This window comes from Peromyscus eremicus, chromosome 8b, assembly GCF_949786415.1.
Source record: "Peromyscus eremicus chromosome 8b, PerEre_H2_v1, whole genome shotgun sequence".
NCBI lineage: Eukaryota > Metazoa > Chordata > Mammalia > Rodentia > Cricetidae > Peromyscus > Peromyscus eremicus.
Genome location: NC_081424.1, coordinates 32,563,260 through 32,635,107, shown reverse-complemented (window position 1 = coordinate 32,635,107; position 71,848 = coordinate 32,563,260). Strand labels below are relative to the sequence as shown.

The 71,848-nt window shown below is 40.5% G+C and overlaps 8 protein-coding genes across 8 annotated transcripts in view; 6 read left to right on the top strand and 2 right to left on the bottom strand.

The window, feature by feature from the left end:
• LOC131918867 (trace amine-associated receptor 3) overlaps positions 1–600 on the top strand; it is a 1,032-nt gene extending 432 nt beyond the window's left edge. The window contains exon 1 of the mRNA XM_059273031.1: positions 1–600. This exon is cut by the window's left edge and continues 432 nt beyond it. Coding sequence (XP_059129014.1) covers positions 1–600 — 600 coding nt within the window.
• A 6,811-nt stretch (positions 601–7,411) lies between these two features.
• LOC131918866 (trace amine-associated receptor 4-like) lies at positions 7,412–8,458 on the top strand. Its single transcript, XM_059273030.1, is given in 2 exon segments — positions 7,412–7,878; positions 7,881–8,458. Coding segments are annotated over 2 exon segments (1,041 nt in total). The 5' UTR covers positions 7,412–7,415.
• A 6,554-nt stretch (positions 8,459–15,012) lies between these two features.
• On the top strand, positions 15,013–16,094 carry LOC131918865 (trace amine-associated receptor 4). Its single transcript, XM_059273029.1, has one exon. It carries the CDS (start codon positions 15,051–15,053, stop codon positions 16,092–16,094), a length of 1,044 nt encoding a protein of 347 aa, XP_059129012.1. The 5' UTR covers positions 15,013–15,050.
• An 8,131-nt stretch (positions 16,095–24,225) lies between these two features.
• Taar5 (trace amine associated receptor 5) lies at positions 24,226–25,748 on the top strand. The gene has a single exon (XM_059273028.1). It carries the CDS (start codon positions 24,226–24,228, stop codon positions 25,237–25,239), a length of 1,014 nt encoding a protein of 337 aa, XP_059129011.1. The 3' UTR covers positions 25,240–25,748.
• A 10,120-nt stretch (positions 25,749–35,868) lies between these two features.
• On the bottom strand, positions 35,869–36,906 carry LOC131918863 (trace amine-associated receptor 6). Its single transcript, XM_059273027.1, has one exon. The coding sequence runs from the start codon at positions 36,904–36,906 to the stop codon at positions 35,869–35,871; it is 1,038 nt and encodes a 345-aa protein (XP_059129010.1).
• Positions 36,907–45,507: 8,601 nt separating this feature from the next.
• On the bottom strand, positions 45,508–46,584 carry LOC131918862 (trace amine-associated receptor 7a). The gene has a single exon (XM_059273026.1). The coding sequence runs from the start codon at positions 46,582–46,584 to the stop codon at positions 45,508–45,510; it is 1,077 nt and encodes a 358-aa protein (XP_059129009.1).
• Positions 46,585–56,324: 9,740 nt separating this feature from the next.
• LOC131918861 (trace amine-associated receptor 7e) lies at positions 56,325–57,401 on the top strand. The gene has a single exon (XM_059273024.1). The coding sequence runs from the start codon at positions 56,325–56,327 to the stop codon at positions 57,399–57,401; it is 1,077 nt and encodes a 358-aa protein (XP_059129007.1).
• Positions 57,402–71,640: 14,239 nt separating this feature from the next.
• LOC131918860 (trace amine-associated receptor 7e-like) overlaps positions 71,641–71,848 on the top strand; it is a 1,077-nt gene continuing 869 nt past the window's right edge. Inside the window, exon 1 of the mRNA XM_059273023.1 lies at positions 71,641–71,848. This exon is cut by the window's right edge and continues 869 nt beyond it. Coding sequence (XP_059129006.1) covers positions 71,641–71,848 — 208 coding nt within the window.

Below are 71,848 nucleotides of genomic sequence, written 5' to 3'. Positions count from 1 at the left end.
GTGTCCATGATCAAGAGGCTGCTGGCTTTTTGCTGGGTGGCCCCTGCTCTTTTTTCTTTTGGCTTAGTTCTATCAGAGGCCAATGTTTCCGGTATGCAGAGCTACGAGATTCTTGTGGCTTGCTTCAATTTCTGTGCACTTACATTCAACAAGTTCTGGGGGACAATACTGTTCACTACCTGCTTCTTCACGCCTGGCTCCATCATGGTTGGTATTTATGGTAAAATTTTTATTGTTTCCAAACGACATGCTCGAGCCCTCAACAATAGGCAGGAGAACACAAAAGGAGAAGTAAGAAAAAACCTGTCTAAGAAAAAGGACAGGAAAGCAGCTAAGACCCTGGGTATCGTCATGGGGGTATTTCTAGCATGTTGGTTGCCTTGCTTTCTGGCTGTTTTGATTGATCCATATTTAGACTACTCCACACCCATCATAGTGCTTGATCTTCTGGTATGGCTTGGGTACTTCAACTCTACTTGCAACCCCCTCATCCATGGCTTTTTCTACCCCTGGTTTCGCAAAGCTCTTGGGCATATAGTGTCAGGAAAAATATTTCGCTCCAATTCAGAAACCACAAATCTCTTTCCTGAAGCACATTAAGGAAACAAACAAACAAACAAACAAACAAACAAACAAACAAACAACACTGTGAATATGAATTGAATACAGAAAGTGACACTATGTTGATCCTTTCAAAACCAGGTATGGTGGTTTGAATGAGAAGGCCCCTATTGGCCCATATCTTTGAATATTTCGTCCCCAGTTGGTGGAACTGTTTGGGAAGGATTAAGAGGTGTGGCCTTGCTGGAGGAGTGTTACTGGGGGTGGGCTTTGAGGTGTTAATAGCCAGCCACTCCCAGTTAGGTCCCTCTGTCTCTGTCTAGAGCTTACACATCAAGATGTAAGCTCTCAGCTACTGGTCCAGTGGCATGTCTACTGGCTACTGCCATACTCACCCTCTGAAACTGTAAGACTCCAATAACCTGTTTCTACTATAAGTTGCCTTGGTCATGGTGTCTCTTCACAGCAATAGAACAGTGACTAAGACACCAGATCACTGCAAACACTGGTCTATCTATGACATTTCAGCAAATGCAGTTCTGTAAGATGCCAAAAACACCTTCCAACAGCTTTAACCATTTAACCGATAAATTCATTGATTAACTGAGTCTGCATCCAGAGTGGAGTTACCTCTGTCTGCTATAAACAACAACAATAAAAAAAAAACTGTGTAGAAGAAATATGAAGTGTAACATGGAATAAATTTATACCCTCAAGACAAGGACTGTCTTCAGAATAAAGAATTTAAAGTGCTAACGGTTTTGGATCCTGTCTAATTGTGCTTTAGGAATTCATGGGAAGATTTGTATGATTTGATGGAGCCTCTAGTGAACTGCTTTATTTGACACAATTCTCTTAAATACCTTAGTTCCCAAGCTAGGTGCTGGTTACCTCTCTGACTTTCTCCACTTACTCCAGACAGATTGCATTCAAGAGCCCTCTTTGCCCAGGGTTTCCATAGTATTCTCCAGTGGGAAACAGCAGGAAGGGGTCAGTGGTTAGAGGAAGGGTGAGATGAGTCAAGCTTTCCACATAGGTATCTTCTGTAAATGTGCCCCAGGGCTGGCTGTAGTTTTCAGGAAAAGGTCATGTGGTGTCCACACAGCCATGTGTGGAAATTCTGCAACTGTACCCTTCCAGTGCCTTTCTGGTGTAGCATGAATGCCAGACTGCCATTGGTTTTAGGTACCAGGTTTTCTCTTGCTGTTTCTGTTAAACCAATGTCCACATTTGGCTTTGTAAATAGTTCCTTTGTTGGAAGTTCCTCACCCTGCTGCGTGGCAGTACTATCTATCCTCTGTTAAACATATCATGAAATGGGGCTTTCCCTTGTTACAAAGAGACCCATCTTAAACAAGTGGGAAGGTGAAGGTCAACACCAAAGATTGCCCTCTGACCTTCACACTGGATTCAGTGGCACAAGCCTGCACCCACAAGCACTCACAAACACACATCTCTCTCTCACCAACACATAACATTTTAAAAATTAAAAACACATTATACATTTATGTGTTCTCAATCTGGAAAGCATGGAAAGATGAGTCTTGTTATCCCAACTGAGCACAAAATCAAATCTTCACATCTCTGGCCATGCCATCATCCCTACTCACAAATGTGTTTGATTTCATGAGTGAATTCCTTAGAAGGCAATAAAGTTAATTTTTAGCAAGTTGGTTTAAATATGAAAAATTTGATTCTATATTTTTTAATGAAATACTTAAGCTGAATTTTAATAATTTTGTGGTCTCTGTGATTAAAGGAAATGATCTGAAACAATGTGCAGAACTGTAATGGAGGCATGCTCCCTAGCAGTTATGAAGCTATTCACATCATGATATACTTGTCCCATTTCATATGCGTCCTCATGAGGGCATGTTGAGAATCAAAGTCAGGGATTCCTGTGTGCAAGGCATATCTCTACACTGAACTGTGACTAGACCTTCCTCTTCCTCTGTTTTTCTTTTCTCCCCCCTTTTTTGAAAAGACACTTGGTTTGTTATATTGCCCAAGTTGACAATTGTGGCAATCCTCCTGTCTCTGCCTCCTGAATACTAGGATTATAGGTGTTTTAAAACTTACAGCTAGATAATGTTTACAAAGTAAATTCCTTTGTGAAGAACTGATGCTGGAATATATTTTCCGTTGCTCACAAGCCAGAGGCCTGCCCACGCTACCTAGCCAGTTTCAGGTCAGCCAGGACTGCACAGCCACACCCTGTTTCAAAGAGCCAAATAGAGGCTGAGAGATGGCCTGGCCCAGAGATTAGGAGTGTGCACTGCTCAAACAGAGGACCTGAGTTCATTTCCCTGTACCCACATCAGTAGGCTTGCTATTATCTATAACTCCAGCTCCGGGAAGATGCCAGTTCTATGGCCTCTGAGAGCAACTGCACTCCTGTACACATACCCCATCCCATCCAGACACATAATTAAATCAAATCTTTAAAAAAGGCAAATAATCTAGCACAAGAGGTAAGGTGAACATTTGCTGGGCTACACTTTCTCCTCCTTCTCTGTCTCCTCCTGTGTTCCTCTGCTCCTTCTTTCCTACTTCCCATTTCCCACTTCCCCCACCTTTGACCTTGTGTAAGACAAATCTGAGTTGTCTCTGAGGCCACAGCCATAAGGTCACAAAGCTAGTTTGCTCTCTGGAGCCCATTCTCTAGTGGCTTCCTGTGATCTCTGCTGGCAGAAGAGCTCAGGTGATGAAAGGGTCAGCTGCAAACTGTGAGGACACAGGAAACGCAGCCTCAAGAGGCACATTTTATGCTTAAATACAGAGGACGGCACAGCCTGCCAGGAGCCACTCCCAGGAGCATGACCCTATGTCCTATGTGTCTATTACAGAGTGGGAAATGAGCGAGGAGTAGAGGACTGAGGGAACACCATGCTCTTTTGCCTGGTAAGAGACTGGCACACTAGTTATTCTTGGCTCAATAACTGTTGCCCTAAGTTACCTATTAGAGAACCAAATCCCAGTAAAAGGAAGGAGATTTGGTTCTCTAATTGTATTATAAAACGGGAAAAAATACAGATTGCTTTTGGGTGGCTTGTTGTTGTTGTTGTTGCTGCTGTTATTGGTCCATAGAGGGAAGCCACACTTGTGTCAAAACAAACCTGGCACATTTCAAAATGATCACTGTAATCCTAGGGAGGCATGGGGAGAACAGATCTCCTGGTACCCCACATGCTCTCCTACCTAAGAAACTAATGCCTGAGTCAGAAGCACTGGGTAAGAAGAAATCAATGTTTTTGCAGATAGTCCCCAACATGGGAAGTTTGAGATCTCTAACACTTAAAATAAAAACAGTATGTCTGGTAAAGCTGATGTGATGTGTCTTCTAGTTTTTTCCCCCCATGTATTTATGTCATTGAGCTGTGGAATACTATCTCTCAATTGAGAGAAATACATAGACATTGCTGTTCTTCAGGCATTTAACATCTGGGGACAGTTACCATATTAAGTCCTTTCTCATTTGTTTATTAGTTTGTTGTGTTTTCAGCTTGGAGCAATATGTTATTTTCTTTCTAGTTTTTCCAGACGGGGTCTTGCTATGTCCCTAGGCTGGCCTCCAGTGTGTCGTCTCCTGCCTCAGCCTCCGGAACGCTGGGGTTACAGGTGTGCACACCATGTCCATCTTGCCTTTCCAGAATCAGTATCCCACAGTCCTCGTGTCTGTTTCATTAGTGGGTAAACTTCTCCCTCAAGGAGCTAACGTTGAGCCAGGAAGTTCCAGTTCTTTCTCCTCTCCAGAATTATTGGCAAATCTTTCTTCCCACTTCCTAAAGAAATAACCAACAATTTTCCATGCTTTCCTGAGTGATGGTGGGAAATACAGTAATTAATTTACCCCTCTGATGCTCAAGTTTGGGGGAAATCTTACAGTTTAAAAGAATATTAACTTCCTATTGTGGAACAGAGACACTATGAAGGATTTCCTATTTTATTGTTTTAAAAATTTCTGTAAAGATTTTTTTTTAATTTGGAGACAATTACCAAAAATGTGGAGGGTGGGGGAGGATCTTTATCATTTCAAGCTTTATAATTATACACAAAAGTTCATCTCCACTCACTTCCCTGACAGTTTCCTATAACAAAGCACTAGTTCAACAGTCAGAGTGGTGCATACAGCTGCTGGTCAGGAGGTTGGGATAGGGATTTAGTGACATTACCTTAGCTATTCTCCCAGGGAACCATTTTAAAACACTGTGTGTGTTTTCCTCTATCATCTGTCTTCAGCTAATGTTCATCTGTTGAACTATCTCCCAAGGACATGTAACTATATTTTATTCTATCTTTTGTCTCAGTGGAACCTTTAACTATTTCCGTAGTGTGTATAACTATGCAACAGGAATGAGATCAGACACTGGGAGCTGGTAGAAATGTTTCATTCCGTGTTTTTAAGAAAACCCTGGCTGGGGTGCAGCTCACACTTAGAGTACTTGCAAATATGCTCACAGCCTTGGCTAGGCTCCTCAGCTCGTCTCTCAAAAACATACTTTACAATCTCGAGGTAAGTTCACTTTTCTGAGGCGTTGTTGTGGTCGGAGGCTCCAAATCAGCCCAAGCAGACACCAGAGCAATTAATGCAGGGCAGCATAAGAGATGTCTGGGAGAGAGGGAGCTGGTGATGGATCAAGGCCGCAGAACAGACTCTGGAGGTGAACTGTGACCCCGGAATGCCAGTTGAGGCAAGTATTTAAGCATAAAAATGATAAGCATTTGTTGCCAAGTCACAGTTACAATTTTGACCAGATTAGGGGCTTCCTGGAAAGTTTCATCGTTGTCAATCAACATACAATGCAAACTTTTCAGTACCACGCATGTGTTCCTTCTGTTGTTAGGAACAGCCAGGATGTTTCTAAAGCGCTACAGATGCACCATGATGATTTCTAGGGTTCATGGAGGGGGTGGGCCAGCTATTGGAAGGTTCTCAGCTCCTCTAGGGCTTGGGAACCTGAATTTTGTTTCAGCCTACAGGTAAAATGGAGTCTGAAGTCAAAAAGGCGGTGCTCAGGCCAAGGTGCCTTGGCCTGCTTCCTTCAGCATTAGCTTGAAAAAAACTGAAACTTAAAATGTTAATAACTGTACAATGACATAATGGAGATTGTAAAGTTTCATTTGGGAAATACAATTTTTATGACTAAGCAGTTGTGGGAAACGCCGGAGGAATTTTGTGGTGATTCTTGGTTATCTCTAAAGTTACTCTTTTTTGTTTGTTTGTTTGTTTGTTTTGTTTTTTTGAGACAGGGTTTCTCTCTGTAACAGGCCTGGCTGTCTTGAAACTGGCTCTGTAGAGACCAGGCTGGCCTCGAACTCACAGAGATCCACCTGCCTCTGCCTCCCAAATGCTGGGATTAAAGGCGTGTGTCACTACTACCTGGCAACATTAATTTATTCAATGAGGTAATCATGTGTTTAAGACTTTATTATTTTTAGTCTCATAGCTTGGGACCAAATCAATACATAATCAAATAATCTGTGCCGTGGATCTGATTATCTGTGTTGGGTGGAGCTTCTTATATTTGACTTCCTACAGCTTAATATCTCAACTTCATTTTAATTACAGTATCAGTTGATACAATTGAAAAAGAAAATGTACTAAACTTACAAATTAAATTTCTATATCCTAAGCCAATAAAATATGCTATAGTGTTAATATTCCAAATAATAGACAGACACAGGAAACAAAGACTTAGGCATCACAGCTAACGATAGAAACGTTGTTTTCAAAGGTTCTATGTTCTTAGTACTGTCTTCTTCATGTCAATCTGGTTCAGGATGCAATTGTGGCATCACTTTCCCAAGGGGTCAGGGAGTATTGGTCTGTTCTCAGGCCAAAGTCCATTTCTCCAGTCTGGTTCTGGATCTCACAAATGCTTCCCATTGGCTACCAGAGAGACGTGTCCAGAGTGGGCACTGGAAAAACAAACCTGTGTCAAAGCCTGGGTGAGTCAGCCCCATTGTTTTCAGCTTATTAATGGTATAAAATGGCAGGTTGAGCAATACACACCTGTGTATCCAATTTGTTATCAATTCGAAACTCGGAATTTATGTCCCCGAGGGTCCTTAGCCACAACTCTAGTTTCTGAATGCAGATGCTAAATGAAACCACAGCCATGAGAGTTATGGAGTCTGTTAGTTATTTCAGTCATTTTTCCTCACTTTGGACCTTATTTATGTACATACGGTCTTGCAATCTAGACTATACTTTTACTCTAAATTCTACAGACTCTGTTCGTCACATGGCAAAGAGAAATGCTTCCCAGTGGCAGAGGCAGCAGCTCACAGGGAAGATTGTTTTATAAAAAAAAACAGGACAGCTGCAGATTATAACCATCATTTAATCTAATTAGCAATTGTACTGCTCATGATCATTCTTGAAGGGATTTTAATATAGAAAATAGATTAATAGAACTGGACAGGAAAAATTCTCGATCAGTTTGTGGAATTAGGACTCTAATAAGATGGCATATGCTTCTACCTGACATATATGGGTATTGGGTAACCCTATCAATCCAGGATTTTTCAGTTGCCTTGCTGCTCAGGGTATGACCTCACACTAACATGGTTCTCTCCTGGGAGGTTGTGATATTTCAAACTTGCAGCCTCATACCTTAGAACCAGAGTTCAAGTTTTAGGAAGATCCACAAGTGATTCCTATGCACATGAGGTTTAGAGAAAACACTTTCCTGGTTCATAGAGACTTCCAACTTGGTTCAGACTTGCAAGCTAGCTAAGATTCAATGGACAATTGCCCTGCTAATGGTTTTGTTGTTCTGTTTCTTTTTTTCTCCACAGAAATAAACACAGCTCTTTTGAAAAGGACTCATACATTTCCCAAGACAAAGACAATGAATGCACCTGACAACTGGAGCCCCCCAGAAGTACAGTTTTGCTTTGCGGTGGCAAACAATTCCTGCCTTAGGAGGGAGAGGCCCACGTTTGTTGTCTATGCCATGTACCTTGTCATGATTGGAGCAATAGTGATGACCATGCTGGGAAACATGGTTGTGATCATTTCTATTGCCCACTTCAAACAGCTCCACTCCCCAACCAACTTCCTTATTCTCTCTATGGCCACCACGGACTTCCTGTTGAGCTGTGTGGTCATGCCTTTCAGTATGGTCAGGTCCGTAGAGTCCTGCTGGTATTTTGGAGACCTCTTTTGCAAAGTTCACAGCAGCTGTGACATTATGCTCTGCACCACCTCCATTTTCCACCTCTGCTTCATCTCAGTTGACCGCTACTATGCTGTGTGTGACCCTTTGCATTATGTCACCAAAATCACCGTCCCTGTCATAGAGGTCTTTCTACTTGTAGTTGGTCCGTTCCCATCTTTTTTGCCTTTGGCCTGGTATTCTCAGAATTAAATTTGATCGGTGCTGAGGATTTTGTTGCAGCCATTGACTGTACAGGTTTGTGTGTGTTGATATTTAACAAGCTCTGGGGGGTGTTAGCTTCTTTCATAGCCTTCTTTCTGCCTGGGACAGTCATGGTGGGGATTTACATACACATTTTCACAGTTGCCCGAAAGCATGCCAGGCAGATTGGCACAGGTCCTGGGACAAAACAGGCCCTCTCAGAAAGCAAGGGGAAGGTCATATCCAAAAAGGAAAGCAAGGCCACCAAGACTTTGAGCATCGTCATGGGAGTGTTTGTGTTGTGCTGGCTGCCATTTTTCATCTTGACAATCACAGACCCTTTCATTGATTTTACAACCCCTGAAGATTTGTATAATGTGTTCCAATGGCTAGCTTACTTTAATTCCACTTTCAATCCCATCATATATGGCATGTTCTATCCTTGGTTTCGCAAAGCCCTGAGGATGATAGTCACAGGAATGATCTTCCGTTCTGACTCTTCTACCTCAAACCTGCATCCTACACATTCTTAGGCAATGCTGGCCTTTAGCCTAGCTTCTTTTAAAGAAATGATCTTGGATGCTTTTTCTCCCTAAGGGAAGAGGAATGGACTGGTTAGATGAGAAAAATTTTCTCAGCAGGCATTATGGCCACCTGAGAAAGCAGTAGACCCAATGCTTTTTGTTGGTTGTTGTTGCTGTGTGTGTGTGTGTGTGTGTGTGTTTGTGTATGTGTGTGCACTAACTGTTAACCAAGTCTTAAGTTAATTACAAAACTGAACTCTTTTCCCTGTCCCATATTTTGGGACATTGTTGTCTCACTGAATGTCATTTCTCCATGTCCTGTTTGTCTTTCCCTTCCTCCTCTCTTGGACATGAATTTCACTAACATCTGTCCCTCATCATCTTATTTCTTCTTTTGTAATTCTTGCAGTAGTATCAGCACTCTTGGTCAAGTGGATTCTCCTTATCTATTCACTTGGCCAGTGCCATCACAGTCTGTTGTAGGATACTTGGGAAAAGGGAGACAGGAAAATCTTCAAGAGCTCAAGGGCCAGCCAGCCCAAAGACACCCATCTTAAACAAGTGGAAAGGTGAAAGTCAACACCAAAGATTGCCCTCTGACCTTCACACTGGATTCAGTAGCACAAGCCTGCACCTACACACACTCACAAATACACTCCCACATCTCTCTCTCTCACAAACATATAATATTAAAAAAATAAATACACATTATACATTTATGTGTTCTCAATCTGGAAAGCATGGAAAGATGAGTCTTGTCATCCCTACTGAGCACAAAATCAACTCTTCACATCTCTGGCCATGTCATCATCCCTACTTACAAATGTGTTTGATTTCATAAGTGAATTCCTCCAAGGAGGCAATAAAGTTGATTTTTAACAATTTGATTCTATATTTTTTTAAAGAAATACTTAAGTTGAATTTTAATAATTTTGTGGTCTCAGTGATTAAAGGAAATGATCTGAAACAATGTCCAGAACTCTAATGGAGGCACACTCCCCAGCAATTATGAAGCTATCCACATCATTATATACTTGTCCCATTTCATATCCGTCCTTGTGAGGGCATGTTGAGAATCAAAGTCAGGGATTCCTGTGTGCAAGACATATCTCTACACTGAACTGTGACTAGACCCTCCTCTTCCTCTGGTTCCCCCACGCTTTTTTTAAAAGACATTTGATTTCTTATATGCCCAAATTGGCAATTGTGTCAATCCCCCTGTCTCTACATCTTGATACTAGGATTATAGGTGTTTAAAACTTACAGCTAGATAATGTTGACACAGTAAATTCAGCTAGATAATGTTGACAAAGTAAATTCCTTTGTAAAGAATTGATGCTGGGATATATTTTCTGTTGCTGACAAGCCAGAGGCCTGCCCAACCTACCTAGCTAGTTTCAGGTCAGCTAGGACTGCACAGCTACACCCTGTTTCAAAAAGCCAAATGGAGGCTGGAGAGATGGTCTGGCCCGGAGATTAGGAGTGTGCACTGCTCAGACAGAGGACCTGAGTTCATTTCCCTGTACCCACATCAGTAGGCTCGCTATTATCTATAACTCCAGCTCCGGGAAGATGCCAAGTCTATGGCCTCTGAGGGCACCTGTGTGGTGATAATTGTGTTCCCCAAAATATTGTGCACCCTAATAAACTTATCTAGGGTCAAAGAACAGAACAGCCACTAGATAGACATAGAGGCCAGAAAATGGTGGCACTCACACCTTTAATCCTAGCATTCCAAAGACAGAGATCTGTCTGGATATCTGTGGATTCAAAGCCACGCTGGAAACAGCCAAGCAGAGTAACACATGCCTTTAATCCCAGGAAGTGATGACAGAAAGCAGAAAGGTATTTAAGGCGTGAGGACCAGGAACTAGAGCTGATTAAACTTTTAGGCTTTTGAGCAACAGTTCAGCTGAGATTCATTCTGGATGAGGACTCGGAGTCTTCCAGTCTGAGGAAACAGGATCAGCTGAAGAACTGGCAGGTTGAGGTGGCTGTGGACTGTTCTGCTTCTCTGATCTTCCAGCATTCATCCCAGTACCTGGCTCCAGGTTTGTTTTTATTAATAACACCCTTTAAAATTGGTGTTACATCCCTGTACTCCTGTGCACATACCCCATCCCATCTAGACACATAATTAAAACAAATCTTTAAAAAAGGCAAATAATCTAGCACAAGAGGTAAGGTGAACATTTGCTGGGCTACACTTTCTCCTCCTTCTCTGTCTCCTCCTGTGTTCCTCTGCTCCTTCTTTCCTACTTCAGACTTCCCACTTCGTCCACCTTTGACCTTGTGTAAGACAAATCTGAGTTGTCTCTGAGGCCACAGCCATAAGGTCACAAAGCTAGTTTGCTCTCTGGAGCCCATTCTCTGGTGGCTTCCTGTGATCTCTGCTGGCAGAAGAGCGCAGGTGATGAAAGGGTCAGCTGCAAACTGTGAGGACACAGGAAACGCAGCCTCAAGAGGCACATTTTATGCTTAAATACAGAGGACGGCACAGCCTGCCAGGAGCCACTCCCAGGAGCATGACCCTATGTCCTATGTGTCTATTACAGAGTGGGAAATGAGCGAGGAGTAGAGGACTGAGGGAACACCATGCTCTTTTGCCTGGTAAGAGACTGGCACACTAGTTATTCTTGGCTCAATAACTGTTGCCCTAAGTTACCTATTAGAGAACCAAATCCCGGTAAAAGGAAGGAGATTTGGTTCTCTAATTGTATTATAAAACGGGAAAAAATACAGATTGCTTTTGGGTGGCTTGTTGTTGTTGTTGTTGCTGCTGTTATTGGTCCATAGAGGGAAGCCACACTTGTGTCAAAACAAACCTGGCACATTTCAAAATGATCACTGTAATCCTAGGGAGGCATGGGGAGAACAGATCTCCTGGTACCCCACATGCTCTCCTACCTAAGAAACTAATGCCTGAGTCAGAAGCACTGGGTAAGAAGAAATCAATGTTTTTGCAGATAGTCCCCAACATGGGAAGTTTGAGATCTCTAACACTTAAAATAAAAAAAGTATGTCTGGTAAAGCTGATGTGATGTGTCTTCTAGCTTCCCCCCCCCCCCATGTATTTATGTCATTGAGCTGTGGAATACTATCTCTCAATTGAGAGAAATACATAGACATTGCTGTTCTTCAGGCATTTAACATCTGGGGACAGTTACCATATTAAGTCCTTTCTCATTTGTTTATTAGTTTGTTGTGTTTTCAGCTTGGAGCAATATGTTATTTTCTTTCTAGTTTTTCCAGACGGGGTCTTGCTATGTCCCTAGGCTGGCCTCCAGTGTGTCGTCTCCTGCCTCAGCCTCCGGAACGCTGGGGTTACAGGTGTGCACACCATGTCCATCTTGCCTTTCCAGAATCAGTATCCCACAGTCCTCGTGTCTGTTTCATTAGTGGGTAAACTTCTCCCTCAAGGAGCTAACGTTGAGCCAGGAAGTTCCAGTTCTTTCTCCTCTCCAGAATTATTGGCAAATCTTTCTTCCCACTTCCTAAAGAAATAACCAACAATTTTCCATGCTTTCCTGAGTGATGGTGGGAAATACAGTAATTAATTTACCCCTCCGATGCTCAAGTTTGGGGGAAATCTTACAGTTTAAAAGAATAATAACTTCCTATTGTGGAACAGAGACGCTATGAAGGATTTCCTATTTTATTGTTTTAAAAATTTCTGTAAAGATTTTTTTTTTAATTTGGAGACAATTACCAAAAATGTGGAGGGTGGGGGACGATCTTTATCATTTCAAGCTTTAAAATTATACACAAAAGTTCATCTCCACTCACTTCCCTGACAGTTTCCTATAACAAAGCACTAGTTCAACAGTCAGAGTGGTGCAAACAGCTGCTGGTCAGGAGGTTGGGATAGGGATTTAGTGACATTACCTTAGCTATTCTCCCAGGGAACCATTTTAAAACACTGTGTGTGTTTTCCTCTATCATCTGTCTTCAGCTAATGTTCATCTGTTGAACTATCTCCCAAGGACATGTAACTATATTTTATTCTATCTTTTGTCTCAGTGGAGCCTTTAACTATTTCCGTAGTGTGTATAACTATGCAACAGGAATGAGATCAGATACTGGGAGCTGGTAGAAATATTTCATTCCGTATTTTTAAGAAAACCCCGGCTGGGGTGCAGCTCACACTTAGAGTACTTGCAAATATGCTCACAGCCTTGGCTAGGCTCCTCAGCTACTCTCTCAAAAACGTACTTTACAACTTCGAGGTAAGTTCACTTTTCTGAGGCATTGCTGTGGTCGGAGGCTCCAATTCAACCCAAGCAGACACCAGAGCAATTAATGCAGGGCAGCATAAGAGATGTCTGGGAGAGAGGGAGCTGGTGATGGATCAGGAGAGAGGGAGCTGGTGATGGATCAGGACCGCAGAACAGACTCTGGAGGTGAACTGCGACCCCGGAATGCCAGTTGAGGCAAGTATTTAAGGATAAAAATGATAAGCATTTGTTGCCAAGTCACAGTTACAATTTTCACCAATCAGGATTTAGAGATTAGGGGCTCCCTTGACCGGTACATCATTGTGAATCAACATATAATGCAAACTTTTCAGTGCCACGAATTTGTTCCTTCTGTTGTTAGGAACAGCAAGGATGTTTCTAAAGAACTAAAGATGCATGATGGTGATTTCTAGGGTTCATGGAGGGGGTGGGCCAGCTATTGGAAGGTTCTCAGCTCCTCTAGGGCTTGGGAACCTGAATTTTGTTTCAGCCTACAGGTAAAATGGAGTCTGAAGTCAAAAAGGCGGTGCTCAGGCCAAGGTGCCTTGGCCTGCTTCCTTCAGCATTAGCTTGAAAAAAACTGAAACTTAAAATGTTAATAACTGTACAAAGACATAATGGAGATTGTAAAGTTTCATTTGGGAAATACAATTTTTATGACTAAGCAGTTGTGGGAAACGCCTGAGGAATTTTGTGGTGATTCTTGGTTATCTCTAAAGTTACTCTTTTTTGTTTGTTTGTTTGTTTTGTTTTTTTTTGAGACAGGGTTTCTCTCTGTAACAGGCCTGGCTGTCTTGGAACTGGCTCTGTAGAGACCAGGCTGGCCTCGAACTCACAGAGATCCACCTGCCTCTGCCTCCCAAATGCTGGGATTAAAGGCGTGTGTCACTACTACCTGGCAACATTAATTTATTCAATGAGGTAATCATGTGTTTAAGACTTTATTATTTTTAGTCTCATAGCTTGGGACCAAATCGATACATAATCAAATAATCTGTGCCGTGGATCTGATTATCTGTGTTGGGTGGAGCTTCTTATATTTGACTTCCTACAGCTTAATATCTCAACTTCATTTAATTACAGTATCAGTTGATACAATTGAAAAAGAAAAATTACTAAACTTACAAATTAAATTTCTATATCCTAAGCCAATAAAATATGCTATAGTGTTAATATTCCAAATAATAGACAGACACAGGAAACAAAGACTTAGGCATCACAGCTAACGATAGAAACGTTGTTTTCAAAGGTTCCATGTTCTCAGTACTGTCTTCTTCATGTCAATCTGGTTCAGGATGCAATTGTGGCATCACTTTCCCAAGGGGTCAGGGAGTATTGGTCTGTTCTCAGGCCAAAGTCCATTTCTCCAGTCTGGTTCTGGATCTCACAAATGCTTCCCATTGGCTACCAGAGAGACGTGTCCAGAGTGGGCACTGGAAAAACAAACCTGTATCAAAGCCTGGGTGAGTCAGCCCCATTGTTTTCAGCTTATTAATGGTATAAAATGGCAGGTTGAGCAATACACACCTGTATATCCAATTTGTTATCAATTTGAAACTCGGAATTTATGTCCCCGAGGGTCCTTAGCCACAACTCTAGTTCCTGAGTGCAGATGCTAAAGGAAACCTGAGCCATGAGGGTTATGGAGTTTGTTAGTTATTTCAGTCATTTTCCTCACTTGGGACCTTATTTATGTACATACAGTCTTGCAATCTAGACCACACTTTTACTCTGAATTCTACAGACTCTGTTCATCACATGGCAAAGAGAAATGCTTCCCAGTGGCAGAGGCAGCAGCTCACAGGGAAGATTGTTTTATAAAAGAAACAGGAAAGCTGCAGATTATAACCATCATTTAATCTAATTAGCAATTGTACTGCTCATGATCATTCTTGAAGGGATTTTAATATAGAAAATAGATTAATAGAACTGGACAGGAAAAATTCTCGATCAGTTTGTGGAATTAGGACTCTAATAAGATGGCATATGCTTCTACCTGGCATATATGGGTATTGGGTAACCCTATCAATCCAGGGTTTTTCAATTGCCTTCCTCCTCAGGGTATGGCCTCACACTAACATGGTTCTCTCCTGGGAGCTTTTGATGTTGCAAACTTGCAGCCTCATACCTTAGAACCAGAGTCCAAGTTTTAGGAAGATCCACATGTGATTCCTGTGCACATGAGCTGTAGAGAAAACACTTTCTTGGTTCATAGGGACTTCCAACTTGGTTCAGACTTGCAAGCTAGCTAACATTCAATGGACAATTGCCCTACTAATGGTTTTGTTGTTCTGTTTCTTTTTTTCTCCACAGAAATAAACACAGCTCTTTTGAAAAGGACTCATACATTTCCCAAGACAAAGACAATGAATGCACCTGACAACTGGAGCCCCCCAGAAGTACAGTTTTGCTTTGCGGTGGCAAACAATTCCTGCCTTAGGAGGGAGAGGCCCACGTTTGTTGTCTATGCCATGTACCTTGTCATGATTGGAGCAATAGTGATGACCATGCTGGGAAACATGGTTGTGATCATTTCTATTGCCCACTTCAAACAGCTCCACTCCCCAACCAACTTCCTTATTCTCTCTATGGCCACCACGGACTTCCTGTTGAGCTGTGTGGTCATGCCTTTCAGTATGGTCAGGTCCGTAGAGTCCTGCTGGTATTTTGGAGACCTCTTTTGCAAAGTTCACAGCAGCTGTGACATTATGCTCTGCACCACCTCCATTTTCCACCTCTGCTTCATCTCAGTTGACCGCTACTATGCTGTGTGTGACCCTTTGCATTATGTCACCAAAATCACCGTCCCTGTCATAGAGGTCTTTCTACTTGTCAGTTGGTCCGTTCCCATCGTTTTTGCCTTTGGCCTGGTATTCTCAGAATTAAATTTGATCGGTGCTGAGGATTTTGTTGCAGCCATTGACTGTACAGGTTTGTGTGTGTTGATATTTAATAAGCTCTGGGGGGTGTTAGCTTCTTTCATAGCCTTCTTCTTGCCTGGGACAGTCATGGTGGGGATTTACATACACATTTTCACAGTTGCCCGAAAGCATGCCAGGCAGATTGGCACAGGTCCTGGGACAAAACAGGCCCTCTCAGAAAGCAAGGGGAAGGTCATATCCAAAAAGGAAAGCAAGGCCACCAAGACTTTGAGCATCATCATGGGAGTGTTTGTGTTGTGCTGGATGCCGTTTTTTGTCTTGACAATCATAGACCCTTTCATTGATTTTACAACCCCTGAAGATTTGTATAATGTTTTCCTCTGGCTAGGTTATTTTAATTCCACTTTCAATCCCATCATATATGGCATGTTTTATCCTTGGTTTCGCAAAGCCCTGAGGATGATAGTCACAGGAATGATCTTCCGTTCTGACTCTTCTACCTCAAGCCTGCATCCTGCACATTCTTAGGCAATGTCCCCCCTTTAGCCTAGCTTCTTTTTAAAGAAATGGTCTTGTATGCTCTTTCTTCCCAAGCTAAAGGAGTTGGATAGTTAGATGAGAAAATTTTCCAGCAGACATTATGGCCACCTAAGAAGCAGTAGATCTAATGTGCTTTTTGTTATTGTTGCTAGTGTGTGTATGTGCACCAAAGCTCACAGAGTGGTTCATTTCTGAGCTGCTACATAGGATACTCATTTGAACAAACAAGAAAACTAATTTCCAGCAAATGCTGGTGACTCCTGAAGTATGAAATTCAGGGATTTACTCCTTTTGCTTAGATTTAATGAGAGTGTCCTCACTTGAACTTGGAACATCAGGGAAGGAGACACAGACACTTTCTACAATCACTGACAGCCACGTACCATCTCTAATTATCCAAACCTCTGCTGAGACCATTATTTTTTGTATAGAGGATTGATAAAGAGCATGAGCATACCAGGGGCCCAAAATTAAGGAATATGCAACAAGAGCAGGTAAAACGAAGCAGACAGTTATCGATACCTTCAGATTTAAGTCTCTTTTCAGGAAGAATTGATGAAGGATTCATCATATCTGATAACACTGGACTCTCAGTAAATGAGATAAAGAAGTAACGAAACAGTCTTAGCAAAACTTTTCCTTTTTTCTTTTGATGTACATCTTTGCTGTATATTGGTATACATACATTCTGTGAGCATATGTACTGTGTGTGTGTGTGTGTGTGTGTGTGTGTGTGTGTAATGGTGTAGGAGGCAGGAGTATGTGTTTGTTTGGTGTGTGTGTGTGGTGTGTGTGTGTGTGCATTAACTGTTAACCAAGTGAAGGTTATTTACTAAACTGAACTCTTTTCCCCATCCCATACTTTGGGACATTGTTGTCTCACTGAATGTCATTTCTCCATGTTCTCTTTGTTTCTACCTTCCTCCTCTCTCAGACATGAACTTCACTAACATTGTCCCTTGTCATCTTGTTTCTTCTTTTCTAATTCCTGCAGTGATATCAGCACTCTTTGTCAAGTCGATTCTCCTTATCTATTCACTTGGCCAATGCCATCACAGTGTGTAATAGGATACTTGGGGTTTCCGGTGCTCATGTCTGTAAGTCTTAAGTGAACTCTTTATGAGCCTATTCTCATCTTTGATCTACCCTTAGCCCAGTATTTCCACTGGCCAATTGCTCTTCAGTGAAAAACACCTCTAAAGAAACATTTCTATTCCTAGCTGGGAGCCCCTGGAAATCTCTTGACCTGCATGTACTGTTAAATATCTGAGCTTGCAGAGGAGAGGATTTCATCATCTGAATAGAGTACCTTCAAGTTACAGAGAAGGTTCAGTAAATTACTCTTATTATTACAGGACAATAGTTGAAGTGAAAATTGGGCTTTGAGGTGACTGGCCACAGTTTATTGTCTTGTGGTTGAGGTCATTCAATGCTTTAGATATCCTTCACCCTGAAAGCCAATGCCAGCATCCAGAAGCTGAGGTACTCTTTCTTTTCAAAGAGCCAAAGGCACAGCGGAATTCCTCAGGGCTGTAACTCAATCCAGGTCTTGAAGGTACAAGATGTCCTCTTATCATTAATTGCAGGGACAGTTTAAGACTCCCTTCTTTGGTCGGCCTCCTTCCTTCTGGTAGCTCAACAAGGTCCTTTGCACTACTGAATCTAAGTGACTGAATGGGGGAGGGCAGTCACTCATCACATACTCATTCTTTCCATTGAACCTCAAAATAACACACAATCTGGGACAATATGAGGAACTGGGGCCTTCTAACAGATCAACATTTTCTACAAGAAGCCAACTAAAGGAAAGTTAAGGGGCTGGTAGAAGCCTCTAACAAGGTCAAAATCATTCCTTATGTTAAGGAATTTTATAGTTTAAAATAATGTCCATGAATATTACTAAAGTGTTTTCCAGAATATTCTGGTATACTCTTCCTATGCCTGAAATAGAAGCAGAAATGAAATGTCATACCATGTATCTTCCAATTCTTCTCTTTAGAAGACCCCTCTGGGTTGGATAGAGTAGCCATTATCCCAGAAAGTTGGTGACTTCCATGGATACATGGCTCTGTACCCAAACACATTAAGGTTAATAAACATTATTTAGTCCTACCATTTGCCTGTAGCTTCTCTGAGTGCTTGTGTTTCAGTGGTGAGTGAAATAATTTCCAGTTTTGAGGGACTGCTGCCCTAATGGGGAGGAACAGCCACTTACTAGGACTGAAGGGCCATGGATGCTATGAAAATCCAGACACTGGAATCTTCGAGAGCACAGAGGGAGAAAACAGCCTCATTTGGCTATAGGGGAGACAGTGCCTTTTAAGTCAAGGAGACATATCAAGTTAAGTAAGAGAGGCAGCATCTTCACAAGTGTTGAGATAAATGCTAGGGAAGGTAATGAGAGCCACAGAGAAACACCACTAAGCTATCGAATGATGCTTTGTTTGGGGAAGCAGGATTGTGCAGGAACTCACAAGCACTGAAGTGGGGCTGGAACACGAGCTGGTAAAGACCGTGGTGAGCAGTCGCCTCTGGATAGCTGGTGTTTTGTGGTCTGTGCTCCTACATTTTATGGCAAACCCAGGACCACTGGTGCTCTACAGTGCCAGCTGTCAGGAAGACAAGCTGGATGCGGGACAGAAGTGTGCTGCTCAGCTGAAACCCATTGGCTCCTCCTTCTCTCCAGTACAGTATTAACTTACTGCTAAGTTGCAGAATGATGGCCGCTGTTTTCTTTTGTCCTTTTGAGTCTCGAGAGCATCGTGAATGTGATCTTCTAATTTGGGATCATGTCCAGAATGATATTTGGGAGATGTAGTTTCTAGCTAAAGTTGCACAACATGACTTGCCATAGGACATAAAATTAGAGAAAGGAACACAACTAGGTCAGAACAGAGTCAGTTCAGCCAGCCAGTGAGGACAGGCTGAGCTGCATGGGTGTGGGACGAGGCTTGGGGAGCCCCACGTGCAACCTGCTAAGAAACTACATCTATTTGGTGAGTAGGAAGATTTAAATACGAATCTATTCCAACTACTAAATTTCCACACTCGTCTTCATATCTCATTAAAACATTTAAGTTCTGTGTAACCCAGACTGGCTTAGGTCTCTTAATCCTCCTGCCTCAGCCTCTTGGGTGCTGACACAACAGGTGTCCATCTCTATTCCAAACTAGCTCTGATTCTAGTAGACTGATATATGAATGAAGAGGTAAAAACTAACTTATTCAGTGTAAAGAGAATATATGACCATCCTCTCTCTGGGGCCTATTCTCAGGTTAGGAGGGGTCTCCCACACAACCTGTGCTAGCTGCTTCAATGTGGCTCTGAAGCCCACATGTGGGCCTTGAAATGATCTTCTGGAAAACACACTTGCTTATAGAAGAAGCAAGAAGAGGAGGGAGGATAAGGAAGACAGGGTTCTGGGGCAATCCCTCTAGTGATCTACATTTGGGAGAATCTTTGAATTTCATCTCCTGGAAACAGCTTAGTCTTATTCTCTAGCTTGTCACCCTGCTGCTCTAAGCTATAGGCCAATAGCTCCTTATCCAGAGGTAGAGTCTTATGAGTCCCTCTCTCATTCATGCTGGAATATTGACGGGCTCAGTCTTGGACATATCTGTTGTGTGCAACCTCAGCTCATAAGTGAGTTTATAAGTACAATCAATGTTCAAGTCATGTCTGGAAAAGAGTGTTCACAGCACTCCTTCCCATTCACTGGCTCTTACACTCTCTCCTGACCCCTGCCATCCAAGAGACTTCGTGAACCATGATGGAGCAGATGATATAGGATATTCCATTCAGAGTTGAGCACTCAACAGTCAGTCATGTATTCCCAATGTTGTGATCAGTTGTAACTCTCTGCAGTAACCACTGGCTACTTAAAAAATAAGCTGTTCTGACCAAGTTCAGAGAAACACAAACCTATGAGTATAAACATAAACATTTAGGGTGCAGCTTGACAACATGAGTATTTAGCAAATCAGCAGCAGTAAGTTCTTCCTTAGGACCTATGACCTCTTCTACCATGGACTTTCAGCCAGATTTACAATAGGTATATATTCACATCTATAAAGCAGTCCTCAGATCCCATCAGAAAGTGGCTGATTACCTAACATTCATGCCAATATTGCACCAGCGGGCACATTGTATATAATTAGTTCTAGTGATGGCAAAATATATTGTTGCATGAATTACACTATAGTTTAGTTACTCCATCCTCTACTAGAGACACTCAGGTTATTCCAAGCTTTTACTACTATTCACAGTTTTCCACAGAAATATCTTTAGTATACACAGTTCATATTCATGTGGTTATCTTTCTGAGATGTATCCCTTGAATTGTTATGGCTAGTTCCAAGAATTCATTGTCACTAACCACCCCCACTCCTTGTCCTAGAAAGGATTTAAGAAAGACTTAAACAAATGCCTATAAGAAGAGGACATGGTATATGTTTTTAAAAGAGGAGAAGAAGAAAACCAGGTTGATGTAGATGATGCTAACCATGGCAAGATGAAGGTCTGTCACCAAGAGTAGTTCCACAGAGCTCAGTCAAGTGAAGCTATAGTACAAATCCTAACCACAGGCTTGTGCTCCTCCCCTGTCTCACCAGCATCCTCTTTGTGCCTTTGTACCCTCTTCCAGGGCCCACTGTGCCAGCTCCAAGGACCGTAGATCTTTGCAGCCAATACTGCTCTTGCAGAGCGGCAGCTCAACTTCTAAGCCAGGTTGTGCATCTCATCCTAACTTACTTGGTGCCTGTGAGGTCGGGTAAAAGCTACACCACAGAGTGTTCTTTACAGCATCCTCAACATGTCAGCTTGTCTAGAGCATCCTCCGTCATAGCAGATCCATATTCCCCATGCAGCTGATGGATGCCAGGTACTGGGAGAGACTTTAAGCTCAGTTCCTCCTCTCATCAAGATTGTATTGATGGGGCCCTGGGAAGAGACAGGAATTGACAGTCAAGAATCTTACAGAATGCTATAAATGAAGTACAAAGAATTTGAGTGAAGAGTACTTATGAGTAGGGCATGCAGTCTTTGGGAATCCAGGAATAACTATCTACCAATGCACACAGTATAGAGGAGGTCAGGCAAAATATAGTGGGGGGCATTAGAAAGTGGGGATATTCGAAAGACATCAGAAAGTCCCCATGTTGAAGACATTTACCACCATGCTACAATAAAATGTAAGTTCCTTAAGAATCACCTCAAAAGTAACATAAAGAAGAAACTTAAGCAAATGCCTAAGAGACTACACATTTAGAGAGCATGCAAAATAGCAAGAGAAATGAACTAACAACTGTTGATCACCTACTATGCTCCAGGTCAGTGGTATAATGTGTTTCATTTAATTTTCTAAATGTTTTAATCCCAGCAGATTAGAACCTGTTGCTCCCAGAGAGGTTAAACATCTTCCAGGACCACACAGCTCTAACATTAGAAGTGATATTCAAAGCAGATTTGCCTCTCTGCAGAGCCTATGCTCTGTGTATTCTAATACTTACCAAATTTTCCTGCTTACAGGGTTTAGCAGCTGAGGCACTACTAACGGTGGGTTGTTTTGTAGTCCATAAACACACCTGGATGACTTCTTCATTTGAAGACAGTTGTTTTTACTATTAATTCTGAGAATGTGAATTGTCATTTTATCAGATTACTGTGATTGCTCTTTTAGATCAAAACTGTAATTAGAAACACTCGGCTCTTGGAACACTCAGCCCTAAACCGGGTGTCTCCATCAAGTTCCTCCACTCAGGGCTCTGAAAACCTTGCCGAAGAGGTGTCTGAAAGAGTTTAAGAGCCAGAGGGAATGGAGGACACCAGGAGACAAGGCTCTCTAAATCAACATGATCAAAGCTCATATGAACTCACAGAGACTGAGGCAGCATGCACAGGGCCTGCAGGGTCTCTTTGTATATATTGTGGCTTCTAGTTTAGTGTTTTTATAGGATTATTGAGTGTGAGAATGAGTGAGTCTCTGGGTTTTTTTTTTTGTTTGTTTTTTTGTTTTTTCTCTGTGTGTACCATCTCTTGGATTCTTTTTGTTTGTTTGTCCAATTGTGATGTGTTAGCTTTTGTTTTATCTTATTATATTCTATTATTATGCTTTAGAAGCCTGTTAGTTTTCTAATGAAAGACAGAAAAGGAGGAGAGATAGAGAGGAATTGGGAAGAGTAGAGGGAGGGGAAACTATAATCAAGATATATTATATGAGAAAAAAATCTATTTTTAATAAAAGGGAAAAAAGGAAATTATTTTTAAAACTTCTTATCTGGCTGTTTCTTTTGTGTTTTGTTCATGGTTTCTCTGTGTAGCCCTGGCTGTTCTGGAACTCTCTCTGTAGACCAGGCTGGCCTTGAACTCACAGAGATCCGTCTGCCTCTGCCTCCCAAGTGCTGGGATTAAAGGAGTGCACCACCACGCCTGACTATCTGGCTGTTTCTAATACACTTAGTATGTTCCTTTAGAATCCTTGGCTTTTTCTCTGAAATACCTTTATATAGTCTTTCTGACGTGACCAACAACCTTCAGAACCATTTTCTTAAGAATCTACTGTTTTTTTTTATTTAGATGAAACAGTGTCTTTGAGTCCAGTTCAGACTGACATCAAGTTTATGATCCTTAGCTTCCAGATTGAGGGATTTATTGGTGTACTCTACCACTGCTCAAGTAACAGTTAGTCGGTGTTATTCTTATGTCAGTAGAAATGTATAAAGGAACTCCCAGAGTAGCAAGTGTTTGAAAGGGTTTTAAAACCCCTGACATTTACTAAAGCATATATCTAATAATTATCTACCAGAGTATAACTTGGTGGCTAGTCCCAAACACGGGAGTGAAAAGCAGAATCTAAAACCCCGATGTGTTTAAACTGCATCCCTAATTAATTGCCATATTGAAAAGGTAAGGACACAATGGAGTCTGTGAGTAGCGTGGCCTGCTCCCTTGGCACACATTCACTGTTTGTTTGTACCAACCCACAGGGAGGAACAGGTTCTTCTGAGAATATAAAATCTCCTCTGGCCTCATGCCTGCCACTTTTGCTGATAAAAGAGCTCTGTGCACGTCTGTCCACCTGGAACAGACACTTCTTCTTTTATGGGGTGACTGATTCCTGCCTGAGTAAGTAATTTGGAAACCTACAGTTTAATTTTTTTTACATTTATTATGATTTTGTTTGTTTGTTTGAGACATGTCTGCTATATCCCAGACTAATTTTGAACTTACTGTGGTACTAAGGATGATCCTGGACTCACAATTTTCCTGCCTTCCGCTCCCTTTTGATGAGATTATAGGTGTGCATGACCACACTAAGTTGAGATGGTGCCAGAGATCAAACCCAGAGCTTTGTGCACACTTAGAAAGAACTCTCTACATGATGAGCTACATCCTCAGGTCCTCAGCTCAGTGTGTCAGTACCTGTTTCATATTCTACAGGTTGGTAGAGTGTGAATCAATCAAATATTTTCTCATCTCAGATAGTTTCACTCTATGTGTTTTATTTTTAAAAATGTACAATGCAAAAAAAAACTGCATTAAGGAATTTTTTGTCCTTCTAATTATTTGTCTGCTGATTTCTTATGTGGGGATGAGTTGTTACAATTAAAAACTTGAACCTACTGAATTATTGTCAGTTTACTTAATTATTGAAAGAGAAGGCTAGATATTCTCTCCCAAGAAACAATGTGCTCACAATAGTTAATTTATCTCTTAGTTCAGACTCAAAACTTTAAATCTCACTTGGCAAGTGCCTTATCAAAAAAGGAGAATGCTTTACGATTTTATACGGAATACTATGACACATTTTCCTTTAAGGAAACATTTAGCCTACATCCTCTTTTCTTCTTTTAAGGATATCATCTACAGTAGTTTTAAAAGAGCCAGTCGGATGGACCAGCTAACATAGCTAACTAAGTCCTGCACCTCTAGTCCCATGCTACACTTGATTTTCAGGGTGTATTTGATCCAGTACTCAGGATCAATCAACTCAACCACCCTTTAGTTTTCTCTTCTTGAGATCCTTCTGTGCATGTTTAAGAAACAATAAACATAATAATTTTATTATTTTAGTAGAAAAGGAGATCAGATCCCAGAGAAAGCCGAAGAACAGAATCTGTAAATGAGAGCTGTCCTCCTCCCGAGTGCTGGAGAGCAGCCTGCTGCATTCTGCTTCCAGGTGAATGGGTCTTGCCCTAGGACAATCCACCCTCTGGTCATCCAGGTGGTCATCTACCTGGCCTGCACAGTAGGTGTGCTGATCACAGTCCTGGGGAATTTGTTTGTGGTGTTTGCCGTGTCTTACTTTAAAGTACTCCATACTCCCACCAACTTTCTGCTGCTCTCCCTGGCCCTGGCTGACATGTTGCTGGGTCTGCTGGTACTTCCCCTGAGCACGGTCCGCTCGGTGGAGAGCTGTTGGTTCTTTGGGGACTTCCTCTGCCGTCTGCATACGTACCTGGACACGCTGTTCTGCCTCACCTCCATCTTCCATCTCTGTTTTATTTCCATCGATCGTCATTGTGCCATCTGTGACCCCCTGCTCTATCCCTCCAAGTTCACGGTCAGGATAGCCTTCCGGTACATTGTGGCAGGGTGGGGGATACCAGCCGCCTACACTGCCTTCTTTCTCTACACAGATGTGGTGGAGAGAGGGCTCCGCCAGTGGCTAGAAGAGATGCCCTGTGTGGGCAGCTGTCAGCTGCTGTTCAATAAGTTCTGGGGCTGGTTAAACTTCCCTGCATTCTTTGTTCCCTGCCTCATCATGATCAGTTTGTATGTGAAGATCTTTGTTGTTGCTACTAGGCAGGCACAGCAGATCAGCGCCCTCAGCCAAAGCTTGGCTGGGGCCGCCAAGAGAGAGAGAAAAGCCGCTAAGACGCTGGGCATTGCTGTGGGCATCTACCTTGTGTGCTGGCTCCCCTTCACCGTTGACACACTAGTTGACAGTCTCCTTAACTTTATCACCCCACCCCTGGTCTTCGATATCTTTATCTGGTTTGCTTATTTCAATTCAGCCTGTAACCCCATCATTTACGTCTTCTCCTACCGGTGGTTTAGGAAGGCACTGAAACTCCTCCTGAGCCGGGAGATCCTCTCACCACGGACGCCGACGATTGATTTGTTTCGTGACTGACTCAAGCAGGAGGAAGGAAGGTAGCATTGCCATAGGCTATGGTGTTTCCCTAGTTTGTAGGCAGCCTCCAGGGCTTAAATGGAGAAGAAAAGCGTGTTACTTAGTCAGCAAAGAAGTAAAACACCTTTCTCACCGAGTATTCTCATGGAAGAATGTAGGGAAAGGGCTGAGTAAAGTCATCTGAATACACGGAAGGTAAGCAAGAATCCTGGGAAATGTCCTGCCCCGATATCGTTGCTTCCTAGCAACTAAGAAACAGAGGCTGAAGTTGCCTGGGGTTTGCTTTCTAAGTTCCTCCCTGCGTATGCTATGTGCACGGGTCATAACTCTGACTCTTCCCTTTGCCACACTATTTCCTCTCTAAAACGGCATGAAAACAAGACAGCGTCTAGTCTTACTCTGGGAAACTATGCTTGAGTCATACTTTTATGCCATACTCAACAATCGGAGTACAACACTTAGAATGTGTCTTTCTTTAAATGTTCATGTTAGAATCCTCATCTCCTTAGAACCTGACTATTTAGGGGTTTGGAAGCCATATCTGTCCCTTTCATTGTGGAATCATTTTATATTGTTTAAGGAATATTTTCTTCATTAAAAGAAATAAGAGAAACCTGAAATGTGCAATGTATTCTGTGATAATTGGCCACATCTTGCCTTATTCTTTTAGATCTGCATCACATAAACTAAATCTACTGTGCTCCCACAAGTCCCAGTGCATGATTTTCAGAGGTAAAGCAAGTACCTGAGCCCCATGCACAGAGAGAATGGAAGCAAATATACATTAGCAGTTGTTACCAATAAGAGTACATCCTGGGTAAACTCCACCAATGAAAAGACAAAATGTCCTTATCTACACATTTTATTTGGACACAAAAAGGATTTGAAGTACACACAGATGTCAACATTAGCTGTATTCTGAAGGTTGATATGATTTTTAGTGTTGCCACAATGATAAAAATCCAGAATCACCTGGGAGATGGACTTTCTGGGCATGCCTGTGAGGGATTATCTTCATTACTTTAATGTTAGGAAGATCCATCATACCTGTGAGCAGGACCATTCCCTGTCTGAGGATCCTGGACAGTACAAAGAGAGTAGAGCATTAGCATGCACATATTCATTATTCTCTTCTGACTGTCGGTAGAATATAATCAGGGGCTCCAAGATCTAGATACCTTTGCTTACACCCTCATAACTGACTGGGAGCTAAAACAAGATTTCCTCTCTTTGGTTATATATATTGTCACAAATGAAAAAGAAACTAAGGGGGCTGGAGAGATGACTCATCAGTTAAGAGCACTGACTGCTCTTCTAGAGGAGCTTTGTTCAATTCCCAGCATCCACTCTGCAGCTAATAACAGTCTGTAACTTCAGTTCCAGGGGGATCCAACTCTTTTGTTCTGGACTCTGAAAGCATCAGGCATGTACATGGTGTACAGAGATACATGTAGGCAAAATACTCATATACATAAACAAATATAATTTTAAAAAAAGAGTACATCCTGCTTCTTTTTTTTTTTTTTTAATTTCCTAAAGGCCTCTAGTCGCCCTGCTTTCATATTTTGCATTGGCTGTTTGCAAATGAATAATTGCTTCTTTGTAAAATTTCTTTGTAAATTAATTTGAAGTTTCTGGAGTCCATTCATATTTACAGGCATGGATATATGTTTATGGTTTTGCCAATCTCAATAAACAGACCATGAATGTATGCATGTGTTTTTGAAACAACTTTAATGTTAAAACTCACAAAGAACTAACCACTAAGCGGTTTAAGTAAAAACAATGATTCACTTTCAGATAACAATCTTTAAGGAAGTAAATGTCTATCACATCTTTTGTTTTCTCTTATATGTAGAACCCAGATTTAAAAATCATATATAACTATGCTATGACTACAGGCTCTAAAAGACAAACATCTTTTAGATCTTTTGGACAGTAGAAAACCTCTCCTGAGATCTCAGTATGATGTGCTACTTTGCTGAATTATTACTCGAATCCCTCTGTGCTCCTGTTAAGAGGGAATCAATTGCACTTAAGGCAAGTGCCCCAACTTCTGTGATCTATGAACTTCTGAGTATATGGTAAAGACTGTGGGCTCCTCTTCAGAATACAGTTTTTAAGTGGATGAAATAATTTAAAAGACAGAAATCCAAGGGAAAACAATTACGTTGAAACACACCTTTAAAATATCTTGGAAATAGCCACATCTGTAATGTAACAATATGTGAAAATATCAAACTCTGCCAGCAGGTGTAATGAACTTATTAAAATTCAAAGTAGCGATGCATTAATGAATTTACACAATATCAGCAACAGCTATACTGAGATGTGAGAATACTGATTTCTCTTTGTGACAAATATCAGAGCAATTGCTAAGTTCACTGCGGGTTCTGCCCATATCAAAAAAATGGGACAGATAAAACTTCAGATATGTTCCATCGATAGAAAGGTTTCTTTAAACATGAATTCCAAGCACTCTTTCAAACACAGTAGCTTTGGGTTCAGATGTAAGCAGAAGGCAACAGCAGTGGAACATCACCACTAATGCCTTACACAGTGGTACCTGAGAAGTGCTTTTCTTCATCAAGAGCATCTCACTGGAGAAGAGGTCAAAAGTATAATCGTGGTGGCAGTGGTGGTGATGGTGGTGTGTGTAGGTGCTTTCTTACATATTTTTTGCATGTGTGCGTATACGTTTCACAAAACATCAATATAGTCTAAGGGCTGGAGAGATGGCCCAGTGGTTAAGAGCACTTGTTGCTCTCGCAGTAGACCCAGGTGCAATTCCCAACACCCACATCAGGCAGCTTATAGCTGCTTATAACTCTAGTTCCAAGGCCTCCATGGGCACCTGCACGTATGTGGAATATACACACACATACACATATGATATTTACATAAAAATAGTAGTAAAATAAAATTTCAAAATGTAATCTAAAATTCTAAGGTCCTTGTTTTGTATGACCCTAAACAGTAGTTCATTCTCTATACACATTTCAATTTATTTATATTGCTTTCTTCAGCTAAGTCAAACCCATTGTAGCTCAAACAGCTGGCTGTATGAGTGAATAAGTCACACATTGAAGTGCATATTTATACTAGTATACGTAAGTGTATGTGTGTGTGTATACTCATGAGAGAAGAGACTCATCACCTCAACATCAGGCCTGAACACCAGTGACATGTTATCTCTCAGTGACTCCTCTTTTACACTCTTTTCTAAAAATTTATTTATTTTACATCCTGACTGCAGTTTTTCTTCTCTCTTCTCCTCCAAATCCCTCCCCTCTGCTCCCCCCACCAAATCCATTCCTCCTCCATTTCTGTTCAGAAAAGGGCAGGCCTCCCATGGATATCAACCAAGCACAGCATATCAAGTTGTAGTAAGACTAAACCTTCTCATAGTAAGGCTAGGCAAGGTGACCCAGTATAAGGAATAAGGTCCCAACAGCCAGAAAAAAAAGTCAGAGACAGCCCCTGCTCCAATTGTTAGGAGTCCCACAAGAAGACTAAGCTACATAACTGTCCCATACATGCAGAGTGCCTGGGTCAGTCCCATGCAGGGTTCCTGATAATCATCAGTTCAGTCTCTGTGAGCCCCTATGAGCCCAGGTTAGTTGATTTTGTGAGTTCTCTTGTGATGTCCTTGATTCTTCTGGTTCCTGAATCTCTTCCTCCTTCTCTTCAGCAGGATTCCTAGAGCCCAGCTTAATGACTATCAGAGGATCTTTGTATCTGTTTCCATCAGTTTTTGGGTGAAGCCTCTCTGATGACAATTGGGCTAGGTATGAATCAGAATATTGTTAGGCATAATTGCATTGACAGTTTTTTCTCCAGTTGTGTTTGGTTCTATCCTAGGTCTCTGGGTCATCCAGCCGGTGGGTCCTGGTGCTCCAGGCAGTGTCAGGAGTGGGCTTACTCCTCATGGCACAGGTCTTAGGCTAGACCAATTGTTGCTTGGCCACTCCCTCAATCTCTAGGCCACCCTTACCCCAGCACATCCCATAGGCAGGACAGACTGTAGGCCAAACTCTTCTACACGCTTAACCTTTATTTTACTCTCCTCTCCTACTGTTCTTTCACCCACCATCTGAGCAAATGTCTTAGATTCAATCATGTTGAGTTTGGCTGTATGACTTGTCTTGATCAAAGCCTTATGGGCCATGGCACTTGCCACCCTCAAACTGAAACTTAAAGAATAGTACGTGGTTGAGCTCAGTTTTTACAGTTCTGTCTTCCACCATCAGAACAGATGATCCCAACAGAATCTTCAGCCAGGGCCTCAGAGAAAAAAGACATGAGAAGGAAGAAGGATATACACCTACAACTGAAGCAGGGCTACCCCACTCCTGCTGCAACCAAATAACATAAACAAAAAAAAAGAGGAGATAAAAGATGACCCTAGGCATTATCAAAGGAAGAAGCAACCACATAATGTGCTCCAAGAAGGCCAGGTATTCACCAGAGAGCATAGATATATAATAGGTTTGGTCTGCTTAGAAGGACTAGGCTCAGGACTATCAGAAGTGTCAGGAATAGCAAGTAGTGGGCTGTACAGAATTCTTTTAGCCTTTGCACTTAATTCCATATATAAGCTTGCAAAGACTATGCTACATTTACTATTCAAAGATAAAAATTCCAAGGCAAATGATCCCAGTTTGAGTAAATGAGCTGTCCTACCTGGCCGAAGTCTCCCTGGAGTGAAACAACACAGTTTGAAATTGGAAAGAGAAGGAGAATGGGGAGGGCTATAGTAAAGATGGCAGCAGAGGTCTAGGAAGCTGGTGACACGGACACAAGCTCCTTCGGGCCCACAGAAAATAGTGTGGAGACCTGGGGAGCACTTGCCTCCTAGTTTCTACTTTGAACACAAAGGGGCAGACAAAACAATGCTTGAATTGAATTTCAAGGGTGGTCAATGGAACAGATTGCCATTATTCAACTATGTGGTCAGATCTATCTGTCACTGCTGTGTACTCTACTAACTCAGGCTGCTTCGGTCCAGTGAATTCCTTGCTTTCTTAGAGCATGTCACCAGTACCTTTTCCTCTGACAAGCTTGGGTCCAACATTTCTTCTCTTTCTGTTTTTGTTTCTTAAAATTTTAACCACAATGGTCCGGGCTATAAACTTCAGTCCCAAAGCAGACTTGAACATCATTCCTGTAATTTGAATTGTCATCAACATGAGCTCCCTACAGCTAGCCAATACCAGAACTTCTACTGTGGGCACACAGCAAGGTCCCAGGATTTCAAGTCTGTAGTTCCTATGCTCCTACGGTTAGTTGGCATGGTTTCCATCACTGGAAGCTGCTATGGAAGATTATGAGATGAGAAAAGGGTAGAGTCTCTGTATCTGTAGACCTGGGTCCGAATCCTAGTTGTCCCTAAAGTCTAGGTCATGTGACTTTTACTGTCTAGACTTCAGTGCCCCCTTTTAGGAGTACAAGATAGTAACCATTTTCAAGATTTCACTGAACTCGATTAACTGGCGACCACATGACACATTTAACTATAATGAAAACAAAGACGTGGATGGTTCGGATCTCAGTCTTTTCATCCTTGAGGAAGCATTTGATTTAAAAAGACAAACAAGTCTTTTGAAATAACTTTCCATAATTTTTATTTATTTGCAGTATTATATATACATATATGTGGAGAGAGAGGGAGGAGGAGGAGGAGGAGGAGGAGGAGGAGGAGGAGGAGGAGGAGAGAGAGAGAGAGAGAGAGAGAGAGAGAGAGAGAGAGAGAGAGAGAGAGAAGACAGACAGAGAGAATGCTGGAGCTCCACAGAGCATCCACATTGGAAGGATGAAGAAACTGGAGTCTGATGTCAACAGCGGGTATCAGAAGCATCTTTAGACACAATTCAGATGTAGAAACAGGGCTTCCCTTCCAACTCCTTCATATCTGATCTACCTGCCGGAAGGGGTTACACACTTTGAGGCTGGATTTTTCCCCCCTCAGTTAATCCTTTTGGAAAACTCCCTAAGACATACCCAGAGGTGTGTCTCCCAGGTGATTCTAAAGCCCATCAAGTCGACAAATTGGCAAGTCCTAATGTAGCTTACAGACCTTTATCAGAGACAAACAGGTCTAACATTCGTAAGAAGCAGGAAAATAAGACTGTGACCCATTCTAATACATACAGTTAAGAGGTTGAAGGAAAAATGAAAATAGTGAAGCAGGAGAGGGTTGCCAATGCTGTCCTCCACAGTGACGTTTCCGAGAGAAAAATAGGAAAGCGGAGGCTCTGAGAATGATCAGAACCAGCCTTGCAAAGGTGGGAGGGGTGAGTGATGTATAGATAAGAGAGTATCTGTAGTTAATAGATAAGAGTGATATATAGAAACAGTAGCATCTACAGTTAGTATATGGGTAGATGGATAGGTGCATTACAGAAACAGGCCCCTGAGACAGTAGTTACACTGGACAGAGAACTCCCTTTACTGTTAGCTGATGTTCTGATCCTAGTTAATGCTATAAGCAGTAGGACCCCAATCCCGTATTTCCTATTTTTATTGATGATACAACATCACTTTTTGATGTTTTTCCTGATTGCTGGGCTTTCTCTTGTAGTGGAGTTGATTATACAGACTTGTAGCAGAACTTTTATTTTTCCAGTTTTTAAAAGTAAGCAGGCATGTTTACAGAATCAGAAACAGCAAGGTTGGGATCGTTATTTTGGTACAGTTCACTTCTATATTTTTCTATATTTTGGGGAAAGGGTTAATATTTTTTTGAAAATAAATTATTACATCATTTCCTCTCTTCCCTTTCCTCCTTCCTTCTTGCTCTCATATCTTGCTCTCATATCTGTCTGACTGTCTGTCTATACATTACATATATCAAACCTGCTCAGTCCATGTCCTGTTACTTGTACGTATATGGTTTCAGGACTGACCATTTTGTGTTGAATAACCAACTGGGGGCCTCTTCCCAGGGAAGACTATTTCTCTTGCCATCAATGCTCCATAATTGCCTGTAGTTCTTTGACTAAGGTTGAGGCCCCATGAGATTTCCCCTTCCATGTTAGCATGTCTTTCAGTGTTATCCTTATTAGTTAGGCAGCCATGCTCATGAGACTTGTGTAGCTTCTCTGTCCTTTCCACAAGACATAATCTCACAGAGAACTTCCTGTCTCTCCGACTCTTACAATCTTCCTGCCCCTTCTTTTGCTATGACCCCTGAGCCTTGGGTGCAAGAGCTGTGTCCTGGGTGTATCAGTTCACACTGAACACCACTACTTCTCTATTTTTCAAGGCAACTTAGATATGGTTCCTTGTTGTAAAGAGCAAATAAAATTCCAAGAGACCATAGCAAGTTTTATCCTCGGTCAAGGCTATAGTAGGGTTCAACCTTAACTCTTTCCTACCATTTAATCCCCTTTTACCTCTTCCAGGTTGTAATAGAACTTGACTCTTTTTATCTTCTTTATCAGACTGATGGCCTGTGCCATCAGATGGGAGGAGACACATGGCTAGGAAGACTGGAAAAAATGTGGTTAGAGTGTTTGAGATGGGCTAGAATTTCATTCTAAACACTATGGGACTCGGGCTTGAAGCTTCACATTATGAACCCGTAGAGATCATGGAGACCAATGTCAAATGTTGGGGCTAGTCAAGGGTCTAGTGTCCATCTGCCTTCTGGTAGAGCAAATGTCAACCACAGTACCCCTGCCCTCCACAGTGTAGCTCCGCTCTCTCATGTCTGTACCTAGGAACAAGTATGATTTGATGGGAGTCATTTTGGAAACAAGAAGAATCCCAGCATCTTGACTCGGACATGCTTGAATCACCAAACCTAAGGCCACAATCACCATATTTCAACGACATTGTTATCGAAACGACTGCTGGGCTGTCATTCTCAAAATCCTTCACACCGTCACCTGCCATTCATTAAATAAAGCAAGGTGGCGAGGGGGTTCCACGTGCTGGCCCTGGCCACTAGGTGGAGCAGTCCGCTTGGCTTCTCGCTAACAGACCCCAGTGTGTCCTTTTCAGGCTGAAGCAAGAAGGAAACTTCTGATGGAGAGAATGAGTGGTGAAATCCAAGGGATCCACAGTCATGGTGTGAGGGCAGCTGCCCAGGAGAGCGCTCCAGCATCATAGGGCTTCATGTGAGCCAGAAATAAATCTTTCTATGCTAGGCTGTGGAGGTACTTGTTTCTTACGTCAGCAATGTCTCACCTATGTCTGATGGGGGTCATTGTATCCCAGGCCTGTAGCTGGTTTCAGGGCTTTGGGAAAACTCTGCAATAGGAGGGCTGAAGATCGTGAATACATTATGTGTGTTTCTTTTTCTTTTTCTTTTTCTTTTTTTTTTTTTTTGGTTTTTCGAGACAGGGTTTCTCTGTGTAGCTTTGTGCCTTTCCTGGAACTCGCTTGTTTGTGTGTGTTTCGTGGGAAGGGGAGTGGAGGAGACGTATGTTCAATGGTGTACAAATTATTTCGTTGGCAGGATAAACTTACATGTTTTCTTAAGTGTAGAATTTATTAATGGTATTCCTTTGTGGTATTTCTTCTTGTTTTTAATTCATTATTTAATTTCTCATTAAGTATTTGTTATATATCATAATAGTTCCATAAAGACATTCCATTCAAATACATCATGTACTCCAACCATATTCATCTTCCCATACCCTTCCCTTTACATCCTCTTCACACTAGTACTTTGATCTCATTTTGATTTTCATGTTGTATATATGTAGTTATGTGCACACTATATGTATGTGTATGATTTTTCTATGTCTATGTAAAATTTAGGATCCACAAATGAGAGAAAATACATGATATTTGTCTTTCTGAGCTTGAGTTGTTTCACTTAACATGATTGCCTTTAGTTGTATACATTTTTCTTCAGATGATCCAATTCTTCTTTATGGCGGAATAAAATTCCATTGGGCATATGTTAATATTTTCTTTATTCATTCATTTGTTGGCAGATAGGCTGATTCCATGACTTGGCTATTATTGTAAACAAAGCTACAATAAATATGGATGTGTGATTTCACTGTGGTGTTCTGATTCAAAGTGCTTCAGGTGTACACCCACAAGTGGTATGGTGAAGTCATATGGGAGATTTGTTCTCTCTCTCTCTCTCTCTCTCTCTCTCTCTCTCTCTCTCTCTCTCTCCTTCTTCAGAAACCGCCACTTTAATTTCCAGTATGGCTAGACTAGTTAGTATTCCTGAAGCATTGTGTAAAGGGTTCCCCTTTCTCCACATTCTCACCAACAGCAGCTAATGCTGTTTATGTTCTTAGTTTTCATTATTATGGGTGGGGTAAGATAGAACGAATCTCAATGTAACTTAAACTTGAATTTCAATGATGGATAAGGATGTTGAACTGTTTTTACCATTTATTGACCATTTGCACTTCATCTTTTGAGAACCAACTGTCTCTCTCATTAGCCTATTTCTTAGCTGGTTTGTCTGTTTTTTGTCTGTTTGTTTTAGTTATTTAGGTTATTTCTTTTTTTAATATAGTCCAGGTGTCAATTCCTGTATCAGATGTAGAGCTAGCAATGATTTTTCTCCTGTTCTGTAGACTGCTACATTTTTATTTAATTCAGAGAAAAGAATCTGAGCATATTTATTTAAAAAATATTTGCAATGAACAACACTGCTTTATACCAGAGTCTCGGCTCACAAAAGTGGGGATGCTATTACCTGTTTCCCGGGCATTCAGCATGGATTTCACTATGTGTAGGCATAAAGTTCATGTTTGGTTTAAAAAAAAAAGTAAAACAATGACTATTTGAATGCTTGATGTTAATTTATATTCTACATGGCTACTAAAACACACAAATTCTTCATTGTAATTAAACTTTATTGAAGAAAACTAGAGACTTCACTTGAAAGAGATTCTCCTTAATGAACGAGAAATATTCCATGCACCTAAACAGACCAGTGTGACACAGGATTCCATGTGTCCCATGTATCCAGTTTCCAGCCGAAGGAACAGCCACATAATCACAGTGCCTCCACTCTGGGAAGTCTAGTGGCTTCTGTTTCCTATTTTGGGGGAGGAAATCATGGAGTCAGAGGACAGTAACTTGGCTGACAATCACTACAGCCTGATGAAGGTGATGTTACTTGCAAACTGTTCCCCTACATACTGGGATCTCTCACAAGACTGAGTCGATTATATTTGCCAACGAATCTTCTTTTGTAAGTTGTATTTGAAAGATCAAAGGAAAGCAGAAACTGGGGGAAGCTTATTCATGCATGAAATGAAATGTTTTGCAGGCTACTGTCAGCCTGGAAGCTTTGTAAAGAAAAGAGGATAGCGTCAGAGGGGATCTTCGATGTCTTCAGAGAATATACGAGGACCAAGGGAAAAATCCATGGATTAAAAGAAGAAATAGATGGAGGAAATTAAATGCAAGGAGTGTAGTGTGCTCAGCTCTGAAGTAGTATGCTAATAAAAACTTAACATTTATTGGTCCAGTTAATATTTTCAGAGAAATGGCAGCAAGATGCACATCCGTGCAAAACTAGAAAACGCTAACTCATCCTTTGTAGTGTGCCCAGCCACTATTCTTTTCCATGAAGGGTCTTCTTAGACTCTTTAAAGACTCAATTCATCAGGAATTTAAGGATACCTGTGAGTTCCTCTCTGCCTTTGCTTATATTTGCTCAGAGAACAAGTTCATACTGGCTGAGCTGTTCTTGAACACCTGGCCACTCATAATAACCTTAATAGCTTTCTTAAACCATGGGTAAAATAAAGCATAGATCAAAGGATTCATGGCTGAGTTGTAATAAGCACACCAAACACAAATCTCATAAATGTAGGCAGGGGTGATGAATCCCATAAAAGCATCGATTAATGAATCAATGCTATATGGCAACCATGAGATCATGAAGGCTACCACAGTGATTCCCAGGGTTTTGGCTGCTTTTCTCTCCCTCTTTGCCACTCTGGCTTTGTAGTTCTCTGAAGATGACTCTGTTTTGCTGCCAATATTTTCTATCTTTTTAGCCTGTTGCCTAGCTACCAGAAAAATATTACCGTACAGAATGATCATAACAAGACTTGGTATAAAGAAGGAAAGAAAATCTATCAGCACCCAGTTCTGATTCACAACTACCTGACATCCTCCTACACAGTTGAGGGCATTGGATAATTCTTCTAGGCCATCATCATAGACCCCTGTGTAGAACACAGCACCGCTGTACACCAGGGGCAGAATCCAGGAGATGCTGATGCAAATTCCTGACACAGACACCGTGAACTTGGTGGGATAGACCAGAGGGTCAGTGACAGCGATGTACCTGTCGATGGAGATGAAGCACAGGTGGAAGAGAGAAGAGTAACAAAATGCCACATCACAGCAGGTGTGGAACGTGCAGAAGCTCCTTCCGAAGTACCAGCAGCTCTCGATGGACCTGACCATGCTGAAGGGCATCACAGAGACTCCCACCCAGAAGTCAGCACAAGCCAGAGAGGCGATGAGGAAATTGGTGGGAGAGTGCAGCTGCTTGAAATGGAGGATGGATATCATTACCAGGAGGTTTCCAAACACTGCCAGCACAGCCCCAATGCCAAAGACTGCATACAGGATGACGCGGGACCCAGGCGAGTAGGGAGTTTTCACACAGGACCCATTTACATTCTCATAGCAGAGCTGTAGGACTGCTGGTGGAGAGGAGTTACTACCCATGCTGCTGCTGTTTGCGTGGGCAGAAGGTCTGCATTTGATTCCCAAGATTCAGGGGTTCTAATTTTCAATACTGTAAGGGGAAGAAGTCCGTATCAATCCAGTAAGATGACAGAGGATATTATGAGATGTTAAGCCTAATATAATTTTTCACTTTTAAACCTTCTGACAATTTCTAAACATTCTTTGGAACAAAATAAAACCCGATAAATACTGTATGGTCCAACATTACTAAAACTGAATTTCAACTAACAAATGATTCTTTTTCTTAGTTGGTTGTTTTCTTTGATTCCTTAATATGTTTTTATATTTTATTTTTACCTCAGTGTTCCTCTGGCAGCAGCATAACTGTCGATGCGGCTGTGGAACTGGTGGCTCACCTATGGATTTACTTCCATGTTTCATGTCTTAAACTACTGCCTAAAGGATGCAGGCCTTCAGCTAAATAGACATCACCAATGGGAAAACGACTTGACAGAATCCCAGTAGGGCAAGGTGTGAACCAATAAGATTATATTCAACAGTGATTACTAGGAAAGTTGGCCTACAAAACAAGTCTTTCCTACATTAATTACTATGAAGTATTCTAGGCAAATAATTCTTTTTCCTTTGTTTACAGACTTGAACCATGCCCCCCTTCTCAGTCATGACTTGGTCACCTTCCTGGGGTTTTAAAGAGATACGATGGTGCTACAAGGTTTAAAGGTCAATTTGGCTCTCTCCAGCCTGTTAAGAGTCATTTATGCATCTCCCATGGCTACCAAGCAGCAAGATAACAAGCTGTGGGGAAATACTACATTGAAGAGAGACATATTACAAGGAGGCCTTAAAGAACTACATGGATTAAATGCAACAGCTTTTTTCTGAGACTACAGAGAAAATTAATTCGGCTCTTAAACCTTTGCTACCCAGGGACCTGTGTGCAAAGTTTCTCCATCCACTCAACAGATCTGCAGTGAGCACTCTATGTACTTTCCTCTGTGGTTACTAAAGACTGCCCCTTTTGCCCATGCTTCCAGGGAGATTTCATTTTACAAAGAATAATGCACGGGAGTGAGAACTCTGAAATGGATTTTGCGTTCATCGTCTCAACCCTGGCGGAAGGAACAGGGCAGACCAAGGGAAAAATATTTTTCAGTCTTCTGGATGAAGAGTTCAAGTCTCTGGCAGTACAGAGCTGGAGACATGCAGACATTTATAAGCTTGCATGGTACATTATGAAGAGTGAGAGATAGTTCTTATTCATCTTATTGGCTATCTGATCACAAATAAATAAAATCAATACTCTTTTTCAGATATCTTTCAGGTTTCTCCTAACATTTTCTTGGTGTCTTTGTAAAATGATTTCAATTGCTTATGTTACAAAATCCTATGCCCGGTTTTCCCCATCTATCTTCTATAGACATAAGAAACAATTCTATATGTTGTGTGGCACCAAGTATCATTCCTATGTACAACCAGTAATAGCTAACCTCATCCCCTGGTTGAGAATGTCTCTAAATGTTGCTATATAATCTCAGGAAGCAAACATTCCCCTTCCTCCCATTGAGACCTGTGTTCCAGTAAAGAAAAACCTTTCCATTGGCATCCTTGCCATTGGGTAGAGAAATAACTTTATAGTTCCTTCTATCATTCTGAGATTTATTCATTAGTTTATTCAGAACATAGTGGATGTCTGTAACTGGGTATAAAGAAATGAATAAATGCCTGTCATCTCTATGATCATAAAGCCTGAGGTCTTGAAGATGAAGCAACACTGAATCATAAGTGGAGAGCTGGGCCTGTGAGGATAGAACCAGAAGGGAAAAGATAATGCTCCTGATAGTATGGTAAGCATAAGAACAGACAGATCCAGGCCTAGGGATCCTAGAATATGGTTATGTAGAGATGCTTCAGCATTTGTAGAATTCTAACTATTCTATATTAATATCATCTAAGCTCAACAGAGGAGTCGAGGCTAACTTGTGCCTTCATGTTTGAGTAAGCAGCTCTTCTCCCAGCATGGAGGCAGGATGTAGTTGGAGGCCTGCTTCAAGGCCTCTAAAATTCTTGCACAAATCTGACTTTCCTAATGTTGTCCTCCCCAAGCCATCTTTAGTAAATAGTTTGGCGGCGTTAGGAAGAAGTCCTGATTCCCACGGGTTTAGGACTCTAAGGCCAAGGACAGGATTCTTAGGCAAACTTTTGGTTCTTACATCAGACGAAGTTTTCCTTCCCATTTCTGCACCTGAGCTTTAGTTGGGTCCTCCAAGACATTTCTAATGAGACCATCCCCCCAGTGACTGAATGTGTGAAATAGTCCTCATTATGACCAAAGTCAGAGAAGGATGCGATAATGATGGCCTGTGGTCATGCGGAGCACAAACTCTGAAGGGTGTTAATGAGAGGAAGCGTTTTATTCCTGTCTCTATGGATTAGAGGCTGGAGGTAACCAAACACCAGGCAGGTTGAAGTACTAATCTGTCACTGAAGAACACTGGGCATTGTGTACGTGCAGCCAGTTTGTCTGGTAATGGTCCCAGAAGGTCACTGGCTTAGTGCATTATTGAATCAACTTGATTCTCTCCATCACTACCAAGGGTTGACAGGTGTTTCTCCAGGTGTACGTTAACTGCTTGTGGGTGCTCGGAGTAGAGTGGGAAGTTATAATAAACCATTTTTTCCCCTTCAAGTGCAGTTTAGCAAGTGTTTCCTTCCCTCATCTGCTAGTCAGACCTCAGGTGCCACACACACATGCTTGTCTAGTCACTGTGAGCACTGAAAGCTTCAGTTTTAGGACTTGAACCGAGGCTTCAATCCACATCTGCTTGAGTATGTCTGCCCTCAAAAGGCCTGATTTTAGGCAAAGAATAGAAAAATTCTTCATATGCAAAAATAAATAATTTTTTTTTTAAAGGACAGGGTTTCTTTGAGTAGTCCTGGCTGGCCTAGAACTCACAGAGATCCACTTGCTCTACCTCTGCCTCCCGAGTGCTGGGGAGGCATGCGCTACCACATGTGGCAAGAATGTCAATACCAGTTTAGTCCCAATATTATTTCTGAGCTTGAAATGTCTGTACTAGAAGTAGTGTTTACTACTTCCCCTCATTTTGCAGTGTTTGAAAAATGCATACAACGTACAGTTATGTGACCATATACATAATATCTAAAGTGAGTCCCTCCCTTTCCCGACTCCTGTCCTCACTATGTAGCCCTGGATACACTGAAATTCACTGCGTAGACTAAACTGGCCTCAAACTCACAGAGACCTGTCTATCTCTGCCTATTGAGTGCTGAGATTAAAGCATGCATCATCACATCCAAGAGCGCGCGCGTACACACACACACACACACACACACACACACACACACACACACACACATACACACACGCATAGATCGATAGACATTGATTGATTGCCTTCTAATCATCAGGCTTTATGTGGAGAACAAACTCTTCCCTGCTTGATCTTCATTCATGGTGATATCTGAGAGGTCTATACTCTTAATATGATCTCAAGCAAATCAAGGACATTTTAAAAGTAACCCCCACCCCTCAAAGTAATGAAAAGAGAAGGGGAAAAAGAAGCCAGTGAATCTTGTACGGCATTTTCTGTGCTTCTGCCTCTGAGCCAAATCACACTGGTCTCATGGCATAAACATGAACTATTCAGTAAGGTCTGCCACAGGCAATCCACTACCTTGTTACTGGGGGCATGATTATTTTTATTTGAACCCTTCATATTTACTCCTCAGACCTTGTAGAATGTAACCTGCACAGTTGACTCACTGTTAAATGAGGAACCTGGGGAAAGGGACAAGCCTGGATGCTCCTCCTTTCTAGGGCATATGGAGCTCATGGAGCATTGCCTTCTAGAGAGTGGCAGCATAAGGCTTCTCCCTCTCACTCCACTTTTCCTGCTACCAGTGTGCTCAATTCCAACTTAATTTGCTCAAAATGAATAAAGAGTGGGTCATCAAGGCCATTGAATAAAGAACCCTAAAAGAGAAGGAAGCTTGAATCATCTTATTCATATATTCTTCAGTAGAGTGATGGGCAGAATGTCCTCCAGCACACAAGTCCATATGGTTTTTTTTTTATGTTCAGACTCTAAATGAGAACATGAAGAGGTCTGCTGGAGTGTTCCACCCATGCCAGAGATCTACTGTGAACATACATTCTCCAGAGAAGTTGCACATGAATGGCAGATCCCATCAAGAACACTATTAGACACAAAGAAAATCATTGCTCTGCTCTCCATAGTCTCTTTTACTTTCTTTTTTATATTGGGGTGTAAATGGGTTGTACAAAAAAAGGGAAAGGGGAAGAAAGAATGAAAAGCAATATAAATGAATGGACTTTATCTCTCCCACTGTTGATCACCATAAGTTGGGAACCAGGGCAGAAAAACAACAGTGTTAAGTAGGTATGCTATTACAATTATGAAAACAATTAGAATGGACTTTGGAATGGGCTTTTGAAACTAGAAATTGAGTACCAAGCTATAGAAACTTCCCATGTAGTCATAAAAACTGGGGAAAAAGATTGACTGGAACAACCTTCCACTTATGAATAGATGTAATGGTAATGACATTTTACATCTGCAATGTATCAAGTTCAAACTGTCCCATAACTAGAGATGTGTGCACACTTCCTAATTAGAAGGAGGGCAGACTAGCTCTGAAGACTCAAAGACCATTCTGTGTGGTTTTCCTGAATATTGGGAAAATGTCCGACTGCATACCAAGATATCTCATTGAATTTTAAAAATCAAAACCAGTGAACTATGGTATAATATTACTGAAGTCATTTTAAAATTCCACCTGTTTGATCACCACATGATAAAAATAAGTGATTTGTTGATGTAGTCATCCTTAAAGTGTAACAGCTTTGTTTCTGGGTCAGTGTTCAGATTTGATGTTCGTACACGAAGATACCCTAGTGGCAAGATGTAGGCAAGGACTTACCTGAAAGCATACACTTCTGAGATGCCTCCCCCTTAACACTGTTCACTCAATTTCTGCATTACAAAGAAGCTTGGAGTCCACAGAGGGAGGATCTGGGTGAGTGCATCAAAGTCTTGCATGGGGACTCACAGTAGTAGATATTTATAAAGTAAATTACTCTTGTAATTATCTGGCTAAGCATCTCAACCTTTAGTATTGGCAGCAGTGGAAATGTTACGCTCCATCTGAAGATTTCCTATCAAGCCTCTTGAGCACATAGTTTCACTGATGTTATTTCTAAAATCCTCTTAGAATACCCCTTCCCCAATATATGTAAGTAAGGGAAAGCATGTGGAAGCAAACTGATTGAAAAACCAAAGAAAGGGTCACAGTCTAACACACAGAGCAGGAAGCAGCTGCAGGACTAACAGCTAGCTTCTTCTCGCCTCTCAGTGGAACCAGAGAAAAAGTCTATGTCCTAGAAAGAGCCTACAGAGAAAACAATGGAGTGAATATAATAAAATCAATCCTATAGAAGGTTTCATCTGGATTAAAGAAATGTTCAAACATCAAAAGAAGGATTAACATCATGTCTTCTTTTTTCATTAGTAGAAGATAAAATAAGGAGATTAGAAATTACTTATTGTGGGGGTTGTATCACTAACAGAGGTTTTTATTTGATCAACACGTGCTTTGTAGATGTGTAGAAATAGCACAGTGAATCTCGAATAGACATAACAAATATATGTCAATAAAATCATTAATCTGTCTACCAGAATAAAGACAACAAATAAGCAGGCATTAATCTCAGATAACTATGAAATGAAATCACATAGCCTTCTTAGAAAAGGAACCAGAAGGAGCTGACTTAGGACTAAATAATGATGAAATTCATCTTCATTATACTGTCTATTAGAAGACAATAAAGAAATACTTTCTGACCAGGGAGAGAGCCAGTAGACAGGAACACTTGCTCTGAGAACATGAGTACCTGAGTTCAAATCTCCAGAACCCATGTAAAAGGCTTTTAACACGGACATGTATGCCTTTAACACCAGTGCTGGGAAGCGATGACAGGTGAATCCTAAGAACAGGCTCCCCAGCAAGATCAACCCAAATAATGAGCTTCCAGCTCAGAGAGAGATCTTAAGGAAGTACTGAGAGTGACAGAGGATAATACTGGATACACTTTTCTGACCTCTGCATGTGTGCACCTGCATACCCCCATGCCTGCATCACACACATACACACAGATACACACAGATATAATACACACAAACACACACAGATACAATGCATACACACAGACACAACACACACAGATACAGCACACACACAGACACAACACACACACACACACACTTTGAAAAATAGATATGCTTTCAAAATTCTGAGAGATTTGGTATAATAGAAATACCATAAATATTTCACAATTAAAGAGTAAATACAGTTGTAATATTTTACGTATTTTATTAGAGCAGAGAATAGATAGCCATGGATCCGTAGAACCAGGTTGGTATAATTTTATGAGGACTGCCAAGGAAATGCTTAGAAATGAGAGGTTGTGCTGTGACCAGATGAGGAGCATTGGCTTTTCCTAAAGAACCACCCTTGGTCCTGTGAATATTCAAAAACAGCAGACATGTGACTGGAACCCTATACACCTTCCCAAGACAGAATCACAATGTCATAACCGAATCCTACATGAGAAGGATGCTTCATATCATTCTAAATGGGCTTTCGTGTCTAATATTTTGTGTTTGCCATAATGGTATGGTGGTTGACAAGAAAAAAGAATGTGGGAAGAAGTCTTGATTTGCAAATGTCCTTGCCCCCCTTGAATGAACCACAAACAATCTATACTTACGAGTTTAAGAAAATTCATGTCTATGACTTTTCACACTCACATGTCAGAAAGTTAGTAAGCAGTATATCTATAACAATGTCTAGCAGCCACCTGGATGCATAGGGATCCATACTGAGCTATAGTCATTTACTGTGACCATGCATGTTCTTGTAAATACTTCTGGATTTAAAAGAAGGATATTAAAATATTACTAAATTTAGAGGAAAAAATATGTTTGCTCAGCAAAAATCCATTGACTAATCATTACATTCCGTACACAGTGGAAGATCCCTGTCAGAAGCATGCAAATGAACAAGGAGAGGGAAGTAAATATGTGAGGTTCATTAGAAGGCGAAGTGTAACTTGATAAACAGGATAAGCAACCTGGGTCCTCAAGCCTCCGCTACTGTACAAGAAGGCTCTCAGGATCGATTTTGTCTTAAATTTTCATGAATAGAACACTTGCCAAGGTGTTGTTAAATATATAGGCCACAGAAGGTACATGCAATTCACAAACATGATCACATTGTTCTTCCTGATAGCAGACTACTGCCCATGGCGAGTAACTTACGATTTGTTATCTCAGCTAATCTGAGGGTGAATAAATGAATTTGAATGTGCTAGTCTGGTTGGGGAGAGACTTAAAGATTCCGAAAGATCAAACGGTATAAAATGTCATAATCATAGTTTTGTTTCATGTATGGACAGAACTTGTGTTAATAACTAAAACAGTTTATCTGATATGTTTTCTTCCTTCCTTCCTTCCTTCCTTCCTTCCTTCCTTCCTTCCTTCCTTCCTTTTTCTTTCTTTCTTTTTGCCTTAGAGAAAAACATCTTGTACAACACAGGTACTTTTGAACTAAGAAGTATGGATGAGAATATTGGTAGATTAGGCATTTGTATTACTATAAATTAATTACTCCTTCCAATGTCTACATTATCTGTGAATCTCACTTATACTTTACATCATGACAATTATTTTGTCATGCTATAATATAGGTAAATACATTGTACTTCAAAGAGCTCTAAGCAAATTGACGACTGTGGCTGGGACTCTGTCCTTGGTGAGTAGATAACATTTAGGAGTAATCTCATGTCCTTTGACTCTGGGGAAGTGAACACTCATTTCGAGGTTGTTTATATGTGAATGGATGTTATTACCTATGATGTTAGTTTTCTTTATCATTGCCAACCACTCAACTAACATCGTTGATACTATGTTTCGTGACTGAAATTGTACTTTGTGACACATGATTCTGAACAACACAGTGCACCCCTGTGTTCATCTGACACCTATGCTTTTCTTTCACATTTATATTATATTTTTTAAAAACACAGAAGAATGAAGATATGTCATATCCAGGGACTGCACTAATAGAAATGGGGAAATGCCGTAGTTTAAAATGTATGTGAATATACATATGACTAACAACAAACAGAGAAAGAGATATGCATAAACATGTGCTTGTGCGTGTGCGCACACACACACAAACACACACACACACACACAATTTTCTCAAGAATACTACAAGGAAAGGTTTAGTAATCCATCAAATAGGGGGAAACTCAGAACAAACCTAAGCAGAACAAAACCACAGTGATAAAAGGCAAAGTGGGCCAGCATCCCCCCATTCCAGGGATTCTGTACTGTTAGAACTTTTACAAATGAATTTCAATGTTGTGCTAATCAGGGAACAATTATAGCTGGATTTACTTGATTGGGTCTCAGCTGAAGCATAATGCTTCACTTTACAGAAGAAGATCTGGGCACTCAGTTTTCCTGGCGATGTTCTGCTGTGACTCTCCTTTCAATGCCTTGCTAAACCGAGAATCTACTCAGGAAACAAGTTGGTGGCTGAGGAATTCTCCCTTAGGATTCTGCCAGTGACAATCAGTCTGATGGCTTTCCGAAACCAAGGGTAAAAGAAAGCATAAATCAAGGGGTTCATGGCTGAGTTGTAGTAGGCGATCCAAACTAGTATTTCATACACATACGTGGGTGTGATGAAGCCCAGGAGAGCATCAATGATGGAGTCAATGAAGTACGGCAGCCAGGAAAAGAGAAAAGCTGCCACTGCGATTCCCAGGGTTTTTGCTGCTTTCCTCTCCCTCTTGGCCACCCTGTCCTTGTAGCTGTCTGATGCCTTGGCCGTCTGGTCACTCATTCTCTCAATCCTCTGAGCCTGCTGCTTAGCAATGAAGAAAATCTTAGTGTAGACAGTTATCATGACAAGTGTGGGGATGAAAAATAACAGAAAATTGATGAAGACCCAACTTTGATTCACTGCGATTTGACAGCCTCCCACACAGGTAAGGGCAGTCACTAGATCCTCCAGCCCAGCCTCATTTGCCCCTGTGTAAAGGAGGGAAAAGCTGTAGATGATGGACAGGAGCCAGGAGAAGGCGATGCATTTGCCAGAAACAGATGCAGTGAACCTGGTAGGGTAGATCAGGGGGTCACTGACAGCAATGTATCTATCCACAGAGATGAAGCACAAGTGAAAGATAGAAGAGTAACAGAATGACCCTTCAAAACAAGAATGAAATTTACAGTAACTGTCCCCAAAGTACCAGCAGCTCTCCACAGACCTCACTGTACTGAAGGGCATCACAGTCAGTCCCACCAAGAAGTCAGCACAGGCCAGGGATGCCACCAGAAAGTTGGCAGGAGAGTGCAGCTGTTTGAAATGAAGAATGGACATCATCACCAGGAGGTTTCCACACACAGCCAGCACAGCCCCAAAGCCAAAAACTGCATAGAGGATGAGGCGAGGGACCGGAGAGTAAGGGTTCCTGATGCAGGATCTGTTCAGGTTCTCATAGCACAGCTGGACAGATGTGGAAGCGACCAGATCTTCACTCATGATTCTTGCTAGATCTCTGAGAAAATTGTCATCCAATGTGTTCATGTATACTATTCCAGTTTTCAAAAAATCCTTGGAAAAAGATATAAAATGTCAATAATTCCTACTAGTTATCCCCCTCATTGTACCTGTAAATCTTTATAGCCATGTTTAAGGATATATTTATACCTTCATTTCATAAAACTAATTCCTTAATCATAAACAAGGTGTCAGTTTCTATCGTCATTATTTTCTTCCTAACATTTGAGTTGTCAATTTTCATTATTACCTACAATGCTATTTCAATTTTCAAATGTGCTTCTGAATTACCTACTTCCTCATATTGGAGAAACTAACGGGGCTTCCATAGTGCTCTGTTGTGAGATGCTTGCTTGTGCTCATCTTTTATTGGCATTACTTACCTAACTTCACAGACCCAAGAATGCCCAGAGCACACCTTCCCTGCAGGAAAGTAGCTTAATGACTTTCAATACCTAAGGCCCTGAAGACCGAATCCCCACAGTGCAAAGAGGAAAGTAAGAGACTTTTCAGCATGTTTATGCCACAACTAAATTCACACCCATCTAATTTGTGATGACATCAGATCTTTTCTGGAGATCGAGACGGGAACAATAGCTACCCTGACCAGATCATTGTTCAGATTTGTAAGCCATACTAATTCTCTTATTAATTATTTGAAATTGCCATTGTGTTTTTACAAGAACTTTTTTATTAACACTTCTCACACTGACTGCCTTTAAAATGTCTTCAGATGATCTTTGGCTTTCCAGCTTTGCTTTTTTTTTTTTTCATTAAAGACACAAGGTGCTAAATTAATTAGTACTAATAGTTACATATCTTAAGACTTGGACTTAGAATAATGAGAAAGTAGAATATAAATAAAAAAGAAATAAAAATAGTCACTCTTGTTTTATTCATTTTGTAAATAGGAAATGTTGAAAATAATGTATATTTATTTTCATCTTATGCATGTGAGCATTGTGCCTGAATGTGTATATGTGCACCATGTGTGTTCCTGGTGCCTGTAGAGGCCAGAGAGGTCATCATATTGCCTGGAACTAGAATGACAGATGTTTTGAGCCACTGTGTAGGTACTTGGCACTGAATGGGGGTCCTCTGCAAGAGCAGCAAATGCTCTTAACTCCTAAGCCATTTCTCTAGCTCTGGAGTGTATACTGAAAATAAATTAGATAGAATGTAGACATTTTAACATGGCTCCCCTTTTAAGGTTTACATATAATAACTTTATTTATATGTAACATGCACCTAAATGTTTATATCTTAGTGAAAAATCTGAGGAAGATACAAACATAACTTTAGTAGTGGTTTTCTTAACAGGTGGCTATGGTAGAAAGGTCACATTGTTGCAGCCCATATTTCACACTGATCGGCACATGATAGTTGTGTGACTAGCTCTCACACAGGTTCAATTCCATTTATTATATATGAGCATTCTCTGGACAATGACAAGTCTTCTCCTCCACTTTTAAAAAATAATTTTCCATTAATTCTTTGATAATCTTACATCATGTATTTGTCTTATGAACATATTCACCCTCTCCCAGATTCATCACCCCATTTTTCCCCAACCTTGTGTCTCTCTTTTTTTTTAACCAATCTATCCAGCCCAATTAGTACTGAATATGGCTCAATTTTATCTCAGACAAATTTACTTGTGCTCATAAAATTCTTGGGTCTTTCCTTTTTAATCTATTATCTATTTGTCTGTCTATCTATCTATCTATCTATCTATCTATCTATCTATCTATCTATCTATCTATCTATCCATCTCCTCCCCCCCTCTAATTTATAATCACCCATTTCATTCTCCTTTCCTGTCTTTCTTTTTTCTAGTTAGACTCTTGTGATGTGTTGTCCAGGCTGATCCCCGAGTCCCAGGCTCCCAGGCTAGTCCTATTGCCTCGTTCTCTCCAGTGCTGGGATTGGAAGTATATGGCACTATACCCAGCTTCCATCTTAGTCTTTGCTGAGATTTTCCTCATCAATGACGTCTGGTCATTTTCCAAAATCATCGTTGAAATTGAGATACGGCAAATACTATAAAAACTGTCACATCAAATTTTCTTTAACTGAACTTAAAACAAATTCACTCATCAGCACATCTGAGTACATCCAATGCCCCTTTGTTGAATCAACATAGAATATTGTAATTTTAGAATACTTGCTAATTTTATAGTAGGAGAAAAGACACGTTGTGAATTAAATTAACAGAACTGTGAAAACCAATTCATTTTTCATAGTCATGTCAGTCATTCATGTATTTTTTGAGTGAGTTATCCACATTACTACTGAAGTCATTTTTAACAACTTTTATTACATTTATTTATTTATTTATTCATGTATTTACTTATTTGTCCGTGAGTGCGTGCGTGTGTGTGTGTGTGTGTGTGTGTGTGTGTGTGTGTGTGTATGTGTGTGTGTACTCACTTAATTTCAGGACAAGTTACTTGTCATGTTGACATTTTCTTTTGTTTTTGTTTGTTTGTTTGTTTGTTTGTTGAGACAGAGTTTTTCTGTGTAGCCTTGGCTGTCACAGAACTTGCTCTATAGACCAAGTTAGCTGGAATTTACAGAGATCCGCCTGCCTCTGCCTCCTGAGTGCTGGGATTGAAGGTGTGTGTCACCACTGCAAGGCTATGTTGACACTTTCTTATGTGTGGTTCCCCAGGAGGGCTCTCCAGTAAAACTGTCACCAGTAACATCTTCTTGGCACTTTCCTTTTCTTCTTGCCTGTTCCAGTGGCTTTTAACATTTCTGTTTCTCCCAGGCTCCTGTCTTTGGGTCTGCTCAGCCTGCTCTTTAGTTTTTGTTGAACTGTGTTAAACAGCACTCTTACCAGGCATGTCCTTCTCTGCACCGCCCAGGACAGACGCTGCTCGTAGGGGAGCAGAGCCTTGTGGTCCTTTCCTTGGAGGTTTCTCTTTTCATGCATCTTGATCTTCTTCCCTATTTGCATTTTCTCAGACCCACTGCACCGTTTATAGTAGATTTCAGCCGCAGGGAATTTTTTTTTTTCTTTCTGTGAACATTCATGAGCTTCTCAACTTTCTGTTTTTTCTGGTAAGCTAACAATATTTGTAGTGTTAGCGGTGTAATTCAATATATTCAGTTAGCAGCGTTATGGCAGCTGCTGGGCGCAACCTCCAAACTACAATGAAGCACCCAGAGATCCAGGAACCAACCTGGTGCTTGCTCAAACAGGGAAGACTTTTAGTTTCCACCAGCAAAAGTGAGCATGGCATATTTGCCTTTCTGTGCCTGGCTTATTTTGCCAAATCTATCATCTTCCAGTTCATTCATTTTCCTGCAAATGATAGGATTTCATTCTTAGTGACTGAGCAATACACCACTGTGGATGTACACCATGTTTAAAAACTACCCGTTTCTTAATGGACACCTTGGTTAGTTCACTATTACAGCTATTGAGAATAGAGCTGTAAAGAACATGGGAAGCCAGGTGTCTGTTTTGTGTGTTGACTTCATTTTCTCAGGCACACTTCTAGGCTCTGTAGAACCAGATCACCCGTTAGTTCCATTCTTCAGTTCTTTGTTTGTTTGTTTTGGTGGGAGGTTGGCTTGCGCAGCATTTGCTGTCTTGTGTACGGCAGTCAGAGGCAGCTGCCAGGAGTCAATCTCTCCTTATACCGAGTAGATCCCAGGCATCACACTCAGGCTGCCAAGCTTGGCAAGTGCTTTTAGTCGATGAGCAGTTCACCGGCCCCATTCATTAGTTTTTAAAGAGATTTCTCACTGATTCCCACAGCTATTTTAGTTTATTTTCTCACCAAGAGTTTGTAAGGACTCCCCCTTTTCTACAGTTTTTCCAGTATTAGTTATTTTATTTTGTTATTATTTTTCTTCCCTTTTTTGTACTAATCATTTTCCCTGGGTAACAGGTTTCTCATTTAGTTGTGGTTTGAACTACCCTGATGGTTCAGAATGTGGAACTTTTCTTGGGTAATTATTAGTCATTTGTATTTAATCTTCTGAGAAGTGTCAGTTCATTTTGGTTCACTTGTCCACTGATTGATTGATTGATTGATTGATTGATTGTTGTCATTTGGATTTCTTTTTTTTTTGCAATTTTTAATATTTCTAGATACTAATCCCTTATTGGACAAATAGTTGTGTATGATGTTTCTCCCATGTGTAGGCTGTTGGATCATTCTACTACTTGTTTCCCTTGTATGCAGAAGCCATTTAATTTGATCTCATTATTAATCGATCTCATTATTTGATTCTTTTTTTTTAATTTCCTGGTCTTTAATTAAAAGGTTTAAATCATTTCTTTTCATTTCACTCATTTATTTTTATTATTTATTTGTTTGCTTGCTTTAATATGATCTCACTATGTAGCTCTAGCTGACATAGATCTATGTAGACCTGGCTGGTCTTGAACTCAGATCTGTCTGCCTTTTCCTTTTCAACACTAAGATTCAAAGTGTGTACCACAACATCTGTCTTAAACCATTTCTTTTAAAGATTTATTTCATTTTTAATTTCCATGTGTGTGTTTCCATTTGGGGTCTCTGAAGGCTCAGAAAAGATGGCCTAACGGAGAGAGCTCTGAGACAAAAGAGACATCAAAATCAAGATTACAATGTCTCATTAGCTACACGAAGGGGAAAATTCAATCAATAAAATGAAACTAAAAATTGTGGGATGCAAAGTGCAATTTCTAACTTGATTAACTCCACATATGATTAACTCCAACCCTGATGCAGACAACATGGATGGAAGTTCAGTGGACACAGAACAGTGTTCAAAGCGTCAGAGAACAAGCCAGACAGCTGAGATGGTTCAGAAATTAAATAGGGAAGGGACACACGAAGGTGAGTGGGGTACTCATCAAAGATTCTTCTCAGCAGCATCTGCTCCTGCTGGGACCCATGGAAACTAAGCGGAAAATGATGTTTTAACTGTCCACCTTCAAGTAGCAATTGGGAGAAGTTTACTAAATTGCATTAAAGCACCAGTCAAAAATACTGCACCTATACTTAGCTTGCCCTAAGGAAACCAAGTCTCCTCTGGAAGGAACCACCATTCAGAACCTCTGGAGTTTTCACTGAAATGGTAATGGGTGTAAGGCTGTATTAAAAACTACTAGGGAAGTTACTCATATCCTTGAGGAAATTATAATTAATTTCTTTGGATGCTGCTGTGGGATGTTCTGTATGTTATGTGTGTTGCTTGATTGGGTAATAAATAAAACACTGATTGGCCAGTAGCCAAGCAGGACAAAGAGAAGAAAATTGGGAAAAGAGGACAGCTGAGGAGAGAGACCTGCCAGCTGCTGCCATGACAAGCAAGATGTAAGGTACCAGTAAGCCACGAGCCACGTGGCAACTTATAGTTTAATAGAAATGGGTTAATTTGAGATAGAAAAATTAGATAACAAGAAGCCTGCCATGGCCATACAGTTTATAAGTAATATAAGTGTCTGAGTGATTATTTTATACGTGGGTTGTGGGACTGCAGGGGCTTGGTGGGACCTGGAGAGAAGCTCTCCAGCTACAAATGGCGCCCAATGTGGGGCAAGAGTTTCCACCTAAAACCTGAGAAAAAAGATTCTAAAACAGAGCTAAAAACAGTTCCTAGTTGTCTCTCTCAAGTTAGCAGAAGCCTGCATGTTTGAGCTACTATCTACTATGATGGGTTCCTGGTGTGCACGCTCAACCTACAGTATGGTGGGAATGAGACCTCTACCAGTGGCATATTACGCTGCCTGGTGGATTTAGCCTTTGCTAGTACAAAACAAAAAAAGAGGTTTCTGGGCTACACACTGCTTTGATAGAAGCATAGACCCACTATTTCTGAGAGTTGATGGCTCCCAGAGCTGGCGGAAAACGTACCACCGCCATGTTGGGAAGCTAAAGTGGGCGGAGCCAGCAGCCACAGCACCATTTCAGTCTTAGAATGCTACAGTTTAAAGCAATAGGTTCACAATAAGACTGATTCAGATAAAATAGTTTACAATGTATATAAAAATGTATGTAGGCTTGAAAGAGAGAGAAAAAGGAATATATGCAGTTATATAAACAAATAGATAATTTTAAAAAATAAAGTCTTTAAAGAGATAGTAAAGGTAATATAAAAAACAAGCCACATAAAGATGGCTATCACACAGAGAATCTGGATTATGTTCTCTTTGATATTTGTAACTGAAGAAAAACACTTGATTGTAAAAGCTGTTGAGTTATGCCAAAATGTATATTTTAAAGGTACCTTGAATTCAAAATTTGGATGTAAGGATATGTTGCTTTGGAAAAGAGTCTCTGCTTTTGTTTCTACAAAAAACCAAAGGCTATGGATTTGTTCCAGATTAAGATACATCAGGTTTGACCAGCCAAGACCTCCTGAAAGGTCTCCGATGACACCATGGCCCAAATGATCCAACATCCAGATCAGATTCAAGGCAACTGGCTCAGACGATACACCCTTACGGACTACTCCATAATCCTAAAATTTTCTTTGTGTCCCCATAAGAAACAGCGCCCCCCCTCCAGTAGGAAGTAGTAAGAGAAGCTACACCCAAATTCCCAAATATACCAAGCTGGCTTTGGAGATGGAATTGGCTCATCCCTTCTCTAAACCCAGACATGGTGCTTAAAAAAAAATGGTTAAGAGATTCTTGTGTCCCAAATCAGAAGAGCCCTCTGGTGTGGGACAGAGAAAAACAAATATTTTTATTTAAAACAGGTTGATTATAAATGCGATCTCTTTCTAAAAAAGAAAAGGGGATATGATATAGATATATAGGATATAGAGATGACAGGATAAAAGGGTAGATTAATGAACCAACTTTTAAAGAGTAACAACTTGTTTAAAATGTTTTACATTGGTATAGATTTTAGTTTATGTTTAAAATGTTTTACATTGGTATAGATTTTAGACTATTGATACAAGTTTAAACTTAATTTTGTTATACTATATATATATATATATATATTTCTATTCTCATTTGAGATATTATGTTTATGTAACTTATTTAGATTGTAAAGGATAACTAAGAAATACAGATTAATAATTAGTCTTCTATGATAGTCAAACTTGTAACATGTTAGTTAAGTTTTCTAGGTATATATGGATATATTTCTGATAGATAACCTTCAAATACTTCAAAGACCTACAAAATATGGCATTTAAAATGTTTTAAAAACTTTGACTTTCTGGACAGTGAGACATGTCTGCTCCTGGCAGCACCTATTTACTTCAGAGAAGAGTATGGACATCAAAGACACTGCATATGGAGTTTATCTTCACTTTGACAAAATAGCCATTTGGGCAAGAAACTATTCTTGCCTGGACTGCTTGATTGATTGAACATACAGGACCCATAGAAAGAAGACCACTGAACTTAGCTTGGCAAAATGGTCCTTCAGGTTCCTGCTTCGCAGAGGAAACTGCCAGACATTCTACAGGACACTAAAAAAAAAAAAAAAAAAAAAAAAAAAGACTGAGAGACTCTAGCCCTGTGGGCTGAAGACAGATGCCCCAACTTTACATAGGAACATTAGGTGACTGTCCAGGCTGCCAGCTGTCTCTGTCTACCCTGCAAGACTCCTGAAAGTTGCTTGCATCCTTCTCCCATTTCTGAGGTAATATTATATCCTTCTGAGGTCTTTGATGTAGTTGAAGCTAGATAGTTACAATTTTCCTTAGTTATGATAAAAGATAAATTAGATATAAAACCTTAGACTCACAAATATAAGATAGATAGGATATCTTCTTTAATTTTGCCAAATAAACTAGTCATTATAAATAGACTAGATATTATAACTATAATTCTTTCTTGATAACTATTTTGTTATCTGTAATTTTACTATGCAAAAGTTAAAACCTTCCTTTTAGAAAAAAAGAAAAGGGTAAGTGCTGTGGGATGTTCTGTATGTTATGTGTGTTGCTTGATTGGGTAATAAATAAAACACTGATTGGCCAGTAGCCAAGCAGGACAAAGAGAAGAGAATTGGGAAAAGTGGACGGCTGAGGAGAGAGACCCGCCAGCTTCTGCCATGACAAGCAAGATGTAAGGTACCAGTAAGCCACGAGCCATGTGGCAACTTACAGTTTAATAGAAATGGGTTAATTTAAGATAGAAAAAGTAGATAACAAGAAGCCTACCACAGCCATACAGTTTATAAGTAATATAAGTGTCTGAGTGATTATTTTATACGTGGGTTGTGGGACTGCAGGGGCTTGGTGGGACCTGGAGAGAAGGTCTTCAGCTACAGGATGCCTTTTCTTACCAAAAGAAAATGTTAGTTTAGTTCCTTGAACAAAATATTACTATTATAAGATATAAACACAGGTTTTGGGATACTAGTCACAGAAATGAAAAGTAAGGAAAGGAATAAAAGTTTGAAATTATGACCTGTAGAGATTATGCTTCATTCCTGAGATTTATATTAAAAGATAAGCCATCTAAAATTCATACAATTAAAATTAAACAATGCTCCTAAAATCCTAAACTATATTATTATCTCCAATAATAAAATGGACGATTTGCAATTAAACAGAAGTGAAAATACTATCATTATATTTAGCATGTGTAGGAATGTCCACATATGTGCGCAGGCATGTGATAACCTGTAGGTGCACAGGCATGTGATAACCTGTAGGTGACATTGGAGTCTTCTCCAGTTGCTCTCCCCTTCTTCTTTGAGGCAAGGTCTCTCAGTTGAAACCATACTTGCCAACACTACTATTCTAGCTGCCCACTTGCTCTGGGAATCAACTGTGTCTTCTTTCTGAGCACTGGAATAACAGGTGAGCATTGATGTCTACCAGGCATTTATTAGGGTGCTGAGGATCCAGACTCTCATCCCGACATGTGCACTGCCAGCACTTTGATTACTGGACAACTCCCAACCATGAATATTTTTCCACATTTGATTAATACGTTATCTTTCCAGTGATTTCATTAAATCAAATGAAGGACACAGAGAAGAAACTTCTATTTGTTATAATAACCCCTTGTCTCATTCCATGAGCAAATCCTTGCAGTCCATACCCTCACTTTTCCAAATCAGAAATATTAAAGCTGGGGCAGGAGAAAACTGGGTGTTCCATGACTCAGCATCATATTTCTTTAACACAGACCAACACCTGAAGAAAGAAAGAACTTTTATGCAAGAATTTTGATCACTTTCAATGTGAGGGTCATTAGTAAAATTTCTCACAAGGGGAAAGGCGAGCTCTAATAAAATGAACAAAGCTTCAAATTCTGGGTGAAGTTCTGTTGTGGTAGGTATTATGCTCACCTACATTATATAGAAAGGTCAGCTGTCACTAGCAAATTAGAAGGGGAAAATATGATTGTGGAACAAACAACATACTCACTGGCAAGCTCTTACTTGCCTTACCTCACACCATGGGGATTCAGTCCTAGAGACACACTGCATTTAGCATCATTAGGCTGCTTTCCTGAGGGTTAAAAGTGCTTGGGGGGCGTTACCATAGGTTAGTTAAATAAGAATGAGAATACTAACAAAAGGTGGGATTTAAATGTGTGTCACAGAATAGATTGGTGCTTTGAGATGTGAGGAAATAGATTAAGCTGAGAAAATATTTAAAGTCAACGTAAACAGCATTGATGTAATAAAGAAGGTGGACTGTGAATTATGAAGCAAATAATGTTTGAGAATGAAAATCTGAATTGATGTCTAAGCCTAGTGTAAAGATGTGTAGGTAAAGAGAAAGATGGACAAAATTCATTAATAATTATACATTCTGTATTTTTTCTGAGGATTTTTGGAATAGCGTACATGGCTACAGATGATAACAGTTTTGTCTGGGATCAAGAAATAATCATGAGTGAAGACCTGGTCCCTCTCACACCTGTCCAGCTGTGCTATGAGAACTTGAACGGATCCTGTGTCAGAAACCCTTACTCCCCGGTCCCTCGCCTCATCCTCTATGCAGTCTTTGGCTTTGGGGCTGTGCTGGCTGTGTGTGGAAACCTCCTGGTGATGATGTCCATTCTTCATTTCAAACAGCTGCACTCTCCTGCCAACTTTCTGGTGGCATCCCTGGCCTGTGCTGACTTCTTGGTGGGACTGACTGTGATGCCCTTCAGTACAGTGAGGTCTGTGGAGAGCTGCTGGTACTTTGGGGACAGTTACTGTAAATTACACACTTGTTTTGATGCATCATTCTGTTACTCTTCTATCTTTCACTTGTGCTTCATCTCTGTGGATAGATACATTGCTGTCAGTGACCCCCTGATCTACCCTACCAGGTTCACTGCATCTGTTTCTGGCAAATGCATCGCCTTTTCCTGGCTCCTGTCCATCAGCTACAGCTTTTCCCTCCTTTACACAGGGGCAAATGAGGCTGGGCTGGAGGATCTAGTGACTGCCCTCACCTGTGTGGGAGGCTGTCAACTTGCAGTGAATCAAAGCTGGGTCTTCATCAATTTTCTGTTATTTTTCATCCCCACACTTGTCATGATAACTGTCTACACTAAAATTTTCTTCATTGCTAAGCAACAGGCTCAGAGGATTGAGAGAATGAGTGACCAGACGGCCAAGGCATCAGACAGCTACAAGGACAGGGTGGCCAAGAGGGAGAGGAAAGCAGCAAAAACCCTGGGAATCGCAGTGGCAGCCTTTCTCCTTTCCTGGCTGCCGTACTTCATTGACTCCATCATTGATGCCTTCCTGGGCTTCATCACACCCACGTATGTGTATGAAATACTAGTTTGGATCGCCTACTACAACTCAGCCATGAACCCCTTGATTTATGCTTTCTTTTACCCTTGGTTTCGGAAAGCCATCAGACTGATTGTCACTGGCAGAATCTTGAGGGAGAATTCCTCAGCCACCAACTTGTTTCCTGAGTAGATTCAGTTTAGTTGGGGATTGAAAAAGAGTCACAGCAGAAATTCACCAGAGAACTGAATGCCACATCTTATCTTGTAGAGTCATGGATTATGCTTCAGCTGTGAATGAAACACTTAAATCCAGCTTCTGCCTTTTTCAAGAAATGTAAAATTAGTTTCTATCTGTAATGCAAGTAGATGACCCTGGATCTAACCATTTTCCACTGTGTTTTGTACTGGTTAGTGTTGGTTGGTTTCCTGTAGCTGCTTTTCCCTCCTTCCTAAAATTCTAGTTGTTGTCTTTTGTTAAACTTTTTAAGCCTCAATTTTCAACACATAGTCATTAAATCCCTTGGTAGTATTTTCTACTACAATGTAAATGAAACAAAAAGACCCTTGTGGGCTCTCTCTTCCTCACAGGAGGGGTGTGTTGGGTTCTCTATTCACTGAGGCCCAGATTTGCACTTTTAAAAATGTGACTTTTATGGTCAGGAAAAATAATCCAAGAAGTTGACGTATTAACTAACATCTACTCCATTGTTTACAGAGGAAGGAAAAACGCTGTCACAAAGCTCACAGCTGTTCAGTGACCTGCTTTCTAGGAACAAGCACCCAGAAGAGAAGTCACAGTCCAAAGGCCTTACCAGTTGTTATTTTTAGAAATGAAGGATTTAAAGATGGTTATTCTTTTTTTCAAGGTGATTTATAAATTAGCTGATCCTTCACTTATTTTGTAAAGTTTCTATAGATTTATAGAAGTTTTTAAAAAATATACACAAGAATCAAATTAATAATGTGTTCAGCAGAGGAAAACAGTAAACTAAAGGGCAAAGTATGCATCACCCTGAATCTTGAAAACACATTTTCATAAGGATCCCCGGATGTATTCCTTAAGCTCCACCCCCTAAAAAGTCTGAATTAGTCATAAAAATTATCCTGGATAAAGCCAACTATGTGTTTAACAGGTAACTCTCTCAATAGTAAATTAGAGAGCAGTCTACAGTAGTGAAATAAACAAATTCCATAGTCTAGTCTAGATTACTTTCGTTCAGATAAGACAGTATAAAATTATAAGCCTTGTGCCTGGAGCGACAGCTCTGTAGTTAAGAGCACTGGCTGCTCTTTCAGAGGTCACTCTGTGGCAGCTCACAGCCCTTTGTAACTCTATTTCCCTTCTACAACTTTGGCTTTTGCAGGCACAGCAAGCACGTGGTGCACAGATACATGTGCAAGCAAAACACCCACGCAGGTAGTAGAAAAACAAAGGAAGAGTCTGAGCCTTCTGTATTTGTTAAAGTTATAGATGCATACTGAGATGTTCTTGCTTACTATTATTTTTTCTAATATCTATGTTGACATGCACCATGAATATTAATGATTGCTGTCTTTTATTATCAGATCTATTTTAAACTGGTAAAGCTTTCCCTTAGAGATGATACAGTATCTGATTTTAATTTGAGACAATTTCTCTATTGGTCAGACTAACCTATATTGGATTGTAAATCCAGGCAATCCCCCTGCTTCTGCTTCCTGAACATTGTGATTAGAGGTTTAAGCTGTCACTCCTGCCTTATTTCTTATTTTAATGTGTTTGAGGAAGTCTGTCCTTATGTGAATGAAGGCTTCTCAGACTCCTTGAAGTCCTCTGCCCATAGCTGTTTAGTTCAGATATTAAACATCATCAGTTTCTTTTGACTTCAGCTGTTACAATAAAAGTGACTTATCCTGCAGCCATAGAACAGTGTCCTTTCTTCACTTGAGTGACAGCGTACATAAACAAAAGCTTTACAGTAGTTGATGCATACTGTAAATATCTACATTCAAAAGCAACTCTAATATTTAGTTCAATACACTCAAAGAAGCAATTCCTTTTTTTAAGTAAACCTTTGTGCTATCTCATTTTTATGTCTAGAGTTATCTACAAGGATGAAACCTCATTTGAGAAAATGCTTCCATATGCTCTAGCTGCATGGCATATTTTAATTAGTGATTGATGTGGGATGACCAGCACATTGTGAGTGGTGCCATCCCTGGGCTGGTGATTTGGGTTCTATAAGATAGCAGCCAAAAGACATTTAAGGAATTGCTCAGCATCCTCAATTATCAGGGAGATGCAAATCAAAATGACTCTGAGATACCATCTTATACTTGTCAGAATGGCTAAGATCAAAAGCACTGTAGACAGCTTATGTTGGAGAGGATGTGGAGCAAGGGGAACACTCCTCCACTATTGGTGGGTGCTGTGGGATGGTCTGTATGTCAAATGTGTTGCTGATTGGTCAATAAATAAATCACTGATTGGCCAGTGGCCAGGCAGGAAGTATAGGCAGGACTAACAGAGAGGAGAATTGAGAGAACAGGAAGGCGGAAGAGAGACACTGCCAGCCTCTGCCATGACAAGCAGCATGTGAAGATGCCGGTAAGCCACGAGGCACATGGCAAGGTATAGATTTATAGAAATGGATTAATTTAAGATATAAGAGCAAGAAGCCTGCCAAGGCCATACAGTTTGTAAGCAATATAAGTCTCTGTGTTTACTTGGTTGGGTCTGAGCCACTGTGGGACTGGCGGGTGTCAGAGATTTGTCCTGACTGTGGGCCAGGCAGGAAAACTTTAGCTACATGTGGGAGTGAAAACTGATACAGCCACTTTGGAAATCAGTATGGCAGTTTCTCAGAAAATTGGGAATCAATCTACCTCAAGACCCAGATATACCACTCTTGGGCATATACCCAAGGAATACTACATCATACCACAAGGGCACATACTCAACTATGTTCATAGCAGCATTATTTGTGATAGCCAGAACCTGGAAACAACCTAGATGCCCCTCAACTGAAGAATGGATTAAGAAAACGTACACATACACAATGGAGTACTACTCAGCAGAGAAAAACAATGCCATTATGAAATTTACAGGCAAATGGATAGAACTAGAAAATATCATCCTGAGTGAGGTAACCCAGACTCAGAATGACAAACATGGTATGTACCCACTCATAAGTGGATACTAGAGATAAAGCAAAGGGTAATCAGGCAACAACCCATAACTCCAGAGAAGCTAACTAAAAGGGAAGACCCAAAGAGGGATGCCTGGACTGCCCTGGGAAGGAAAATAGATAAGATCTCCATGAATAAACTGAGGATTAGGGGTGGGCAATAAAGGATAGGTGACAGAGGATGAGAACATAAGGGAATGGAATGGTTGAGCTGGAACAGGGAGGGAGGAGGAATGCAATGATAAAGATACCATGATGGAGAGAGACATCATGGGGATAGAGAGAAGCCTCCAACTACTGGAGAGGTTGCCAGGAGTCCTTAAGGATGACCCAAGTCTGAGCTACTGGCAATAGTGGAGAGGATGCCTGAACTGAACTGGCTTGCCCTAGAGATCTGAGCAGTGAATGCCCTAACTGTCATCACAGAGCTTTTCTCCAGTGACTTATGGAGGCAGATGCAGAGATCCACAGCCAAACACTAGACAGAGCTCCAGGAGTCCAGTCAAGGAGACAGGAGGGATTCTGTGAGCATGTGCATCAGGATCATGATGGGGAACATGTAGGGACAACCAAAACAAACTAGAGGGAACTCATGAAAGTTGCATCATTGGCTGTGGAGCCTACCTAGAACTAGACTGGGCCCTCTGTATGGCAAGACAGTTGTGTAGCATGATCTGCTTGGGAGGCCTCCTGACAGTGGGATCAGAATCCATTTCTGGTGTATGGGTGGGCTTTGTGGAGCCCACTACCTATGATGGGACACCTCGTGCAGCCTTGAGGCAGGGGCAGTGCCTTGGACTTGCCTCTGCTGAATGTGCCTCCCCATGGGAGGACTTGCCTTCTTGTGGGTGAGAGTGGGAGGTGGGTTGGAAGGTAGAGTATGGGGGGCCAGGAGGAGGGAAGAGAGGGATCTTTGATTGGTGTGTAAAATGAATGAAAAATTTTTCTTGCTAGTAAAATAAGAAAGAAAAAAAGATAGCAATCTGAGCAAGCTATTTTGAACTAGACAGTAAGTAGCACTCTTTCATGGTTTCTGCATCAGTTCCTGCCTCTAGGTTCCTGGCCTCTTAGAATTCCTGCCCTTACTTCCCTCAGTGATGGGTTGTTACCTGGTGGTGTAATATAGGCTGAAATAAACCATTTCCTCCAAATTTTCTTTGGTCATGGTGTTTTATCACAGCAGTGGGGATCTCTGCAGGTGTCATAGCAGGCAGGAAAATGAAGAGGTGAGAATAAAACTCGGTTCAGACTGACTTTGTCAACCTGGATCAAACTTCATGAAGTCTAATGCAAAATGGTTTATTGTAAGCATATTTAAACACAATAGTATTTGGAAACAGTTTTCTAGGCAACAATCATTCCAATTGCAAGCACATAATAAAGCTTAAGATGGGACTACAAACTCCATGTGACCATGTAGGTTTATTTTGTGCCTAAAAGGCCTAGTATCTAGTGTGGTTTCTAAACAAGGTAGCCAGAGAACCCAGTAGCAGACACACTGATGCTGTGGGATGGTCTGTATGTCAAGTGTGTTGCTGATTGGTCAATAAATAAAACACTGATTGGCCAGTGGCTAGGCAGGAGTATAGGTGGGACAAGAGGAGAATAAAGCTGGGAAGTGGAAGGCTGAGTCAGAGAGACACTGCCAGCCACCAAGATGACAAACAGCATGTGAAGATGCTGGTAAGCCACGAGCCACGTGGCAAGGTATAGATTTATAGAAATGGATTAATTTAAGCTGTAAGAACAGTTAGCAAGAAGCCTGCCATGACCATACAGTTTGTAAGCAATATAAGTCTCTGTGTCTACTTGGTTGGGTCTGAGCGGCTGTGGGACTGGCAGGTAAGAGAGATTTGCCCTGACTGTGGGCCAGGCAGGAATACTCTAGCTACACACTGATCTGGAACTGGGAGCATGCAACAAGGGGGAACTTAAACCTTCTGAAGCTGGCATGTGAATTTATGGGATATTTATTCTGTGCTGTGGACCTCTTTAATTACAAGGGTTTATATTCTTCAGTACAATCTGGTAGAACAGGTAAGACTGTTCCTTGGTTATTGAGTGCACTTAAGTCAGGAGAGGTCAATTCTCATGGCTTTTGTTTTTATAGACAGATGTGAACATGCACCATCCAGGACTCAGAGAGTAAGTGTTGCTGCTCCTAAATGTGCCTCACTGCCATCATGAAGTAGAACTCGGCCAAGTTGGTTAGAGCCTGAATTATGGAACACATAAATTTCACATAATTACTTCAAGGGAAAATATGATTTTCATCACGAAAATTCTAATTAAAGGGGTATATGTATTTGTACATGTTCATATGCGTGTATTTGTCTATGTGTGTGGGATATATATATGTATATGTATATATATGTGTGTGTGTGTGTGCTTGTGCTATTTTGTTTTTTCCACCAATTTTACCACTCTTTTTAAAAATTATTCATTTATTTAACATCCTGATCACAGTTTCCCCTTCTTCCTCTGTTCAAGTTTCCCCCTCCCCTGCTCCCCTTCTCACCACCCCCCTCCAGTCCACCTCTACTGTTTGTGTTCAGAAAAGGGTAGTCCTTACATGAGTATAAACAAAGCAGGATCTATCAACTTGAAGGAGGACCTCAGTTTTAAGGCTGGCGAAGGCAACCCAGTGTGAGGAATAGGATCCCCAAAACCAGCCAAAGCATTAGGGATAGCCCCTGTTCCCACTGCTAAGGGTCTCACAAGTAGACCAACTAGACAACTGTCACTCAAATATAGACAGTCTATGTTGGTCCCATGCAGGTTCCCTGGTTGTCAGTTCACAGATTCTGTGAGCTCCTAAGGGTCCGGATTAGTTGTTTGTGTGGGTTCCTTTGCCACTACCTGACCCCCATGGCTAGTATAATCTTCCCCCCTCTCTTCATCAGGATTCCGTGAGCTCAGCCCACCTATGCTTTATCTTTCAGATCTATGTATTAGGTCATTCCACTGAGAATTTAGGAATTATGTAGATAAAACTTTGTATTCAGTTGGTATGATGTTAAGTAGTGAACACCGATTTAACCATTTGATTATTAAAATGTGGAATTTTACCATTACTTGTTAGAAAATATCTAGACCTTAGGGCCCCATGTGATCTGACTCCTTCCTCCATACTTCTAATGCTGCCACATGGTCGAGAGCTGATGTCATCTCAAGGCCTTGCTCCACTCTCTGAGTAACAGATTCTGGCTGGTCAACGCCTATGTCTAGCTTTGGTGGTTTTGGAATATGAACTAAGGAATCAAGTGAGTACATCTGGTTGAATGTTTTCCCTACAATAAACTTAAATTTTTATAATGCAAACCCAAATATAGAAATTTAACATGTGTCCAAAAATATTAAATTATCAATTGTTATTTATGTTCAATAACTAAATAAGATATGTCAAAACAGGTGATAGTATACTATGGAATACTGAAATTATTCAGAAAAGGAGCAAGGAACAGAGTTTGACCACCAAATTCTTCCTTACCTCATCTTGTACCATGAAGCCTGACTAGTCAAATGTATCTCTAGTTTCATTTTAGCCTACATTTGGTCTACCCCAAACACAAAATGGATTTATCATTCCCTTTCTCTGTGCTGTTTACTATCCCTCCATCAATTCACCATGGTAGATAAATCCACTAGATAGATTCCACAGCCTATTACTTACTTCATGAATTTAAAAGTTTATTCAAAGTATAATTTAAATTAAAACTTCAAAATCATGTACAATTTAAAGCACCATCTTTCCTGCCCATACTACCCAGTATCAGACCATTGAATGATGTCTCTTATCTCTCAGTCTTTCCGTTCCCTGTTTATAAACCCACTCACTGTCCAGAATTGAGAAAGATGAATCCAAGAGAACACTGATACCAGGAAAATAATATTCCCTATGTGTAGTAGTCATAAAGCATTGATGGAGAAAGCCCACGAAGTGGTGACCAAACAAATGTAAGCTCTGTGATATGGTACACATGGATTCCATTGAGAGACTCTAGCCCTACCAAGACATGTGGGTGAGATCTTTTTCAGTGGATCTCTTTCAATTCCTGCTGGCAGTCTGTCCATGACAGGAAACTTTATGGGATTTTCATAAGGTCATGTTGTTTAAGGACTATGACTTTGAAGAAGGTACTGACAAAGGGGTTCAAGTTTTAGTCTCTACTTAAGGTTCCTCATGTAGCAATATTCCTTAACTTGTACTGTGTTTATTTAGAACAGAAAGAAGATAAAATTGGGCAATTTGAGTGACTGGAAGAAAACTACACAGGCTCTCTCTGCCATGTAACAAAGAAGTGTGAGTTCCACATGATACAGAACACATACAGAAGGCAAAGAGCCTTGACAGAGCATGCATGGATTCCATACAAGAGGTGAATCTGTAGAAAGAGGCCATCTTGATGCAAGCCTTCTGTAATGGGGGATTATTACGATTCCCACAGAGTACTGAAGATGAGACCTCCCTGATTAGAGGCTTGAAACACAAAGATTGAGCCCACCAAAAGAGGGCTAAGAGTGGTTATAAAACTATTTCATTCATTTTAATCAACCCTTTGCTCCTCCTCCTTATGGGATAGAAACAGAAAAATCTGTGGTATAATGAATATGAAGAAAGACATTTATCTTCCTCAAAGCAAATATTATTCTCTGTTGCTTGTATATCGCTGGAGGAAAGGGGGGATAATATTCAGATGTGGACTGAAGTTTTGGAACTGAAATTGAAAGAAATCCAAATTTTCAATGCTCATGTTAACTAACAATTGAGAGTTTACCAAAAAAGGAAAAGGGAAGATTGGCTACAGAACACTTATATACTATGGTTGAGGCATCCACAATTTCATACATTTTCACACACACATCTAAGAATTCCTTAGGCAATTACCAGTATCAATAAGAAATATTTTTGAAATACATGTAGATCATGTAATGAATCAAGCTAAACTGTTACAATTATTCATGAACTCAAAGAATGACCTGGACCCCTTAGTAGACAGTTTGCTGCATGTGTTCAGGGCTCATAACTGTTCACACAAAGCTTGGAACTTTCATCTTTCCTGTGTTTGGTTGCTGCCATCCTCTTATACAGGGGTTCTCAACCTGTGGGTCTTGACCCTTCTGTAAGGATGAACTATTTTTTTCACTGGGGTATATCAGATATCCTGTATATCAGATAATTGCATTATGATTTATGAAAGTAGCAAAATTACACTTAGGAAGTAGCAATGACATAAATTATGGTTGGGGGGGTTGTCTCCATAACAGAAAAAACTGAATTGAAGGGTCACTTCATTAGGAAGATTGGGAACCACTGTATTAGAGTCTAAGCCATAAGGACAGAAAATAAAAACTTTCTCCCTTTCCTCTCACTAAATGTCTTCTTAATTTTGACTGTGATATGACCTCAGACCATCATTACTGTATCCTTCTCTAATGAGGAATGCTTCACACTCTCTATCACTTGGGTGATTACAAGTTAGTGGATTTTTTATAATGTGTTTCAGGAGCCAACAACTTGTAAACTAATGCTCAAGTGAAGAAATGAGACTGAAACCTTTTGTTCACCAAAGAACCAAAAGTTTGTCTGAGAATTGTGCTCTCAGGGTTAGAATCTTAAACCCCAGGGAAGCAAAACTTCTGTCCAACCTTGATCTGACTTTTAGTGAACCAATTTACTAAAAATAAATTTGTAAACAACCATGGAAGTAACATTTCTACAGGAATGTTACAGGCGTTGGGAATATCTCCTAATTATATCTTACCTCAGCATTAAGTTTTCATGGAGTTAGCCTGAAAGCAAAGGTCAAATTAACCTGGATGACTCTATTGAGCTTAGATTGCCTGATTTAAGTGTAGAGTAGTTGCAATATAAAAACTTTGAAGGGAAGTTTTGCCTGTATCTGACCAATCTTGTGTTACTGCACTATAGGGCATTGGCTTTCCCTTTCTAGTGCTTACAGCAACTCTAGTCACTACCACATGATGCAGTTACATCATTTGTTACAGTGTACTCAAATCAAAGTCACTATGTGATATATCTTTTTGTATATTCCTGTTTATGACTGCAGTCTTCACAATAGGCAAGTCTGGAATCAGCCTGCTTACCTAACAATGGAAGAATGAATTAAGGAAATGTTGTATACATATCAAGTGGGGTATTATTCATTTTCAGAAAATAATATTACTTGTGAGTCCATCTCTTGGGAGATGGAGACAGGGGGTATTAGACTTCAAGGTCATCTTCAGTTCCTAAGAGTGTTTGAGGTCAAATTATGCAACATGAAGTTTTGGATCAAGAGCTATAACTACTTAGAATTTGCGGTAGTAAAAGGATGTGCAGCTCTTGTGGAAGACCTGAGTTGAGTTGCCAATACCCACATCGGGCAGCTCCCAACTGCCTGTAACACAGGATCAGGTGGATCTGGCTTCCTTTGGAACCTACAGTCACATGAACAAACCCATGTACAGACACATAGGTAAAGACACCATGTGTGTGCCTGTCACCTACTCCTGGGGAACAAAGACAGGTGGATCTAATGGGTCCACTGACCAGTCTTTCTAGTCCAATAGGGAATGGCCAGCTCCATGTTTAGTTATAGACTCTATCTAAAAAAAAAAGAGGAAGAATAACCCGCTCACCTCATACCTGTAACTTCCACATCACACATACCAACATCAACAGAGACTCCAATTATGATAGATGACCTTTCTTTTTGGTAGGGTCTCACTATGTAGCCCTGGCTGACCTAGAACTTATTCTGTAGATCAGAGCAGTCTTGAATTTGTAGAGATCCCCTTGCCTCTGCCTCCTCAGTGATGGGATTAAGGTGTGTGCCACCATGCTTGGTTGTACTGGGTTATTTGTTAGTGTGTATGTGTGTTTGGTTTTAACTTTATGCATTTCATTTAAAGGTGAGAATTTCTCTCATTTTCCTCTTCCTACCATCTCTGCCATTTTTATCACTGAGAATATTCACTGTTAGACATCAAATCTTAAGAAGAGACTTATGTAAGTTTCTTCTCATTGTTCATATCTCACCCTTTGGAAATTCCTATTGTCATCATTTCTGATGTGCAATTTGGCTTTGTTTCCTGGGAACTTTTTCTCACTTATTACTCAACATTAGGAGTGGAAGTATTGAAAAGTGAGTAATACATGTTAAACCCTCACCAAATTTCAGGGCTTTAACAATGAGGACAGTCCTAGGCACACAGAGCAGGTACTGAAAATGACTGGTTAAATTATAAAGTCACAGCAGAAGATTTGCTGCATATTTTTGGAAGAGTAATTGCTGCTGGATTAAGAATAAGTTTTTCTCAGATTACACTGAGATGTAAGAATCATGACCATAACAATGAAATTTATGGAACACACAAATTTAAATAGAATTCACAACTGCTTTGTAGGTTCAAAGATTAAAGCTGAAATCAAGATGTGACAGGGAATGTTTGACAAGGACACCTTGGATATGCAAATTAATGAGGGTTCTTTTCTTTTTTCAGCACTTAAAAAATTGTCATCTTATGTGATTGATCAAAATTCTGTACTTGTGCCTGAATGAACAGCAAGAAAGAGATGGTGCTAAGAGAAGAATCTTGTCACCCATAGCCCTCTGCTACAAGAACCCAAAGGAGTCCTCTGTGATAACCCATTCACCTGGGACCTTGGTGATTGTCTACACAGTATTTGAACTCAAGGTTGTGTTGACTGTATTTGAAGAGCTCCTGAAGATGAGCCTCACTCTCCATTTCAAATCATGTATTTCATCACTGTATTTCTGGCTTATTCTGATTCTGGGTGGGAGTCTCTGTAATGCTCGTCAGCATGTTCACATCCATTAAGAGCTGTTGGTACTTTTGGAGAAATTTCTCTCCTTTTCTCACCGGCTGTGATGTGGACGTGGCATTTTGTTACTCTTATCTCTTATACCCATGCTTCACCTCTGTCAGCAGGAACATCATTGTAACTGACTCTTGGATCAATCCAACCAAGTTCAAGATGTCTGTGTCAGGGATTTATACCAGCATCTTTGGATTCTGCCCCTGTTGTACACCAGGGCTGTGTTGTACACAGGGCTCTATGGCTGTGGGCTGGGAGAATTAGCCAGTGTTGATAACTGTAAAGAAGGTTGTCAGTATGTTCTAAACTAAGGCTGAGTAGTCACAAGTTTTCTGTTATTTTTCAGACCTGCTTCTATTATGGCAATACTAAATAGTCATATTTTTATAGTGACTATATAGAAAACAAGCTAAAAACAAAAAGATAGAAAACATCAGTTACAAGGACAGTTATTTTAAGGAGATAAAAAGCCAATGTGGCCACAGTAGAGAGAAAAGCTGCCAAAGCTTGTGTCGAAGTGATAACATTTGTGATCCTGTATGACTATGGAGGATCACTTCTTTCACTGATTCTTTGAAGGAGTGCATAACATCTTTCTCCAGTTATAAGACATTTTGCTAGTTTAGCTACTGTAAATCAGTTCAAAATACATTGATTTGAACTTTATTTCCTTCTTTGATTCATGAGAACATCAAAATATCCACTAACTTGACGGGTACCAGTAATCCATTACCTTGTAACTCAGCCCAAATCTGTAATTAAGGAATTTTTTGACAGAGTGTGAGTTTCGTTGTCATTATGACAGTTATTATACTGCCCATAAATATGTTGCTTTAAGTTGAGGAGGGAAATTGATATTTAATTGTATAGCATAGCTTTTATTCTAGTGGGTTCTTGGTTGTATGATCATCTTAAATCACTTGATAGAAATATGGTTTAGTAAATATTAGTGTATGCAATATTTCCTAGGTATGTCAACTCAAATCTGCCTGGATGCCTTCTTTGTCTGTGGCTAATTATTGTCTTCTAAAAGCCTCCCATTTATGCTTTACTATTAGCAACAAATTCAGTTTCTACAATAAGAGACTTATTTTTAAGTCTTAAAATATTTTTATTAGATGTATCCATTTTATATGTGATTGTTTGGCTTTCCTGTAGGTCTGTGCACATCCTGCGATTTTGGTGCCCAGGGATATCAGAAGAAGGTACCAGGTGGCCTGGTACTGACATTAATGAGATTTGTGTATCATCATGTGGGTTATGGGAAATAAACCCCGGTCCTCTGAAAGTTCTTAACCACTGAGCCATCTCTCCAGTCACTAGAGACGGTATTTTGTAGAATTCCTTTTCTTTTTCCCTAGAATTTTGTATGTCTAATGTCATAATATAGAGTAATTTTGTCATGATTTTTTATAAATATTCATATTTCTACCATGTTGATAATAAAAAACCCATAATGTAAAATAATACCTGAAAAAAGAATTATTTAATAATAGATTATTTAAGAAAGGGTAATCGAGTGTAGGGCTATTAAAAAAAATGTTAAGTAACTTATTCTTATCCTCAGGAAATTATAATTAATTCATTTGGATTTTCAAGTATTAGAAGAAAATGTTGGTTTTATTTCTTGGACAAAATAGTATTATTAAATATAAACATAGATTTTGGTATACTTGTTACAAAAATGGAAACTAAGAAGATCAGTAAATGTTTGAAATTATGACCAATAGAAATTGTACACCACCTCTGAGATATATATTAAAAGATGTTGCTGTTCCATCTAAAATCCAAACAATTAAAACTAAATAAATGGTACTGAAGTCATAAAGTACAGGCAAAAATATCTCCAATAATAAAATGAACAGTTGCAATTAGACAGAGCAGTTAAAAACATTATCATTATATTTAGCATGCGTAGGAATGTCCACATGTGTGTGCAGGCATGTGATAACCTGTAGGTGACATTGGGAGTCTTCTCCAGTTGCTCTCCCCTTCTTCTTTGAGGCAAGGTCTCTCGGTTGAACCCATACTTGCCAACACTACTAATCTAGCTGCCCACTGGTTCTCGGAATCAACTGTCTCTTCCTTCTGAGCACGGGAGTTACAGGTGGGCGTCTGTGTCTACCAGGCATTTGTTAGGGTGCTCAGGATCCAGACTCCTATCCCGACACATGCACTGCCAGCACTTTGGTTACTGGGCTACTTCTTGTCTTGAAAGTGTGGTTTTATTTTGAATAGGACCATAACTGTAATCAAAGTGTATTGAACTTCTGTTGTTACACTAGGCAAAAAAGAAATAAACTATTTTATATATGATTATTATTATTGTCATTATTATGAAAAATGTTATTCCATTTTGACTACTATTAAAGTACAGGGAAAATTCATGTTCTTATGTATTGATGAGAGCAAAAATTGGTTAAAAATCTTTAGATAGATTTTAATGTGAACTATGTAAAGTATAATTTATAACTCCCCCCACAAACCAGTACTAACAATGTCCAGATTTTCAACATAAAAGACTTTTCAGAGCTTAGGCAGATTCTATTACAGTGTTTTGTGAGGAGAAACATCTCAAAGTAAAATAAAGTCACACATTAGGACACCACAGTGTGAGGATTCCTTCCACATTTGAATTTTATATTTCTAATGATTCTGTTAAATCAAAGAAGAAAGTCCTGTTTATTATACTAGCCTCTTACCTCATTCCACAAGCAAATCCTTGCAGTCCATACCCCCACTTTTCCAAATCAAAATGGTTAAAGCTGACCCTGGAGAAAAGTAGATGTCCTCATGGCTCTGTATTTTATTTCTCTAACAAGGATGAATGCCAGAAGGAAGAAAGAGATTTTATGCAGGAATTTTGATCATTTTCAATATAAGAGCCATTGATAGCAATTCTCATGAAGAGGAAAGGTCATTTTTAATAATGAACAAAGTTTCCAATTCTGGGTGAAGTTCTGTTACATCAGGTATTATGCTCACATACATTATACAGAAAGGTCAGCTGTCATTAGCAAATGAGAAGGGGTAAACTTGGTTGTGGCACAAACAACATACTCACTGGCAAGTTCTCACTTACCTCACCTTACACCACGGGGATTCCATCGTAGGGACACACTGGACTTGGCATCATTAGGCTGCTTTCTTGAGGGCTAAAAGTGCTGGGGGGCATTACCATGTGTTAGTTAAATAAGGATGAGATTGTGGGATTTAAGTGTGGGTCACAGAATAGACTGCTGCTTTTGAGATGTGAGGAAATAGATTAAGCAGAGAAAAAAACTGAAACGGACTTAAGCAGCTTCATGTAATACAGAAGGTTGACTGTAAATTAGGAAGTAAATAATTTTAGGAAATGAAAATCTATTAGCAATTACTTGTTCTGAATTTTTTTCCTGAGGATTTTTGGAATAGCATACATGGCTACAGATGATGACAGCTTTGTCTGGGATCAAGACAGCATCCTGAGCAGAGAACTGGTCTCTGTCACATCTGTCCAGCTGTGCTATGAGAACTTGAATGGATCCTGCATCAAGAACCCTTACTCCCCAGGCCCTCGCCTCATCCTCTATGCAGTCTTTGGCTTTGGGGCTGTGCTGGCTGTGTGTGGAAACCTCCTGGTGATGA

Excerpts from the sequence above, each read along its gene's own strand:
- LOC131918865 (XM_059273029.1), top strand. The coding sequence starts at position 15,051 with ATGAATGCACCTGACAACTGGAGCCCCCCAGAAGTACAGTTTTGCTTT.
- Taar5 (XM_059273028.1), top strand. The coding sequence starts at position 24,226 with ATGAGAGCTGTCCTCCTCCCGAGTGCTGGAGAGCAGCCTGCTGCATTC.
- LOC131918863 (XM_059273027.1), bottom strand. The coding sequence starts at position 36,906 with ATGGGTAGTAACTCCTCTCCACCAGCAGTCCTACAGCTCTGCTATGAG.
- LOC131918862 (XM_059273026.1), bottom strand. The coding sequence starts at position 46,584 with ATGAACACATTGGATGACAATTTTCTCAGAGATCTAGCAAGAATCATG.
- LOC131918861 (XM_059273024.1), top strand. The coding sequence starts at position 56,325 with ATGGCTACAGATGATAACAGTTTTGTCTGGGATCAAGAAATAATCATG.